We start from the raw sequence: 71,867 nt of genomic DNA, 5'->3' as shown, positions 1-71,867 counted from the left end.
TAGGTTTTTAGCTGTGTTCAGATACGTTCCATTAATTACAAACAATAAGTATTACCCTACAATCTTTTATTTTTATTGGGGGAAGAATAAGTTAGCTAGCTAACATTTCATATTAAGTCTTGGTAGGGAGCCAGATGAGATGGCCTTTTATAAGTTGGGAGAGGCTTGCATGGTTTTATAAAATTAACAAATAAATCCTGTTCTCTTATCTCAACTTAAAAACAAAATGTAATAATAAGTAAACGTCAAAGCATTTCTGTAGCTTTCTTTTATGATCTCCTTCCACTCCACTGAAAGCAGTCACTCTCAAAGTGTCCATGTTTCTCAACTCAGCTGCTTGCAGCTAATAGCATTTGGTTGCAATTACTACATGAAATCACTTCTTAATTAAGACTTCTTACTTAGTGTCTAAAAGTTAAAGGGCATATTGATTCTGAGTTTTTTTCCTCTTTGGGTGTAGGGAGGTTGTTTGACTTGTTCTCCCTTGTATGAGCTGTAGCAGAGAGATAAAGGCATAATCTTGCAGACCTTGTATTTTTGCTATCCAGAGTTAAACGTAAAATAAACACTTACTTAAAATGGAACTTGAAACAGTGGGTAGCAATTGGAAAACCCTGAACTTTCATCAGCCCTTGTTGTCCTTAATTAACATGCACTTTTTAATTGGCTATATTTTCTGCTGTCCAAATAATTGAAGTCCAAACTGAGATTTTTCTGTCTTTTTGAATTGTCAACTGACTGATCTTGAATGGAGTGCTAGACTTCTTAATAAAGGAGTGTAATCAAAGGCGGTACTAGTGTTAGTACTTTGCAGAGAATAAGGTTTGTAACAGTGGAATATAAGAAGTTATCTCGTCTTTGGAAATGGGATTTATTCTGAGCGAACCTAGGGAGAAACCTAGAAACCTGCTGGTAAACAAGAAGCTAGTGTGTCTTTTCAAGTGAATTCCAAGTTACTTGCAGTTATGGTTCGTGTGGCATCATGCAACCAATTTTAGTTTTCTATAATTACCAGACAAACACATTTTTTTTCACCAGTGATGCTTATGGAGTCTGAATCACTGGAAAGATGAGCTGTCCTGTATCCTGCTTTGGTCATGGAAAAGATATCTAGTGGCAAGGTTCGTATTGTGGACAGTGGTTTTATTTTTATTTTTATAAAATATTCTTGTTTTTCCATCACTAACCGCAATTTTCTTAGAATTGGCCTCAGCTACCCTATGGAGTGATTTATCCAGTGGCAATGAATGAATTCACAGTGTTAATAGTCTCCCCTTCCAAAGCAGTCAAGTGAGCTAGCATAGTATGTGTGTGTACTTCTGAACGTTGCAGTAAAAATAAGATCTAGAGTTTTGGAGGAGCTGCTTCTCAGAAATCTCATCGTTTGTCTTTAAAGAGAGGAATTACTTTCCCTCCCAAAGTGACGTAACACTTGAGGATTTTCTTCAGCCAGCAAGCAGGGAATGAGACGGGAACTACACGTGCGTTTTGCTCTTGCTCTCCTTCCAGAGAGCACTTTCACAGACGGCTTTCGGCAAATACAAGTTTGTGCTGTTGTCAAAAGAAGTTGTGTCCTATTTCCAACCAACAGTTTTTTCTTCCTATCCTCCTTAGAGGAGCCCCTAGATCAGAGTGGATTTGGCTGAAAACTAATCTTCTGGGAGTTGAGGGGTGTGGAAGATGCTTAATTGTTAGTCCTTGCACAAGAGAAGTAGCAGCAGTACAGAGCTGGGGGAGAGCGGGAGAGAGAGGACTGCCCGTTAGTGGCAGTGCAGCTTTACATGACTTTAGCTTGGTGGGGAAGCTCTACTCCTAAACCTCCTAAGGGGAGATTGGGATCTTTTGGCAGTCAGGCCTCCGATCAAAGATTCAAACTTGTGATCCTTTTTGTTACTGTATCTTACTGTATTGTATCTTGTTGTATGTGTGTGCTTCCCCAGCATGCTGATTGCTGTTTTAGTGCGATATTACTTTAGCCTTTCCATTTGTGGACCAGCACTGCTGTGATGTTTAGGTCCCTCCTGCTGTGCAGTTGTATTCCCCCACTTCTATAGGAGTTACTGCCTTTGTGGGTGCGCAAAGAATTTTACAGGTAAAGATGGTCATGACCTGGTTCAAATATTTTTGGAGATGTATACTTAAAATACAACTGTGCTATATTTTGGAAATGACAGTAAAGTTTTCTTGGTGATGAAGTTGGGTAAAATGTATCCCTCTTTGAGAAGAAAGGTGCAAAGTTAAATATGACTGGAGTTGAAACTCTTCAGTCTTCCCAGGACTTGCAATTTTTTTTTTTTTTAGTTTTAACCAGAATACTTTTTGATGAAGGATGTAAACTATTTTTTTCTTCTTGTCTTCCTTTTTAGGTTGGCTTTGCTCTTGGCAATGTGGTTGGGATGTATCTAGCTCAGAACTATGAGGTAAGTATCCTTATATTCTGGGAATTGAACCTAATCTGAATGAAAATGCAAGGCTGTTTTCCCACAGTCAGAATTGAATTAGTCTTTATTTTGATGAGTTTTTTGGATTTGGCTGAGATGCAAATTGTACTAACTTTAGTTACAGTTGAATTCAAATTTGAATGGAATCAAAACATCTACCTCTTCGACTTCTTGTCTGTGGTACAGTAATGCTTAGATCTTCAACTGATATTGGGGCCCTAGAGTACAAGTATTGTAACCAAGCATCTACCTAGGGCAGCCCATGAGTACAAAAGTTAGAGTGATACAGAAATAGGAGCAATAGAATTGATCTGGCAGCTGCTCATGGATTATACCATCACTAAAATACTGATTTCTTGATTCTGATACCCTGTTTGCTTACAAAGATGTCCAGTCAGTCCATTTGTTACTTAGAAATCTTTCAGAGCATCTGAAATTTGTCTACTGTACTAGTGATGAAAATGAGTTTTGCCAGCTTTCTGGGAGAACTCAATATCTGCTGCCTACTTGGAACAGTATATCAACCTGCGCTCTTTCTTTTCTTGTTGGACTGAGATATTTCCTGGTGAGAGCTAGAGTAGAAGAAGAAGATTTGGAGTAGTCTTCAGCATGAACTTTTAAGTTCTGCAGAGTCAGCAGAATTCTATGTAAGAGCAGTGCCGCTTAGCTGTTTACAGGGAAGGAGAGTTAATGCAATGTAACATACCGTTATTTCCTTTCCTTTGCAATTTATACTAGCCTAAATTAAAAAAAATAGAGATGCTGATGCAGCTTTATCTCTGATATTATTTGTGTTTTCCTCACCTCATCTTGGGCATTAAAATCATCTTGCTAGTAGAATTCTTATTTTTTCCTCCTTGCACACTGGCAGACTTTTGTGATGCTTCCTATCCAGTCACTCCAGTAACAGGACTAATAGTAGTACTATTACTATTTGTTTTTAAAAGTTATGAAAAGGTCATAAGGACACGTTTGGGTATATCAATACATGCAGTAAGCACAGTACAGTGCTTTTCTGGCAGCTGTAATAATGTATTGCCACAAGAGGGAGACTTCTGCTTTTGATCTGGAGGAAATGTTTCCTTGGTAATGTAACACTGACTTGCAGTATAAACCTGGTATTTTTAGTCTTGGTATCTAAGATGATTTGTCTTGGATGACATCTAAGATGACTTGTCATAGTTAGGTCTTAACTCTTCAGCCATTTCCTTAACCATAAGTATATGAAGAATTCTGTTCACAGCAGTGGACTTCCCTTAGTTTAGTTTAAATGTGAGGTGTGTTACAGGCTGGATTCTTAATTTCACTTTCTCAAAAGGAGCTTAACTTCTGGTATTTCCTGTGCTATCAATGTCAAACCGTCCAGTCCGAGGACTGCAGTGTGTTTGGATTTACTCTCCTTCTGTTGTATGGCTAGGGTACGCATGAAGTTCACAAGTGCTAAATTGAATTTGCGTTCAAGTCTGAAACTGCAATGCAAACAGTGAACTTCCCCAGTAGGAAATTTTATTGCCCACAAAATGCACCAGGAGAAATATTTCTTCAGAAATTTCTGTAGGACGTATTTGCTGCTCTTAAACATCTCTCTCCTCTTTGTTTGTGACCAGTATAGTGCAAACTAATTTCCCCTCCAAAAATCATTGTTAAATTTTGCGTCAGTATTTTAATTTATTAAAGCTTATTTTTTGGCTGCTCAGTCTCTTTCAGTGAGCTAGCCAGAGGAGTCGTATTAAACTTCCTCTAAAGTGATCTATTTTCCTCCCTTCTGTTCCGAGCAACACTGACTTGACTTAGTCTTAGATATCTGCCTTTTTGAAAATACTTCCTGAAGCTTCCTGTGAGGTTCTTTCTGCTGCTATTTGTTTGGTGCTACTTAGTTTTTAACCTTTATGCAAGGTAACAGATCCTGGAAGCAAGCATCTTTTAGAAACCACTTTAAATTGTAGAATTTGCTTCTGTGTTTATGGTATGGTCTTGCTTGCTGAGGATCATCAATTCAGGTTTTTGTTTGTTTGACTTTTTTTTTTTTTTTTAATTTTAAAGATTCCTAACCTTGCAAAGAAGCTTGAAGACTTTAAGAAGGATGTGGAAGCTAAGAAGAAACCTCCCAGTGACAAATCCTAAGAGAGTGTTACCCTGGTCACCTCTGTGCAAGCATCAAGGATGCAATTTACCCTTCAGACAACAAAGATCAAGTAGAAGTTTGGCATGGGAGGTTCCTCCAGATTTAGTCTCCTAGAACTGGAATATCCTTGTTTTGAAAGAGCAACCACGAACTTTTCCTAGGACTGATTTTAAGGGGTTTCAGTATTTTGGATTTACAGATTATGTGTGACTGGAAAAGATAGTTTGTATTTTTTGTTAATGCTTTTCCTAATGTTTTATAACTCATTTTTACCTGATCCAACTGGAGAATGGTGTAAGTCCTGTTACTATCCGTACCTCATAGTTTGTAATACCGTAGTCTTAGAACATCGCAAAATAAATTAAATGCATCAAGAGGCAACTCTCAGGGTTTCTTGTCATTTGTTGAAGCTACCCTACTTCACTGTCCTTAAGATCTGCGTTCCATTATTGGAGATGGGAACTTCCTAGGAACTGTATAAAGAGCGATGAAACAGAAAGGGCTTGTGCTGTGTTTTTCATTAGGTTAAATAGTCACTTCCATCAGTGTAAAGTTAGCACAAACATGGCTTATTCAGAAAAGTATAAAAGATTATCAACTGAAACCAGCATTTCGAGTTCATTGTTACTTCTGTTACTGTCTCTTCCTCTTTCTCTTCTCCTTGGTCAGCTGAGGATGTCTCTTGGAACAGTGGGGGAGAAGATAGGAGAAAGCAGAGTCATCTTTGAGATAGGATAACCAAGTCATGAGGAGAGCTGCACTTCCAGTATGAATCCAAACCACTTCCTCCATATGGTTAGTAGCCCGGTTCATGTAACTATTCCAAATATGCATTTTACTATCTCTTCATATGGGACAAGGATTGGAGCCCAGTATTTCTACCAAATATGTTTGATATTCCCCTCTACAACTTCAGTCCTCTGCACAGTCTTCAGCCTGTTAGCTTTGCGTTTTGCTCCTTTGCCTACCATGCATTTTTTTTAGGATTAAAACCGTTCTCTTGCTGTGTTCCTTGTTGTCTTTCTGGTGTGTTCCTCTTCACCCTTTTCATCCACTAAGAACCCTGGTGTATAAGGAATATACACATTATGTTGCAGTGCTGCCCTCTTCTGCCTGAACTGAAAGCAAAATCTGCCTTTGGGAACCATTGCTTTGCCTGGATTCTGTTGTAAATTCCTAAGAAAATACTGTAGTAATTAAGAATTTGTATAGATCTAAGGTTTGTTGTTTGATGGACTGTTGAATTTATATCATTTCCTTAGATCTCATTTACTGTAAAATAGAAGAGTTTCTTCAACTCTGTAAGATGACTGCAATCGTTGAATCCCCTTGATAGTCTTTTGCAGGACTTGAAGGACTACAGTACCAAGTGATAGATAATTAGTCCTACTTTCACTACTAAATACAGCAGTAACAATACAATTACTACGGACCCTGCTTTCATCTGCTGCCCTGAAATTGAGGTGCTCTCCTTCTCTGTTCATTACTAACTTGGAGGAGTGTCTGATGAGCCAGGCCAGTAAAAGGAACAAACACAAAGAACGGCCACCTCTGCTCCATCAAGCTATAGACTGAAGAATAGCTAGAGTGCTTCTACGTTAGTGTTTTTAGTTAAGATAAGAAGCATGACTTCAAAGTGAATCTCCCTCTCTTACCATGCTTTCATTCTTATCATGGGGCAACTGTAGCGCACGTGTACTGGATTCCTTTTGGAGAAGACTAAACTGAAAGATGTGCTTTGGTCTCTAATGGACATTCAGTCCATAGGGCAGCACTAGGGATAGAGGTAAAATATCACAAATTGTGAGTCCTCTGCACTAACCGTTTTGCTCTGTAGACCCACTGGACAGCATTATTTACTTAAGGTAAACATAGCCTTAAAGCTTTTAAGTACAAGACTTGCCACCCCAAGGCCTTTAACTTGGGCATGTCTGGGTGGTTCCAAGTTCAGGAATTCTCAGAGTCGGCACAAGACATTTACAGAGCTGCGTTACAGCAAACTTCCTTTTCCAAGGTTTGCTGATCCTCCACAATGCAGTCCTACCGTTAAGGAAAATATGATTTCTAATCTTAAGATTCTCAAGATTCTCCTGCTTAAAGAATAAGATGGTCGAGATATATTTTACTTGCAATTTCCATCTTTCCCTTCCTTTCTCTCACCATTTGCTCTCAGTTGTGTAACTGAGATAAAAGCTGAGATAAAAGTCTTTACAAATGAATATTTGATAGTATCAAAAGCTGCCTCAAATAGGAATTTGTCAGGCAGTCTTAGTAGCTTTACTACCAACTCTACCTATAGTAAACAATAACTCAAAGAGGGACAAATACTTCTGACTACCTAAACGTTTGTTATCAGAAACCTTATGGTCGCAGTAAATCTTGACGTTTTCAAGAGTGCAATTGGTGAAGGGAGTTCACAAATAAAGTACACATGTGTTTAACTGTTACTGAAATACTAGCATAGCCCTGTCTTTGAAAGGGATTTCCATTAACTTTCACAGGCGTTAAGTCAGGCTGAAAGAATTCTATGTTTCAGATTCAAATTTTCTTCTAGAGACTGCATTATATAGCCGACTGTTGTTTTAATACTTTAGTGAATATGATGAAATTAATTTCCCTCGGCTTCTATATTTGGCTGTTCTTTCTTTTCTATTCTTGAACTAAGTATCCCAAAATATTGACTGTAACCCACTTTAGTTCTCGTATAAAATTATGTCAGCATTTAATGTTGAAATGCTTCATGCTACTCCTGCACTTTATACAGAGATGAGAAGGGAAATAATATTCAGGATCTGTCTGTGTTTATTGCCAAACAGGCATGTACGATTCCAAAAGTGCATTTTGGAGCTGAAACTTTCAGCTGTGTACGAGAAGCTAACGTTAGGATTTTTTTTGTCAGTTTTTGAAGTGAACCAGCCACAGCTGTAGCACTATAGAAACAATATACGTACTTGAATAATAAAGACAGGGCTTATTAAACTCTCAACAAGTTTTGCAACACTTCAATTTTAGCTCAATCTTTTTTGTCCCATATAGGAGGCTGGAGAGTTTGATAACATATTACAACGCAGTTCTTACCAACTTTACAACTGCTGCATGATGCATTTAACCAAACTGATTCAGCCTGAGGCCGTCCGAGATCATACAAAAGGTTAACCTTATGTTATATTTTAAGCGGCAGGAAGTCCACGTGGATAATGACTGCTTGATGCGGACCTCATATCTGAGGGCTCAGAGGGACTTTGGTCAGGGTGTCGTAGGAAGGCACACGGACAGGATGAATACATCTTTAAGATATCTAGGAGCAAGTTTCCCACTTAAAATGGATACTTTTGATTTGTGCCCATATAAAAATGCTATGAAGGTAGCTGGAATCACTAGCTAGATGTAATCTACCTTTGCTAAAAGCTCTTAGGATAAATGCACTTATATGCATTTTCTAGTGTTGATTCTTTCGTGGCATGTCCTAAGAGCTGAAGGTTTGAGGAGGAAGGAGAGGAAAGAAATATCCAAATTGCTAACAGAATGCTAAAATACTTAAACGGAATTGAAGCTGTTACCTTGTAATGGAAAACGCTGATTCACCCTACCCTACCCTAAGGCTCTTGTGGATAATCTTTCATTAATTATAGTCAAGAGTTAGTACTGAAAATATACAAAATGCTAGATACCAAAGCTAGTTATTAGCTTACCAGGCTGCAGAGCTCAAATAAGGAAGATGGATTTTTAGAGAGAAGTTTTGGCACTCAGAGAACTTTGCTAAAACGAATACTCAGCGGTGCCATTTTATGTCACAGAACCACGGAGGTTGGAAGGGACCTCTAGATGTCCCTACTCCAACCCTCCTGCTCCAGGCAGAGTCAGCTATAAGCAGGTTGCTCAGGACCACGTCCAGTCAGGTTATGAGTATCTCCAAGGGTGGAATCTCCACAATCTCTGTGAGCAGCCTGTAACAGTATCCGATCACCCTCACAGTGAAAAAGTTTTCATATGTTTAAATGGAAGTTCTGTATTTTCATTTGTGCCAGTTGCCTCTGATCCTCTCACTGGGTGCCACTGAAAAGCATCTCAGTCCATCTTCTTTACTCTTTGCCCTATTAGGTATTTATATAGAGGGGTGAGAACCCCCTGAGCCTTTGTTTCACCAGGCTAAACAGTCTCAGCTCTCTCTGCCTCTCCTCATATGAGAGAAAGAAATCAGAATTTTCAAAATTAACCAAGAGTTGATTTTACGAGCCTAGATTATCTATATATTCATAAAAAGATGGCTGGAAATTGGTATTTATATATAAAGTATAATATCTGCTGTATGTGAGGCACAATTACTTTGGAATATTAGGAAGTGATGGCATATATTGCAATATAGACAGTGCTATTATGCTAGAGAGACAAATTTACAATACAACTCTTTTTTATTTTTGCCTCACAGGGACAGAAAATAGATACTTAGTTCTATTTGTTACACTTCTCAGTGGTGTCTGCTAGCCTTTACTTTACAATGTCCCAGCCCAAGGTCCTTTTTATTGAATTTGTACTGAGATAAAATAGCTGTGAATGTTATTTGCTTTCTCACCTGAAACATACATTAATCACAGTCAGTCAAATTTACTTGAAAAATAAAGCAAATCTCATAAATTGCAGTCAAAATAGATGCCCCCAACAAACTCAGCGCTAGCTGTAGTCTTTAATGTGTTTAGAAAATACCTAAATACCCTCTCCTGCAGATCACTGACTGAAACCGTAAGTACACTAGTAGCCTTCCTACCCTTTCCCTGACTTAGATGTCATATTTGTCTTAGTGCTATTTTTTTTCTTTATTTTGAGAGTTTGGGCAAACGTTTAATATGGAGATGATCCTCGTGAAAAATAAACAAACAAGATCATTCCGCCTGAGGGCAATTTCTAAGAATCAGATGCTGCATAGATTCCTTCTTACTTATGCAGATTACCTCAAGCTGAAGGAAGTTCATTATTCTAGCCTATCCCTTCCCCAGGCTCCCCGAGATGGTCACCCTCTGAGCCCAAATGCGGAAGTGGAGCATACTGCTGTTTTTCTGTGAAAAACAGGAATTATGCACCCTTGCCTCACACTGATTAGGGGTTTTCTCTGGAAGCCGCACCTTTGGATTCAAAGGTGCAAGACAGGAAGTAAGTTCCTAATCAGTGTGTCAAAAATATATGAAGGACTGTTAAATTCTGTTATTCACATTTTCTGTAGGTCAGAGAGAATCAAACAATCCCTGTACAAGCATTAAAAACAGCTGGCATGCTCTACTTTTTTTCTGAGGAATAAAATATTAACTCCCATCAGCTTCAGAATGAAAAATTGCTCAGTATAAATGACCTCAGTTTACTTCAGTGAAATTATTCTGGTTTTATATCATTGTGAAAAAAATGTATGTAGCCCTAATAGGATTCTAGTAAAAGGTAATATAAAACTGAGAAAATAAAATAGTATACTGCTACTGGTTAATATGATAATACTTTTTGGATAGGAATCTTAAACATTAAACCTGAGGCTGAAAACAGAACTTTTGTTTTAAGGATTTGATCTGTGTGTTCAATGTTCAAAGCATCTACAGATCCCTTAATTTGATATCAGGCTTAATTTCCCTCTGAGAAAAAAAACTTCAATTTTGGACATTAGTAGAGACATATCTGAAGTTCGATGGTAGTATGTTATAAATTACCAATGAAAGTTTCCCATTTTTTTGTCCCCTTGTCGTTTATTCTCATTTCAAAAAAAACCCGTGATGTAATCACCACCCATTGCTGGAGCACTATGAGCTGTGTGATTTGCCTGTCTCTCACCTTGCAATTAATGTGCTGCTATTTTTGTTTTTGAGATCCAAATTCTGCTGTTAAATACTTCCTCATGTACTTTCTTATGTCTTCAATGAAATGAAGGGAATCATATGTGTGTATTTAAGGACAGAATTTGGCTGTTGTGCATGCACTGATCTAATAAGGAAAAAGGGCTGGTACATCACCCTTCCGTAAACGTCTGGTGGAACATGGCAATGACAAGTGCCAGTATCTGTGGACGTCAAAATGTGCTGAGAGCACTGACAAGGGAGGGAAGGTAGCTGGGGAAACTCTTTGCCGGAGTTCACACCAGATGCCTCTACAGCAGTCTTGTGAAATCCAAATTCTGCTGGAAACTCATGGAAAAATTACTGCAGAAATGGAATTTTGTTTTGGATGTGCAACACAGCACTACGCAGTTTCCATTTACCTATTGCTGTACCAAAGAGTGTTGGTGGCTACTGGGTTTGATTTGTGAATAATCCTTGATCTCCCTAAAGGTGCTGGCACATCAGCTACCCGTCTCACAAATAAGAATATCCCATGTTCATGTCCCCTGGCTACCATGTGGAACCAGGATAGGAAGGCCTGATGGAAGCTGAAGCTGAGCTGCGAAGTAGGTATTGGGAACGTGGAGAGTGATTTGTAGCCAAACAAACAACTAGGTAGTTTGATGATGGTGGAGGATGAAGCACAAAGTGAAAAGGATTGGAATGTGAGTGCACGGTAAAAGACTCAGTGTGACTAAAGCCTAGGGAAGAAAGCAAGCCGGAACGAGAGTTTCTTGGCGGGGGGGAGGGGGCGGGATTGCGAACAAAGAAAATGTCCTGTTTGTTGCCTGTGAGGACAGGGCCCTTCATACTGTAGACATCGTCCACTCATTGAAGTGCTGGCTGCAGGGGGAAGTCACCTGCTGTCGGTAAATAAGTGTTGCAGCCCCTCTGTCCTGCTTCAGCGGCTTTGGTGCTGGCTGCAGCTAGCTGCTGGGCTACAGCTTATGGAGGGACACCAGGATGTCTCTGCTTTTAGCAGCATGTGGGAGTCTGTGCCTTGCTGCAGGTGCTTGCAGGGGAGCAGGAAGCCACCCAGATATTCCTAAGCAAGAGCTCTGTGAAGGATCTGGATGCCAATGCAGTTTTTGTATATTGGGGTGCAGAAGAGGAGTAGTCTCAGGATGAAGAAAAACAGGAATCTAGTAGTTGAGAAGGGTTGAAAAAGTGGGGCTGAGGTCTTGTTTTGTGGAACAGGAGGACGTGCTGATACACTGAACCAATAGTTTACAGAAACACTTTATTTTCCAAGAAGTGAATTTACAGCATGTACTATGAATAAAAATTGCTTTACCAAAAGGTGCTTCCTCCTGCTTTTGGTATGAGGGCTAAGAAGTGCTTGTGCGGTTTTCCCCTGTTCTGCTCTCCCTCTTCCAACCTATGACCTCTTGCTGAATCTGTTTATTTACAAGGCAAGTCTGTGGGATCCCTCTCTTTTGATAGAAGCAGGAAGCCAACACCTCCTGCTGTCTCAGCACTGCCTCCCTAATGGTTTGGTGGGTTATGGGGTGAAAAGTATCATGTTGATATTCTTACAGAGCACAAGAATATGCGGTAGTGAATAGTTTATTTTATTAACATCTTATTTATGCAGCATAGACATTCACACTAACATTTAGAGATCCTAGATTATAAGTGGGAAGCATGAGAATTCATTAAAGTATATATATCGAGCGTGTGATAACATGGGATCCAGTTATCCTAATATGCAGCCTAAAGGCATTGACATTGAAGAAATGATTAAAAACAATAGATATTATAAGGGAAGGTTATCTAGGTATCACAGGGATCCAGTCAGAAAAGCAGGGCATTCACTTTGCAGATGATAAAGAGATTGTCCTTTTGTTTTTTAATTATCTGCTGTATTTCACAGCTTCCTGCATTTGAAGTTCCTGTTCTCTGGGCTGCTAGAGAGCAGGTGGGTATAATATTAAACTGAGTATGCATGGTGAGAAGATATGCCAGTGCCACTCCATTTCAGCCCTCTCCCTTCTTACTCATGGAGCAGCACGCACAGAGTACTATCTTGGAAGAGATTTTACGTTCTCTGTCAGGAAGGTGAGAGGTCTATATTTAAGCAGCAGCCAAAGGGAGAGGAGAGCAATGAGTCTGTTGGCTATGTGAGGTTTTGCTGCTCACAGTTTCATCTGCTGAAAAAACCTCCCACATCATTACAGTAGTGTGGAAAGAAGGTACTGACCAAAACTTGCTATCTGATTCTAAAGCTCTTCTTTCCAACGCAGAGAATACAAATACTGCTATATGAGAAGCTTTGTACCAGTGCTGCAGAAAAAAAAAAAATCCCTCTCCCAGAAGACGACTTCTTCCTATCTATTTGATGGTGTCTACTGTCTCTTTCAACTGCTATAGCTGGTAGCTGGTAACTGTGTTTCTTTCCAGGCCATATGGATTAGCTGGGAAAGTTGGCTTTCCAACACAGTGATGACTCACCTCAGAAAAAGAAGAAGAATCTGCTTTTAAAAGAAGTAGGCGTAGAAAATTCTGGGTTTGGGAATAAGTTGCCCTTCATTTACTGCAGGAGTCAGAATGGTAGGAATGAATATCCTTTTATTGAGTGCACTAGTATGTGTATACTTGTCTTCTGTCACTGGAGTCCTATATCCTCCATTTTATAAGTGCGACGTAATTGTTCTAGAACTTGAAAAAACTATAGGCTAAGAATCTGGAGGAGAAGGTTTTTTTCAGAATTATGGTATCACAGGAAAAGCAACAATACACCAAAGCTAATCTCCATTTTAATCTCATGTTGATTTTCAGAACTGAAAAGTTTATGCAGAAGATCCTCCTGTGGATTTTCTTCATAGTTTTGCCCTGGATCCAGGTTCTTTATATACACAAGTTTTTTCCTTTCTTTCAAATGTGCAATTTAGATTAAATGTTTTGTCCCAACTCACTTTGGTCTTACTTTTTTTTTTTTGTTTCCATTGCTAATTATGTTCGGCTAGTGATGTTACTGACCACTGCCCATTCTGGAAATGTATTCAGCTGGAAAAGTCTAATTCCCCATGTGTTGATTGCCACCATGACAACAGCAAGACCAATCAGATTTACACCCAGGCCAGCTTTCACCTACAAAAACAAAACACAACAGAGCATGATCAGTGATGACTTGAACAAAAATAATCAGTGTGGAAGAAAGAAGGCAGAAGGGTTCATGGTGAAGAAAGGGCATGCATCCGTCCCTTTCGGCTTTGTAGAATATGTTTCTATATGTATGTTTGTCTGTTGATTTATAAGTATAATCATAAAGTATGTATACTGATTTCTAGAGCTATAAAAAGCCCCGTGAATATTATGTATCAGAATGTGCATCATGAGAGACTTCAGGAGTCGTAATCAGAGGTATATGCAGCTCATCAGAAGACTTCTCAGTTTATCACTTGGACATTTCAATCACACAGTCAGAATGGGGATTTGAACCATACCTAGCAGGGTGACAACTACATGATTAAGTACGGAGCTCTGTGACAAATCTAGTTTCTTGTAAGCTTCCTCAAGCACTCTGCTCGTTAGACCATTATATTCATTTACAGAAAAGATGAAAATCGTGCATATCGTAGTGTAGATGTTCTTAACTTGACAGCTCCAATAAAATAGCAGTAGTGCGGATCAATATGACTGTATACTAACATGAATATCATTATTATTACTGGCTGCTGGATGTGGGGACAAGTTGTTGAGGTTGCATGAAGCACGGGAGGGTATACCTGATTTCAAGACTCACCATGTCTTTAATCTGGCAGTGCCCATAACTGAAGACAATGGCATTTGGAGGATTACCCACTGGCAGCATCACCGCAAAGGAGATACACATGGTGACAGGAATCAGGGTATATAAAGGGTTGATAAGCAGGGTTTCTGACTGGAAGGAGAGACGAGGGAGAGAAGTTTCACTTAACCGTTAAAGGCCACTGCTTGTAACTGTGATGAAAGGACCCTCTCTGCTTTATGTGACAATAACAAGATTCTGCAAATTTCAGTTCCCTAGCTTCTAAACTTAAGGGTAGAATCAATCTTTTTCTTGTTTTTTAGAGCTGGATAGTGGTAGGATTTGAAGCTGGTCACGCTCCATGGATTTTTGTTGAACCATTTCACACTGGGGGAGGGTGGAGGTTGCTACTGTTAGACCTTCCTTGCTCTTGTTCCCATTTGTTCTCCATGTCATTCTGTGTTGTTTCTTCTGGTTCTAATCACTGAGCACGGCTTCAGTCTTCATCCAAGAGAGATCACAACAGATTGACATGAGGAACTTACTCCTTTCAGCTGCTGAAGGTACTGAAGCTTTTTCTACTGAAGTCCTTCTGAACTGTGATTAGGAAAATTAGGTGTTTGTTGTCCAAATTCAAATTGTGAGGAGACAATGATGTTAGAATAGTCTTTAAAATTGTCCAAAGAATTGTTCTTCCACTACAGCCTTCAGTGGTGGTTAAACTTTGCATTTTAGTTTGCTTTGCTATGGACTGGGTTTATGCTAGAGGGAAAAGGAAGGGTATTCATAATGCTAACTTCATGTCAGAGAGTGAAGTGTCTATAGGCTTCTTTTACACTCCAAAAAAAAAGAGACTGCCTTAAGATGGCAGTTCAGATCACTAAAAGAAGATTACTGCTTTAAATTTCACTTTAGGATAGTCTCTGTCTGAGCTGAGCAGGGGTGAATTTGACCTCATAAGCCATTCTAATGTAGTTACTTATTTTCATCTGACTGTACCTTCATGTTACCCCAGAGCTGTTCACTGTAGCATACTTTGGGACAACCCAATGCAATTATTTTCATAGGGAAACATGATTCATGACCTGCATTCTTTGTAAGTAAAGTTTCTCATTACATAAAAAAAAAGAAATTAAGACGGGTTTCTGTAACGGCTATTCCAGTATAGAAGGTAACTTCTGTCTCTTGCCTCTGCCTTTGGCACCAGTATCCTCATTTCTTTTGGCCCTTACAAGCGTCTCTGTTTGCTTTCCATGCTAGATGCCGGTATGCTTACCAGGCTGCCTCTCTGAACACATTTCATTCTGATATAAAATTCCCTTCTACAGCCTTTTCTTACAAGTAGTGAGTAGGTGACTACTAACTAAGGAAGAACACATTTAAAATAACATTGTGAAAAGTATCCCAACCCTCAAGCTTTGTAAGGGCTTCACCAAGTATCTTACTGCTTTCCTCATCTTCACCTTCCCTCGTGTTTAGATCATGTATCCCTTAGCACAGGAGCTATATTTTTACTTCTGAGAGGTGCTGAATATATTCCTTGGTGCTAACTTATGCTTTCAGGCCTTTTGGCTGGCAGAGTTCATTAATTCTCCTAAACCCAAGACAGCAGAACAATAGCTTGGGAACTGGGGCTGGACTCTGTGCTCTCAGAGAGCCAATATCCTAACTTCCTGATGCGTTCCCGCAAGGCTATCAGGAAGCAATAGACTAAAAATGCTGTTGTTTTTACTCACCATGCTGCATAAAATAGGCAGAAAGATAGTTATGGTTGCTGGATTACTAACAAACTCTGTTACCAGGGACACCAAAATGCAGGCCAGGAGAGTTACAGCCCAGTAAGGAAGGCTGCTCAAGGACAACATTTGGCGTCCAATCCATGTGGAGAGGCCAGAGGTCTGGGGAAAGGACAGAAGTGCAAGAATTATTAAATACAGTGGATATTTTTAAACCAGATTCTTCTCTCTGGGACAGTTTGCAGCAGAGAATCCTACCAGCAAATAACATTTAGGTCAATACTCTTTGCATTCCCTTTTGATGAGTAAACTAGATTTCAGTCCAGTGCCTAATAAACTGTTGTCCATAATATCAGAGACACACATCTGGTAATAAATGGCACAAGGAGTTGACAGGCACAGTTGAAAGGCAGAAGATCGGAATTGAGCAGGCACCGAGCCTGATCCTTCCTTTTACTTCAGCATGTGAACTGGATTACTACAAATCAGTGTTGAAGGATTACACAGTCTGGGTACAATTCATTTTGAGATTGACATACGAATTTAGTTGTCTACATGTATGTATCTGTATGTGAACTACGTTTGTCTAATCTCCCATTTTATTCAATGGAGATACCATCAATAGAGCCTAGAGCATGTCCGTCGCTAGGAACTTGACTCAGTTGCCTAAACATGAATATCCCACAGCAACTAAGGTGTTCCCACCTGGCTGGCCAGCTGCTGCTTGAGAAAGGATGAGGTCTGCCTCAGATCTTATGTCACATCTGCAAGCTTTGTGGGGATATCAGGATATTCTAGAGCGTCTGAAATGGCAGTAGATGCCTATGTCTAGGCAACTGAATTGAGCCTTTTTGTTAGCTAAGTAGCTCTCCACTGAGTCGAGAAATTAGGGTCTAGGTAATGTACAAATTTGAAAGTATCCTCATCATTCCAAACTGGGCAACATACAAAGGGATTAAGATAAAAGTCCAGATTTATCATTTGCTTAGAAGGTAGGATAAAATCTAAGTCAGTACCTTGCATCCAGCTGCTAAGGCATAACCGCCTCCAACCAACACTACAATCTCCCAGGGCATGGTCTTCTGAAAGTCCTTCCAGGTAATGATCGGATCAAGTGTCTTAGTGTCTGTGGACCTTTCACCTTCTCCTATATCAAAATAAAACAAGTGTGTAACCAGTATCACACTGGCATTTTTGCAGAGATCTCTGCATGCTTCACCAATAATAATAATGCAAAAATCCATGGGACTTACCTTGAGAAATATCTGTGAGATAGATGAGGAAGATGATAGCAGCCTATTTCTCTGGTTAGCTCAGCCTCAGGAAGTGCAGCATATTGATTCCAAATGCTCTGACTTTCCCTTGTCTGCTCTATTGATGTGGATAAATCCCTATGTTTTATAGTATAAATATTTGAAGGACTGTCTTCTGTTACATATACTTGTGTCCTAACTATCTGTAGACTGGAAAGATGGAGTTACGATGAGATTATTTTCTCAAATAAGGGTATTTTCTCTCTCCAGTAACTCATAATGCTTGATAAAGCTCATTTATGTTGCCAGGTTTTATCTGAGGGTATTATTTTTAGATACCTGAGTTTTTTGTTGAAGTAGCATTTAGATTTTTTTTTCCTGTAACTGCTGCATGCATCTCAGTATGAGAAATAAACATATCTATATACACTTGTAATCTCTAAATAAGACTAATGACAAGAAGCTGTGTTTTCATGCATGAATTTTGAGAGCCTGGCAACAGCAAACTGATTGATACCTCTGAGTGCTATCAAAATATGAATGTGAAATAACAGTAATAATTATTATCAAGAAGACTGCAAGAGCTACTTTGGCAAAAATTTGAACTTTTCAGTCCACTGTCATCTACTGACCTCTTTTACATCTACTTGATGAGATTGCCAATGAGTTCTTCTATACAAGTAATGACCAAAATATTTACATTCTTCATCAGTCAATTTTCCAAACGTCTGTGTTGCAGTTCTCAATATGTAACTGCATTTCAACCTATCGTAAACCTCTGTCCTAGGTTTTGATAATGTAGTGCAGGCACAGAAAAGATGGTGGCCATAAATGCAAGATCTGTTTGTACTCTGCTGGATGAGAATACATGAGTTAAGGCACCAAAAAGGGTGCTTGAGTTAGGAAGGGATGGTATCAGAGGATAAAGTGAACCCTGACTTTCCACAGTAAAAAATCTGTTCTTGGGCCATTTAACAGAGAATAGAAAAATATCATTAAAGGCACTGGAAAAAGTATCATATCTCATTCTTGCCACATCTTCCTCACCTTTTTTCCTTTTTCCAAAACATGGCTTCTTTGCTGGAATCAGGAAAAGGAGAAAACCAAGAAATACAGAGACAGTGGCATCAGTCCGGTAGCCTTTCCTAGGAAAGAAACAGTGGGTTGTCATAAAAATGCACTAACAAACAGAGACATTCCTCAACAAAGGACATGGCTCCAAGCAAATATTTATAGGTGAAGCTGTGTTTCTACATCTGAAGGCTTAGTAACAGTCCTTGAGAAAACTATACTTCCATATCAAGGAAACAAATTTAATTTTTTTAAATTTATTAAACTGTCTCCATTCAGCAGTTATTAACACTGCAGTGAAAAAAAAAGATCCCTTTTGGTTTACACAATTATTAACTCAGAGATATAGAAAAATACCAGTTTTCTAGAATCAAGAAACAATTAGCACATTCTGGGCAAAAGCCCACGTAATCCTCTATAAATGAATTGGAGACTGATTCTAAATATTAATTTTGAATAGTTATCACAGTCTGAAAAAGTACTTTGAGGTGTGCTAAACTCCAAAGATTATCAGAAAATCCCAATATTAGAAATTATTTTTCTATCTGAATTAGAATGAAAAAATAATTTTATGCAGTAGAAACTGAAAGAAAATTTCACTTCAATTCATTTAGCCTTTGAGAGGTATCGTATATTAAAGTTACTTTTAATATAAGTTGTTTAAATATTATTTGAAGTGAAAAAGGTATAATTGTTTGTCACTTTTCTGTCTAATATTTAATTGAAATGAAAATGTTTCTGATAAACCTGATCTTCACAAAAATACATTTTCTATCAAAAATTGTTCCTTCAAAATAATATTTAAAAAACATAAGGTTTTAATTTGAATTATATTAGTAAACTATTCCAAAAAGCATCCTAGTGGCAGCTTCTCTATGAATGCATTAAAATGTTGCTTACTTTAAACTTCAGAATATGATCTTCCCATTTATTGCCTTAGAAATATATTTATTTTACTTCTGTAGCTAATGCACTCTACTTTCCTAGAAAGAATACAGTTTGCTTTTGTGTGAATAGATGTAGTTTTAAAAGCAAATATCCTTAATTTTGAATGAAGATTTTGTTTTTTACCACCTCGTTAACAGTGGCTATAGACATTTGGTAGCCAAAAGTTATTACAGAAAGTCAGCAGATAGATAGAAGATCATATTCCTCTGCTACTGCTTAAGGAACTTCACTTACTTCTCAAAAAAAGATGACCACCCTGGTACAAAGCCAGGTTCACGAGTGAACCAAAGCAAGGTCATCAGAACGAAGAAAAACCCAGTCACCATCTCAGGATAGCTAGAAACAAAATGAAAAAAAGTTAGGAATCAAATCCAAGGCCAGACTGAAAACCCAGGAGCAAATTACAGAAGTAAGGGGTTGTCAACTGGTTCCAACAAAAGGGAAAAAAATCTATAAGGAAAACAGAAAGGCAGATTAGTTTGAACTAAAATAGTCTACATTTGGGTCCTAGCTGATAACAACCTAGACCCAGTAAAGAATACAGCTAAATATATCATTATCTGTATTTGCACTTTGATTGTTCATGGTCAATCCTTAAAGAAAGATATTTATGTATGCTTTTTATGTTTTTGCAGTACTATCAGAAGAAATACTGTAACAAGGTAAAGCTCATGTTACTGTTGCATTGTAAACATTTTGTATTGCATTTTTTAAAAGCCTGTAGAAAGCATAACAGCAGCTGACAATTAAATCAGCACAAATATTTTGAACTTGTGGAATAAGTACAAGGTTAAAGTTGGCTTGAGGGCACTGGGTTTTAATATATGGTGGATTTAAATTAAGTTTGGTTTCATAGTTTCATACTTAGAGACAGTGTGAGCAAAGGTCTAGACTCAGAGTCAATCAGGCTAAAATTCAGTGAGTGCATCTATTAAAATTTCAGCTAAACAGCACAAAAATCTTTTGAGAAGGGCTCATCTTATCAGGTATCATACCTTTTGTAAAATGAGATTCTTTCAAATTAAGCTTTTTGACAGAGATTGCTTGCCACCACCAATAAGGATCGTCACCAGCTGGGAGGACAGGACTTCTCATGATGGGAGATTGCTGTAAAGCCTTTGCTAATAGTGAACTTCTATCCACTGAAATAAGTATGTGCCTGAACTGACACAGTGCTGGCGTTTAAGTATAATCTGCATGAGCCAAAGGCAGTGCAGAGGACAAAATGAGAGCGTGGTTCTAACCAGAGAGGCAAATTCCTGAAGAAGGAAGATCTGTTTTACCTAACATTTCCCAGTTTCTCATATTCTTCCTGTATTCTTCTCTCTGACATTTCTTCCCGTTTGGTCTTCTTCTTCTTGCTCATGGAACATGTCTCTCTAAAACTGAAGGAGATAGCACAGTAAGATTAGAGAGATCAGGCAAATGAAAAGAAGATGTTGTAAAAAATAACATCAACACAGCAAAATGAAAATTTTAGTCGCCAAAGGCAGTTGGGAGACAATGTGATTGGGGCAAGACCTGATGGTAATGGGAAGGGAAGCTGTTGCATGTGATCTTTGCACAATCTGGTTTCCAGGATTTGTGAGAAACCCTGCCAGAGGCAGCGTGAAGGCTGCGCGTCTCTGGGGTGCTCTGACTAATACTGACTGGTATCGTGGAGCCGGCCAGAGCTGTGGCTAGGCGCTCTTTCCTTAGGCCTCCTCCTACTGCCTGCGGAGGCCAGATTTTTCGGGTGCCAGAACTCTTCAAAGGCTATGGCTAGCTTTTACCGTCCCATGGAAAGATTGTGACACAGGTCATCTATGAATAGATTTTCTTGCGTTGGAGCTGCACGCTTTCCACTCAAAGCAAGGGTATTGAACACATACAAGGCCCAGTCTGGCTTTTGAGGCCCATGTTTGTCTTGAATATTTGGGATTTAGGCTACACAGGGAGGGAAAGCTGTCCTGGAAATCCCAAAAATTTTCATGAGTTGACCGTGAGACTGACAAGGCCACTTTTATTATTTCTAGCAATTTCTAAATTATACACAGTCAGTGCAGGACTGCACTGTCTCTGCTGCAGATGCCAAGGCAATCAGTGTGGTGTTTTGTCCTGGTGAAAAGTGTCCGTATTTCTATCAAGGAAATAAAAGCACAAGCCCATTTTAGAGTTGAACACATTTAACCTTGCATTACATTTATATGCAAATTATGTGAAGACCTCAGTTTCTGCAGATTGCCTTCCTAATATAACAAAGCCTGTATGTTCCTAATTGAAATGAAGAAACTTGTGAGCTCACTTTAACCTTTTCCTTTTACTCTTTCCAGGAGTGTCGTTTAGGTGTGCTTTGAGCCACAGCTCTCTGCTTTTCTGCTTCTGCTCTACCTTCTGTCATGCACAGCAGTACGATGTGGGCTGGGAAGCCTCTGCAGCTAGGCAATTCTGAAGTGGGATGCAGCAGCTGGACTTCAGTGACGAAAGTACATTTGGAGCAGACCAGCCTGTTTTTAAAGTTCCTACTATTTTAATATATCTCTTATTACCCCACCAGAGTTCCATGCTATATCACTGGCCAGCTGGTGGACTAATATCTCCTTCCTTGTGTCTGGTGCAGGCCAGTTTTTCAAAGGGATTTGAGCAGTTAAGGATGCAGATAGATCCTGTCTGGTACACAAAATATCTTAAGCAGGCTTTTCATTTCCACCGTAAATGGGCATCTACGTGACACTGTTCTTTTTATCACACTTAGCATTTCCCTGCATGCCCAAGTATTTAAATATCCTTGCAAACCTGCCTATTAGACTCTGGTAAATCCAGCAGCAGTAGCACTGCAGGAAGTGAAGAGCTATGTATGTTCTTAATGGTTAGTTCTAAAGGGGTGACTAGCCTTCGCTCTGCTTTTCTGGAATAAATTATTTGGTAGGCAGGTTCTCCTTCTCCTTTGATCTAGTCTAGAGCCTGCCGCAAGGCTTTCTAGGCTAAAAAGCAAGTCTGAGATGTTTTTCGAATGGGCCAAGTAACAGCAGAGTGATAACACTCTACTTTCTAGGAAAAGAACATTCCACAAACGTTAGTGGAATTCAATAAACATTTATACACAGGAATTAGGTTGCTATTTCAACATTTTATCAGTGTTGCTAGGCTTAGAAAGATGTGAAGGCAGAGTATTGTAGTCAAGCTCCTAACGTAATATATTCTTTAATGAAATGCAGTGAACAGAAGTCAGAGCTTAAAGAGGCTTGGAATCAACCAGCACTTCTCAAGAAGTCGATAATGCTTCAGTCTCTGGTATTCTTTAGAAAAACATTAATCAGCATGAGGTCTTGGATGCGATGTGGAATTTCCATGATTTTTATTAAAAAATCAAAGAATTGAGGATCATGCTAGAACCTGTTTCCTCTCAAGATTAAAAAAAAAAAAGCCTGACATTTTCGCCTTTTAATTTAGAACTACAAGGCTCAGAGGACTGACTGAGAGAAGGACACAGATATTCACCTCTAAATTACCTCTTCAAATCTAGTCAAAGTCAGCAGCAAGCAGAAGTCATTATCATCTTATACATTGTTGTAGGTGTTATAAATTGGTAATGTCAGATCAGCTTGCTTTTTAGAGTAAACTAAATCAAATTAAGGCCAAGGCCACTTTAATTCTGAATAAGCGTGTCTGCACCACAGTTTAATGCAGATTAACTAATCCACTCTAAATGCACACATTTAGTCAATTTTCATTAACTTTGCTGAGTGCCTCTGCAAAGAGAAGACGTGGTACAAATGAACTGGGAGACAGAACCTTGTTCTTATTTTCATCACTTCGTGATATCACAGGGTATTTGTCTCTTAGGCCATGAGTCCTTTGCACTTTAAAGGAAAATATATATGAAGTCTATTTACCTTTCTTTTTAACTGCTTTTACATTAACTTCGTTGAGCTGGGGGTACATCTGAGAAGTAACTTGCTCTCTTGCACTTATTTTTCTATTGATTTTTTCAGTTGCACGTTTCCAGAAAGACTTTTAACAAGATTTTTGGTCCACACAAGGCCATTGTTATATGAGTCAAAAAACCAGTGAAAAGCGTAATAAAGATTTATATCAGCAGTATCTAGGTACTCCACTCACAAGCAGCAATACTGTATTCTGTTGCCTGTACAGCTCTTCTAAGGAACAAGATGATTTCCTGTAATGGTTCTGGCAAGGAGAAGATAGCTATGCTTTTGTTTTTGTAATTATGACTGGGGGCACCTTTATGAGACATGTTCTAATGGAGCCACACAATGCCCTGCTTTTGTAATCCATACATTTCTAATAACCTGCACTCACTTGCAACCCAAGAACAGCCAATGCATCCAGAACCAAGTCAGGACCAACATGATGACGGAGATGGGGAAGCTGAATAAAAACCAGGTGCCAAAATTCACCACTTCAGCCTTTGGGTAGTGACTGTAAAGGAAACAAAAGAAATTGAAAGGGTAAAAGAACAGACACTCCAGCATGCACACGCACATACACACACACACACACACACACACACACACTTATATACATATATAAATCTGTCATGGTACGGTAAGTTGTATCAGAATGAATTTGTGACAGCTGCATTGCACGTGCATAGTGAAGCCCCTTTCCAAAGAATGTCAGTCTTCTGAATCTCAGTCATAATGTGTGACTAAGAGATGAGCCATATAGCACTTCATACCTTTAAGGTCAGATGGCCTGGGTTGTCTAATCAGCTTAAAAAGCCCTTAGAGTTGCCAGGAATTAAATCCCATCCCACCTGAGGTTACCATTAAAATCCTTTTTATTGTCAGTAGAGCTAAGAATGATTTTACCCAGAATCTCTGTGTATCTTACCATGCACCACACAAATGACGACTGTAATCTACTGATCTCTAACAAAGATATCTGATGTGCATTTCATGGAATTGTCATAATTGTCATAATCCAAAGCCTTGGGCTAAGCATGGATTCCAACTTTAGTTTCCTTTGCTACCACCATTTCAGAGAGTGAAATACAGGACACCGTGGCAGCAGTGGCAGCAACAGAAGAGGATGATCACGTCTGAGATTGGCTGCATATCTGTGCATGAGGAGGTATATCACCAGTCCCACCTCTTTGCCTCTTCTAAAGGAGGTGGAATTCCTGTCTTTCAAAGTGCTAGGCACACATGATAAAGAAAATATGTAGCTAGTCACAGAGTTGCTTCCCATCTTTTCTGAAGCAAAGGTGCAAGGCCATGTTTCTAAATTTATTTATTTTTGCACTGCTTTTGAAGCAGGCCAAGTACCCCTAATTGAGCCCCAGGTTCATCATCAGAACTGGCTTTCTAAGAATGCCTAAAGCATCTTAAAGTTGATTTTGTGACATTTCTTCTTTCATATGCATTTGCCTTTGTCTTCTTTGTTATGTTTTAATGACTTTAGTTAGTGTTTAATTTTCCAGGGTACCTGCTGCCTCCATGGTAACCGATTAGCAATATCAAAAGGAGTTACTGAAGAAACTAAAATATTATCTTATGCCGAGGAATTTTTATTTTGCATGGGGGAAGGACATGGGTATGTATGAACTAAAGCACCCACTTTCAGCCATTGGCCCTTAGTAATAACATTAGATTAGAGAAGAAAGAAAAATTCCCTTCAAATAAACTATCTTCCAAGGGTTCCCTAAGGCAATAACATACAGAGAAAGCCACAAAAGTGGTAATGACCCAGCTGCCAACCTCACACGTGCACAATATCACCTACTTGTTGAAGTGCTCTAAGAATATGAGGCTAGTGGATGTCCCTATGATGGTTGTCAGTCCTCCAATGGTTGCAGCATAGGAGATACTCAGTGAGAGGCATTTACAGACCATATGATCATGTCTGGATTGATACTGGTATTTAGTGCTCAAGTCCAGTTCTGTGGGCTTAGGAGGCAGGACCAGTATCTGAGCCTACAAAGAGACACATTCATCAAAGACAGCAGTAGATTATAACAACAGCCCAGCCCGCTCTAATGCCAAGGCACTACTGACTCCAGAAAAACAAGAGGTTTGCATAAGAGGGGGTAGTTTTTTCTTCATGGGGATTAGCTGGGATCAGAACTAGAAACCTGCCCAGGGGCCTGAAATTGCTTGATCTGTGGCAGAAATGTAGGACAAATAGTAACCAGACTTCTGATCATGGTTTGGTCCTGCTCCAGGTCTCACTGGAATCTCAGCTGGATACGATGGCCTTTGTAAGCTGCAGGGTGAGATTCCAGTATTTCAGCAGTAGGAATCTATAATCCTTGAGGCTTATGAGCAGCCACCAAAGAAATGCTTCGTGGAGTTTTCACCCTCATACCAGCTAAGAGCCTTTAGTTAGGAATGGAGTGCTAGGAATGGGGGAAGTGCATGGTAACAGGCTGGTAGATGGAAAGATGGGAGAAAAAGCTGCAAGAAAACGTTGTTCTAAAAGAAGCTTCCCTAGCAATAACAGGAAAAGGTCCATGTTGGTAAATCAACCTGTTGTATCGGGAATAAAGATACAACATCTCAGGCCAAAATCACACGAAACCCAAAAGTGTAATTTAGGATCAGGAGAAATGCAGCAAGTAAGTCAGACAGATTTTTTTCAGTTGAAAAAAAATTAGCATTAGCCTTTTTTGGAAATATGAACTTAAATTCTTTTAAACTATGCATGCCAATATGTGTGTTGATTTTAGCCTAATCTTTCCTCATCATCAACTTATACCGCTAAGATGCTGTGTAACTGTAGTCTAAACAGCAATCTCTCCTTGGATACACTCAAGAATAGAAGAAATATTGCAATGGACAGATGTACTGGAGGATTTTGAAGGATATTGGACAAGACAGGAAGGAGGTGGATCCTAAGACTGCCAGACCCATTCATTGGACAGTTGAAGGCTCTATGTCCACTGTTGGTTTAGTTGTGAGTAAGATGTTGAGCACCAGAGACTGTTAATTTCGTGTTGACCTGTTTCCTGGAAAAGCTTTGCAGAAACAAATGAGTAGAACAATCAAATGGGAGGGTAAACTTGTGAATACGTAATTTGATGTAAAGTTAAATGAATATTATACCAGCTATTGGGAAATATCTTACTAAGAGAGGATCCTCTGGAAATACCCGTGATGGGGGAGTCTAAATGGGAACAAGAACTGGCCCAGGACCAAGCCTTGACTATTCTAAGATGATGGACAGTGATTCCACGTACAGCAGCTTACAAGGAACAAATATGAAGCCATGGTGAGCAGGTGATGTTCACCTCTGTCCTTTCCCTCACCCACCCTTTTTAACAACTCCTTACCTGAGGTAGATGTTGCCCATTGCTTTTGGACTTCACTGTTCCGATAGGGTTGGCTATCATGTGCACACCATTCATATTCTATGGGGAAGCAAATGCCTTTGGATTAGCCTCGCTTCTATTCCAAGAGGCACTTAGATTAGAACTAATTGTGTTTTGTAAAACTCATAGGTAGTGAGTTTTCTAAAGATCCATTCAATTTTAGTTGTAAACTTTATTCTGGAAATACGTAAGATGTAAAAGAATAGCCTTCTCCATCTACTGTATAGTAGAATCTAACAGACCCTTTGCTAGAAGCTACAATTTTTAATATGTGCAGGTTGTTCTAAATGAGTAATGAGCCACAGCTGCAGAAGCTGGCAATACTTGGACAGTAAAAGATCATATCTGAACTTGCTAGAATCTGAGTCTGTATGCAGTTGTTAGTCTGCTGACTAGATCTCAGGCTTTCCATTAATATGTAAAACAACTCTACAGAGCCAGTTGATCCCCATCTTGATCTATGAAAGCAGGCTGCGAGGATAAACACAAGGCAGGCCATTCTATGACATATACTCTCTGCCAACAATCACTGCTTCCTGTTTGAAATAATAGAACTGACAGTATTGTCTTCAGAACTGTGTGGGCTGTTTTGATGGTTCTTGCTTTATAAGACAGCGTAGCGCAGAAGATACAGGTACAACCTGTGACAATACCTTCGTATGCATCAAGGAGCTGAAGTCTTTGGTAGTAGCACTAAAAACAAAGAAAGGAAAATATACTGTAATAAAGCCTCCCTTTTCCTCCCTAAAAAGGCACACACAAGAGATGGGAACTGCAACATCTGTGGAAGTACGGGTATCTGTAGACCACCATTTTTTAGTAAGTCTCATGTTGTATCTTGGCTAGACACACAGAAAAAGCCATCATATTCCATAGTTCTACCCCTAGCTGTGTAGCAATGGAGATTCCACCTCCGTGAAAGCAAAAATATGCATTCCTGATGATATACTCCGTTCTAAGAATGGGCTCCATTCACAACGTACTGAACCCACTGGGCAGTGCGATGCTACCGCTGTCTTGTTCTACTCTAATTCTTCCTCCAATAGCCTCTTCAGTGTGGTTTCTGAGTACCTTCCTATACCACATTACAGCTTTCACTAAATCTGTCCTGTGAAGCTTGTGAACCATGCAAACAATTCATTGAACTTTTACTTTGACATTGAAATCATATTTATTTCCAGAAAATTGAATTAGCTAGTTTTTTTCTCCTACCAAATTTCAAGCTCTCTTTCAAACAATGGCATTTTAATAATAGTTCTATTATAAAATATCCCTTACATACTTTACAGTAGGGCTTAAAGGGATTAATGGCAAAATGCCTGACTGAGAGTGTGATTCTATAATGCACAGAAAATATGTCTGGGGTAAAAAGAGACAGCAACAGAGGGACTACAGAACCCGTCAGTCTCCAGATAATAAGAAAAATATTCAGGGCTTCCAAGTTAACCTAAAACCAGATGTGCTATTGGGATGTTAAGGTTTATTTTTAAGTAAATTTTAAAATATGCAACCAGAACTTCCTTCTCTTTTATTTTGAGCATTTGTTAATAAAACAGAAGGTGCTCAAGGAAGGACTACAGTTTATTCTTTCTTCTTGTAGCAATGTACTCCTCAGAAATTGTCCTATAGCATAGTTTTGGGACAATAGCTTTGTTTGTTCTCTCATGTATCCTGAAATGCTAGTTAATTTTTTAAATTTGACAAATTTCTTTGATCTCCCCTTATCTCCTGACTATATTTTACCCAATATAGAGACCTGGCTAAAACTGTTAGTGTTTCAAACTTCTGAAGAACTTTGGATTTATCGAAATAATTATTGTATAGGTTTTTTCCTTCTGCTTTGACATCTGTCTCTTGAATGCTCCTGGTGGCTGAGGATTTCCTATGGAATCCTCTGTAAGTGTCTTCCCCAAGACATGTTCCATGGGCACTCCACACTGTGTTTGGATTGTCTCCATCATTGTTTCTTCAGGGGACAGAAGTAAAAATCTGCTGACAGCACTCTCTCACACAGCACAAACACGGACTTTAAAAAAAGGTCACTCAAAACCTGAGAAACATTTCCCTTCCCTCTAAAATGACCATAGTGTTAAAAAATAAATGAATATCAGGGAGCTTGAGTGAGATCCAAAACATTACATTAATCCCATTTCTCATACAAGCCTTTGTTGTCAATCACATCTAAAACATTAACTTGCAAGCTTCTGTTTGCCCTTCCTGGTTCTAGTCCTGTGTTCATCTCATTGGAACCTGTGTAGGGCTCAAATCTCCAGTCGTGATGTACAGGATTCTTTCTTACTCCTCATTGATGAAGATAAGCTCCAGTGAAGCTTGGCCATGCTTTTCGGTGAGACCTGTAATGAGAGAAGAGAAGCAGCTCTAGAGGTGACAAATGAGCAGAGTCCCTGGACCTCAGTCCAGAGGCACACCATGGAACATGCAGGAGTTACTGCAAACAAAAGCTAAGAAGAACCTTCTCAGATACTCCGTGACCTCAAGCAGCATTTTATTGTGCTGTTTTGTCCTGTTCACATTCTTCTGGCAGTTAAAAGATTATCATGTCTATGAGATCTCAGGCTGAGATGTGAGAAGTTAAGCAAGGTTAAATAACATCATTGCTCAGCCTGGAATCTCTGAATGGAAAAAAAAAAGAGAGAGAGAGAGAGAGAGAGATTTCCCTCCAATATCCATCCTTTCTAGGAAGGAATAAACAAAATAAACCCTAGACCTTATCTATCCAGGAGATAACTCTTTTGGCACCTTCTCTGAACTGGGCAGCCCAGGAGGGCAGGAAAGTGTGGCATTGTAAGTAAGTGTGCTCTTGCACGTGATGCCCTTAGCAGCTCTAGGATCCAGAGCAGCCCATTCTTTGCTACATTTCCTTCATTTTCTTCCCGGAGATTTCCCAGTGCTTCTTCAGTCTCCAGGCCACACACCCTCCTTCTGACCCCAAAGAAATTCTACGACATAAGAACTTATGACTCATGAACTCCAGTATATGCCCTAATTCGATCCAAGTAGTCTCCCAACTCCACTTCTCCAATCATATCTTGACACTATGAAAGAAATATCACCGTACAAAAAGAAACAGCACGAAACAGCATCTTTTTCAGTACAAATCAGACAGCTCTGACCTCAGTAGAGTTTGAATAATATATATCAGCAATTCTGGTCATTGATTAAAGGAGAAAGAATGGGCAATATGGGAAAATACCTATTGGCTCGTTTTCTTCGATAATGGTGCTGCCCGCAGTATTGATGACCTCACGCTCCTCCTCAGCATTCACTAGCTCCTGGAGCACTGCCTCCACGATTGGCATCACCATGGCTGTGGTGGATGTGTTGGAAAGCCACATGGATAGCACCGTGGTGCAACACATAAAGCAAAGAAGCAACCTGGAGTACAACACAATGAAGCCTTCTTGAGGCTCTTTCATAAATTTTACAAGGCCTCCTTGCCCAATATTTTCATTAATCAACTAATAATTACATCAGATCTTTTTTCTTTGTGGGTGCCAAAATACAGATAAAACGCTGCCTATGCTGAGAACCAGCACAAGACAATGCATCATTGGAAATCCATTGCTTCCCGACTTGGAAATCATTGCGTGAGATGAGAACTAGTGATTTTCAGGACATCCAGGGTTACTTTAAGAATACTTTTGTGTTTGCTAAACAGCAGGAAAAGAGGGAATAGAGAGACTAGGAATAAGAGAATCAGCAGCAAACTGAAATAATGGGATAAAAAGCTGATGAGTTAGAGGTGGTGGAAAGAGGATGAAAACATGTTAAGCCTTCAAACCCTGAAAGCAGTGGTGGAGTCAAAGCAACTACCCCAACTCCGCCAGCTTTCTCTTGTGCATGGGGAAGTTTGAGTTACTTGCTCTTTTAAGCTGCTGCTGTCAATTGTGAACTACCCTGAAGTCAAAGACTCACTCACATGCCTGGTTTTGCTCCAGCCATCATGACCATGCGCAGGGCAATTCGCTTGTGGAGATTCCATTTTTCTACAGAAGCTGCCACACAAATCACACCCATGAGGAGCAAAGTTGTGTTCTTGAAATATTCAGCAGCCACCTGCATTAAGGGCAAGTGCGAAACAATCAATTAAAACAGCAATAATTACCCTACACAGAGGACAATGAACAGAATTTTACTGTATGAGTAGAAATCTGGTATTGTGGGGTTTTTTTCTCCCTACAGAAAGAATGACAGGGAGCTGGAGAAACTGAATAATTCATTAGTCAAAATGCTCTCTTTAATCTATTTCATTTTGTGTTTACGAATAATTTTTACCCACTTCTAACTGGTTTCTCAGCTTTGAAGAGATTGAGAGAGTTCTTATTTCTTTGAGCAGGATGTTCATTGCATGGAGTCACTCATATTATCCAGCCAGGTCCAAACTCTAACAGTCACAGAGAAGTAGCACTGAGGGCAGCTAATGATGTGCTTTTTCATTCTGGAAATATCATTGCCTGTCTTTTCTGTACATCTTATATCTTGCTCAACTGTTGGGCACATTGTGGCTACTCTAGAATCTACAATTTCAAAAAAAAAAAATGCTTTGGGACACGTTCACTAAACCCAATAGTGAAAGACTGGGATATTGCTGTGATGTGCCACAAACCATGTGCCAGAACTTTTCACAATGGAAATTAATCTGCATTGTGTTAGGAAAATAGGGCAAAGTTTCAAAAAAGAGAACTTTAATTTGAAAGGGATGAGCAAAAATCAACAACTAGCTTGGGAAAAAATTCAGAGACCACGCATGGTCCTCCAAGGCAATGAACATTCTTGAACATGAGACTTGCTAAGACATCAGCAGATATTCTGTGAGGGGACTACAAAAGTAACAGACGAAACAAACAAAAACATACATGCGCGCACACACACACACACACACACACACACACACACACACACACACACATGCACACTTTTGTGTGAAAGCAAGCAAAATGGGAACAAATGAAAGTAATAAATGAACATTCAGAGTCTAACTGAATTTTGTATTTGGTTCTAATGAAATCCTTCACACGTTGCTTCTGGCGTATTTTTTCCAAAAACATTGGTTCTTCAAATTAAAACTATTACTTTGACTAAATGTACGCTCTAGCGTATAAACACAATTAAAATCAGTAGGAGCAGTGTTTCTTCCATTGCCCTCAGTCATTCTGCAGTGCCTCCATAAAAGTGCAAGAATGACATTAATGGTATTTTGTGAATGCTGTAGTAAGTGTTAAGTATTTATTTATGTTTATTTAAGAAATCCCCATGGTGACCTAAATAGGCCTGGCTGTCATTATTGTGTGCCAGAACTTTTAAATATCAGTTTTCTGGCTTTCTTCCACTAGTTTCTGTTTCATTAACTTTCTTTATTTTCCTGCTACCTTGTTAAAAAAAAATCTTGAACTGCATGAAAGGAATCTTTCGAGCCAGAGCACAAAGAATCTGTTGTTTCCCTTTATCCCCTTCACAGTCATTTTGGAGGAACAAGTGAATACTAACGTTCTTATAAATACACACGTACACACACATAGAGCACGCAGACTTAGGCACTTAAGCCCCTGTGAGTTATGTTTGGCTTAAACTGCGAGGCAAGAACCCTGGGTTTCTATGGCACTCCAGAGCAGCAAACTGGAAATACTGCAGCATCATCAGACTTGCTTATTTTAAAATATAAGTTTTTATTTCTGTTCCTAAAGCAAATAATACATTCTCTGCAGCAGTTCTACTGTCATTTAATTTGAAATTACGTTGAATTTCTGTCAGGCTGCCCCTAAATTTTGCATCTTCAATATACTGCAGAGTTTTGCAATGAAAATGCCTAAGTACTTTACGTTAAGAGAAAAAACTCCTGAAAATATTTAACAATGTTGTTATGGAAATGTACCTAATTATGTTATGTAATTTTTACACCATTGGGAGGAATAAGACAGGCCATAAAACCCTTGGTTCATGCTTGACTCCATTCATTTATGGACATGCCCTTGAGCTAGATTGTGTTAGAAATACAACAACTTTATGGTTGCTATATATTATGCTATGTTCTTATCTACATTTCTAGTTCCTATAAAATGAATGTGACACCTCCCCTCCCAAAAAAGAGGGAAAAAAGGAGAAAAAAAACTGCAGACAAAATCAAAGGAGCTTCTCCACATCTCATGAAAGAAAAATACATTCAACAAAAACTGAGGTAAGAAAATTCAGAACTTATCAAAGAGACTTTTCTGTACAATTACTCCTTTCACCTTAGAACTCACAGCTACTATGCAGTGCTAAGGTTAAGGCATGGAGAAGGAATTAGCCATTCTCCTGGATAATAAAATTATCTAGTCTTTTATAGTAAATGCTAATATTATCTTCAGGATACATAGCCTCTTGCTTTATACATCATCTATAACAAATATCGTTGGAAAGAAATTTCCCAATTTATCCCATAATTGCTGTTTACATGGTTTTGGAGAAGGGGGAAGGTGGAGTCTTTTGATACAATAGGTGTTGGAAATCGTTGATGATGCACTAATTGATTGGATGGGCACCACTCTTGGTTACCATGGCCAAACCTATGTCTATCTTTTTTCAGTAGAAGAAAGTGCTGTTACACAAGTTACACACTGTAAGATGTACACTTCTTCCTCTTAGACTCTTTCTAGTCCACTTAGATTTATTTTATTCAAATAATTAACAGAGAGTAAAAAAAAAAAAAAGGAAAGAAAGAAAAAAAAAAGAAGAAAAAAAAGTACACACTGGTCTGACCTCACTGGATTTCATGACTCCAAAAAGTGGGTATAGGAAAGCAGGAACTAAGGCTGCTGCACCAAGAGGTACTGCTTCAGAGACCCAGTACACAGCCGTCACGATCAGCACGTAGGCACATGAGGCTTCCTGTAGGGAGAAATCATTGCAGTTACATGTTATTACCATACCACTTGCTGTGGAAGACTTTGTAAATGAGTTCACAGAACACGTTCCAGCTAAGGATGCCTGGACCAGAAGTGTCTGACAAGGACCACGTAAGGATCTCCTAAAGAGTAGTTATCTAGAACTGAAATCTAGGCTACCATCCTGCAGGCCAGTTTCAGAAGAAGATGATGTTAATGAAAGGTTTTGCACATGATCTAGGGCAAAACATTGAGATAAACTTGTAAATAAGGAAAATAATGGTTCCAAGTGCATTGTCCAATTTTTTTTGATTTCCATAATCTGGTATTTACCAAACATTCAGCCTGTGGAGCTGTAATTTCTACATGGCTTTCTCTCCAGTACTGGACAAGCCCAGGAACATATAGTTTTTAGGATCAGATAAGAATGCTCTCTCTCACCATAGCATGTCTAAAGCTGTGCAGTGGCTGCTTTGAAACATACCCTGAAAGGCTGCTCTCTTTAGATAGTATGCAAATCTAAATTTTTTGTTGGTAGGTTTTATTTTCTCAGTAAATTTCCAGAGACACTTAGGAGAAGTCCATGGACCCCAAGGGCCTTAGAGGCCACGGGTTAAAATACAAGTTAAACAAATTTGCTGCTGTCCAAGGTTCTGGGATGGAAAGCCTTGACAACACCATGCTGAAAGTTCATGGTGAACCAGTGATCACCATGGTATGGAGAAAGATTGTATCTACTTAATATAGCTAGTCCAGTAAAGTCTTCTGGTACATTTTTCAGATAGATATATCTTTATTTATGGCATTCAGTAGAGCTCTCCTTAGGCTCAGTTTGTTATGTTTAGAATTCTAGGAACATTTCCTCTATCCAGTCAGGTAAAACGGCAGGTCTATGGAAGCTAGTAGATCCTCACTGATTTGCATCAGCTAAAAATCTATCCATTCTTCATTATTCAGTGGAGATTTCATTTGAACATTTCAAGCCTTTGGATTCCCAACTCGCAATGACGATTATTTAGAAAATTCACTATTCATGGAAGACTGTTTGAACTGTGTTCAAATATAGTTTCATTACTTTTGTTGCTTGATTGGATGACTCTCAAACCAAGCAGCTTTCAAGAATCACAGGAGCAATTCCAACAGATCCTTGTGCTAATCAATGAGCCCGTGTGACTCTCCACTTTTTGCAAACAGCTTTGTAAACAAGGTGGCAAAGTCTAAACTAAGACTATACAGTGGTCTGAATTCATTGGAATGAATCAGTAGCTGTTATTTAAATTTATGTTTATAAACATTATGTTACATTGCCCTTAACGAAGAGCGATGTTCAGCTATTCCTGTTTCTTAGTACTGCTCATAGTGGTAACAGCCAGAGCATAGCCCAGAGAAAACATTAAGACAGATTTCTATGTTCCATTTCCTCTATTTGCTTGAAAATTATTGCCAGGCTTATTCAGAAGCCTGGGTTTAGATTAGCTGCCAGGTTTCCTATTTTGGAAACGTGTGACATTAAACACTTCTGATTCAAGTAACAAGACCCACAAAAATTAGTGAAATAGGAATATCAGGAAAAATAACTTTCTTGAATCAGGTAAACTCCAATGACTTTAGCGACTATAAGGAGTCTCTGAAATGCTATTGGACAAGTAGACAAACTTAGCTCTGGATTGCTCACTCATGGCTGGAAAAGTACATTTGAAATTCCACACCATGCAGAAACATGTGCACATTTGTTTCTCTTCCTTAACATTTATGGAAGAATTGTTTATGTTTTAAGCTCCTGAGTGGAGGTTTCACTACTCCTCTACGACTGGGTCCTTTAGCAAAATACACTAAAAGAGTGTATTGCAGTTGGAGCTTCATTATTACCAAGACAAAGTAGAAAAGACTAGGCTAGAATGGATGATATCACAGTTTTGGGTTTTATTTTTTATATTCATGGATTATGGAGCAAACATTTTATGAAATCAATTACTTTACTGTTTGAAACTCCAAGGATTGGTGTTAAGTTGATAGCAGCTTCAAGTGACCACTCAATAAAAACAGATTTTGACTTAAAAATTAAAATCATTTTAAAAAAATAGAGTTTTTTTAATAATCTGCAGTAGGAAGACAAGACTATTTCAGGTAAAGGTCATAAGACTTATTGGTTCAAAAACATTAGCCAACTCACTGCTTAGTCACCTTTAGCTGCATTAGATTTCATGGTTGATATTCCGTAGAGAGCAGAATTAGGGTCATTTTTGTCAGCTAGTGACAATATGGCACATTTTTTATTGGTTTAACTCATCATTTCCTGCTAACAAGCTTCCATGTTTGCATAGACACTGTATGACATCCTGAATGTATCTGAAGAGAAAAAATGCTTTAAATGAAAAACATTGTTTTTTTTTTAAAAGAGAACAGATGCACCCAAAGGATACAATTTTCCAAAATGCACAAAATGTGTATCATCCTAGCCTAACCTCAAACTATTTCTTCTTCCATTGAATAGTTCCCTGTAATGGCTTTGAGCATAAACTGTTACTCTCTGCTGCTCTTTGTGTGTATTGATAAAGTAGAGTAATAGTGTAAATGGCATAAGACAAAGGAAAAGTTACGTTTTTATCAAAATCTGACTGGGATGGACACTCGACACTCAGTCTTTGTGTATCCTATACACTGGTCTGTGATCAGTTTGCAAACAAAACTAAAAGAAAATACATTTTAAAATGGTATAAAATTGGGTAGCAAGTATTGGGAAAGCAAAGTCTCTGTTAAAAACTTAATCAGATTCTCTAGTAATTTTCTCTATTTATTCTCTGAGTATTTTAAACCAGCTTGTTTCCAAGAGAAACCATACTAATCTCTTCAATTTAGTTGAACTGAATTTATGTATTTAATTAATGGTTACCAGAGCTACTAAGTACTGAAGTATTGACTGTATAATATTAACTGTTTTCACCCTTCTCCCTTCTTGTTGTTCAGTTGAAAATGATTGTTAACCCAACCCAAGGGCCTGAAGTAGGGAGCAGGAAAACACAGTGCAGTGAGATAGGGTGGGATGGTTGGGGGCCTACAACTTATCTTCAGTCAATCTCTTAGGGGAAAAGAAAATAGGAGCTGAAAGTCAACTATGGCTAAAATATTCCACAATAAAGATCATGCATAAAACTTTTGTCACTAAAACATCTGAGGATCTCAGGGTGGTTAAAAAAAAGAATAAACTCTGGATTGAGGATGTGCTCAGTTACAGATGTGCTTTGCATATCTTGCACGCAAGCGTGTGTTTAATCAGTGCAAAGAATCAAGCAGACTTTGGACTACCATCTCTGAAAGGATGGGATAACCCTGTGATTCCCTCCCCTCAGCTTGTGTGAATTACAATTAAGGTGAATTGAAGCATGCCGTCCGTGGCTATTTAGAGCATGTTCTGTGCCTTAGAGTCCGTCCCACTGAAATCGCGTGCTGAGATGTTAGCATCACCAGATGCTGCATGTCTATCAGCTTTCAGCATCTCCTGTTGGCTCTTGATGAGCCATCCATATTCCTTCAGATGGGCTCAGGGTGGCCACAGGATCAGCTGTCTCAAGAGATTCTGCCCACAGCTCGCTCTATTTGCATGGCATGCTTTATGATATCATAGGTGGCTTTATGGAAAAAGAGGGAGGATAAAGATGAAAAATGAGATAGAAATGTTCCCCCATCACTGCTAACAATGAGGAAGTAAGGAGAGAATAAAAAAGACCCAGAATTTGGAAAGCACACCTTTTTTTCTGTAGGTGCCAAGGACTGAAAGGTGCTTATGGGTATCCCAAATCTTCTCTACAAGCTGCAATTCAAGTACAAACTTTGGAAAAGGAAGCAGAAAACAAGTAAAAACTCTCAGATTTATTTTTCACCCAATCATTTCTTGTTATAAAATAGTAGAAAGGAAGCCATGGACATGCTCCCTTTGATGGCAGTTGCCACTACACATGGTCCTTTGTCATTCCCAGAGTTGTGCTGATATCATCAAAGAAGCTGAAAGCTGATTCCCTGCAGAAATGCATATATTAACCACTTGGTAATTGTGATCTCTGAAAGTCAGGAAACTAATATAATGCTCTAATAAATGAAAATTTAAGTAAGTCAGCAGTTGGGGAATCTTCAGGTTTAAGAAGTAATCACAGTCAATGGGTTGTAACAAAGTAAATGCTACACTAGAGCACTTGAATAGCGTCCTGTCCACTGAGTTTATTAGGTTTAGATATTTTCTTAATAGCATTATTAATACTTGTCCTTTGTAAGATTCTGGGTCAGGTTCATGGTTATTTTTTACCATTTGTAATCATACACACATATGCAAAGTGGACGTAAAACATCATCTAATAACTTTTTATATCACTTTGTAGAAGAGCAACATGAAGAACAGAGTGATAGTGCAGAGAAACCTGTAGTACGTAACAGCAGTTCTTGCAGCGGTACTGTCACTGAACTTCTGTTTCAAAACATATATGATGATATTACAGTTCCCTTGGTTATTAAAGGATTTCCATATTGCATCCTATGCCTCTGAATCCAATAGGGAGCCAACAGGAGTAACATATTTTAGTACAGTGAATCTAATGCTCTCTAAGAGAGGATCTTAAAGGATATAGAGCATGCTATAGTTACAGTGCCATCGGGGCTCGTCAGGGGGAATTTATTTTTATATTGCCCTTCTAGTGAGATGAGGAGACGAAAAATTCTTTAAAATAAGCTTCTGTAAAAAGGTAGGCCTTGCTATTCTCTGGAGAGAACTGTGACTATCTGCAAGAACTGGCAGAATGGAAGCCAAATTCAGGCAAGACTGGTAAAGGAGCCTCAGGTCATGTTGTTGCAGTCATCTTTCCCTCTCAATGCAGAAGAGATGGAAAATCACTGTAACAGCGTAGCCAAGAGATAGGCATTGAAGATCGGAGGAGGAAAACTCACTCCAAAGTGGAACGTACAAATCAGTAGAGTTGGAACATTTCCTTTCTGCGAATCTTGTTTCTCTTTCCTAACAAAACCCTACAGTTTTATTTTTGAAAAGTATTATACAATTTCTAATCCTTTGCACTCCTATTTGATAAAGCAGTAGTATTCATAAATCCTCTGGTACTGGAAGGAAGAATTAATCTTCAGCAGGGTACAGAAAGGGATGGAAATCACTGCACCATTTGGTCAGATTTACTGCTAGCTCTATGGAATCCACTGCAGCTGCAGAATTTTTAATACCTTACAAATGCTGATGAGTTAAACATCACTGTCTCTGTGAGGTAGAAAAACACGGTTATCTTATGCTTTACAACTGCAGAAACAGCCATAAAGAAGGGTTAAGACTACTCAGAAACTCCTGAACAGTGTCAGGAATACAGCTACATTCACTCCTACCCCCTGATCTGCATGTTAAGCACAGACTATTTCCCACTTCGTATTGTTGTGGATGTTTCTGAGACATCATCTATTAGCCACTGCCAGAGCTACAATGTTGCAGCAGAGGTATCTACACCTGATTTAGAGTAGTGGAGTCTGTGTGTGGTCCTACGTGCCTCTCACTGAGCCCTAGCTCTCTGCTGTGTTCTCTTGAATTGCTGTCCTATAAACCCATCCTAGACTGAAAAACCTTCCATACATACTTACAAATAAAAATGAAGGACACTTAAAGTATTCCTTTTAAATACTTCTTCTGAAAGAAAACTTTTTTTATTTAGCATGTTTATTCTGTCCTCCCCCTACCCCAAGCACACTATTGCAAAAAAAAAAAAAAAAAAAAAAAAGATACAATATCTTTGCCTTAAAATAGTACTTTACTAGCTTCACCTATGGTTATTCAACTTTGCTTGTGACATGACTCAAGGTAGCTCTGGTGATAACAGTAAGAATTCTCTATAACTTGTATTTCATAGTTCTTCAGATTTCAGTCCTTGATATTTCTAAGAGTAATGTTTATTTAGGTCTTCACCTTTCTTGTTACCCACTCCACACTTATCTAGCATGACTACCTATTGCACTCAGAGGCTTTGTTAAGAAAGAAAAGGAAAAGGTACTTACACTGCTGGGGTATAAAAGTGGCAAAGGAAGCAGCAGAAGTGGAATGAGAACAACCAGCAAAAGATTTCGGGGTCTGAGTTTTTCCTTCACTATTGCCATATTCCTTTACTTTAGTTGCTTTCTTCTTGGAATTCTTCTCTAGTTTGTTGGATACTCCAGCTTCCACTCCAAGTTCTCTTTCACTTTTGCCTGGATTTCCCTGAAAGGGCTCTCTCTCTCTTGTTTCCTTTCCCCAACCAGTCACCCAAAATGACTTAACTTCTTTCTTTATTCTTCAATCTGTTGTTTTGAAAATGAACTTTCACTATTTATTTATTAAAAAGACATTCAGTTTATGTAGGGCTCAACAGCTCATCCAAATGATTATCACAAGATAACATGCAGAGGTTTGCAAGCTGGAGCATAGTGATCTTTTAACAATTTTTATTTTTAATTCAGAATAACAAATGTAGCTGTGTTGCCTTCTCACCCCCATGTTTTGGGAGATTTTTCTCTTCCATTGTCTGATTTGTAGTAATGTAATTCCTGTTTTCATAAACCAGGTTGAATATTTCTATGGTTGCTTCCAGTATTTTCTGACGTCGCTTTTCCTCCTGTTTGCTAGTCTGAACGTCTCAAATCCAGATTTCTTTTCTGCTGGAAAATGATTAATACTAACAACTTCTAGTTCAATGTGCGCAAACAAACCTATAGATATTCTTTTTTAAAAAAGGTTAAAACCTCCTCTGTTCTTTATATTTTGCTCTATTTAGACTTTGCCTCTTCACTATAGATTTGGCTTCTACTTTGAATCTACCTTTACCCTACTTTTGTTTTGAGCTTGGAATTCACAGGGCAGTAATTCCAAAACAGATTAGACTTGTTCTCAAAATAAAAACTTGCTAAAAAGCTTCATGCAACTCTAAATCACCAATGAGGAATGTAGAAACCAGTAGTTGCTCCACCCCTTATCCAAAATCCAGTCAGAACATTTGAGAAAATTAGTAGCCTCCTCTTTCTTATATACACACACAAACATATACACACAGATATACAAAAAGACCCTTTCTTAGTTACTGAACAATTTGTTATTATGTCAAGGTCCCAGTACTGATGATAAATAAATAATCATTGTCTTCCAGACAGCAGCTACTATTCTCTCATGCTCATTCTGTCCTGATCCATGAAAGCTATTTATTCATAAGGCTATTCTCTGCACTGAGGCATATGCCATCAGTAACAGCAGGATTCAGACTCGAATTCAAAATTTTTAGGCCTTTTACTCTGGTCTTCCAGTGGAGGTGAAAACATCTGTTATTAATGCTCTTTGTGGGACAGAAAATACGGGAGATTTAGGACTGAATCCCTTGGCCTGTTGCATGCACAACTTGTGAATATCAATTTGCCCTGCATCTCATAGAAAGCCACACATCTAAGGCTTCCCATGCTCCCAGACCTGCCCAGCTTCTCTATCATGTCCCCACATTCAGCTCGTCAGTGTCCCAGGCTGAGCTGAGATGCTGCTACGACACTGAGTACTGGAGAACTGGCAAAGAGCGTTTAAAAAATCTCAACAAGTTTAAAAATATTTTATTGTACATGAACAAAATAATGTTTAGTTATACCTTTTCCACATGATCCGTACCGTAAAAAAGATGCCATTTAGAGGCAAAGGCTGTTCATCCCATGAGAGAACCACCATCTATAAACGTTGCCTCTGTTTGAGGTAAATGAAACAGAGCTAGCGAGAGCCAGCAATCTCATCTCTCCCTCCTTTGGGAGCAGACATCCTACCTCTGTATTTCGAACAATTCTGGGGGAGGGAAGCTGCACTAAGCACAGAGAAACACCCTGAGGCGGAGCACTCCCTCACACCCCAGCTCTCTGGGGAAAGGAGGCTTTCTCACCCTTATGTATTGCCTCCTCCTCTCTGTCAGAAGGAAGGATTGTGCCTCCTTCTCTCCTGTATCCTTGCTGCCACAAATAGTTTCATAGACTGAGATATCCTATTATACATGTTGCAAGTCATTAAATAGCAAATCTGCTGCTGAAATCAATTCACTGCAAAAACAAATAATTTTATGTAGATTTTTTTTTATTACATTAACAGATCTCTGTTAAATTAACATGGGCAGTCCAAGCAAAGTCCCAAGAAATCTCTTTTCTTACATTACACATAGTAAAGGAAGGAAGGAGACAAACTCAAGAAGACTTTATTTTCTGCTGAGGAAATAAAGGTTTCAATTACCAATCTGTGAGGTACAGTATGCCACAGGGAATGATAGGATGTTCAAAATTTTCTGTAATTCTTTTCTGTGGGGCCCACGATACCTACCAATGAATAAACTCTGACTGCTAGACGGTTTTGTTGCTGGGTAAGGAGGGTGGCTGGGGAGGGATTTCTCTGGGCAGTAAGCGCTAAGAATACTTTCTGTCATCCTCTCTCCTGTTATCCTTGCAAATTTGGAGTCACTGGCTGTAAAGGGATTGATGAATTGCCCTGGTTGCAGGCTCTTCCAGCAAAAGGTGCTTTAGGGAGCGGAAGAAGCAAAGCCTGAAAGGGAGATACCTGCTAAATGGCATTTCCCCTCCTCATGAGTTACTGTATTAATAAAGCATGGTGCGTGGGAGGAAAACACAAACAGATCATCGGTGTTCATGCTGCAGGCTCAAAGCACACAGGCTGTAGTGCAATGCTGCTTTGCAGATGCTGAGCTGTGCGTGCTAGCAGAGGAGATGGACGAGTTTGTTACTCACAGCTTCGTGGCTGAATTTTTCAGTTTGCTGTGCCATATGTCAGCCAGACTGAAGATGGCCAGTAAAGTGCTCCGGGTATAAATGTGCACCTGCACATATGTACCTATACATGCAAACACATCGCACCCATGCATACTCATGCAGAAACTGCTAGGGACGCACACGATTCACTTGCTTTTACAAGCGCTTTGTCCAGCTGTTTATGCCTTTGCCTTTGCCAGCCTGCCCTGGAGGCTGCTGCAGGCCCGCATGCCCAGTGGTGACTGCCAAAGCCCAGCGCTCTGACCACTTGCACCACCTGCAGTTTGCTGCAGTCAGGTGGTGCCAGATTGTCCGTTCTAGCTCCAGGGTTTGGAGTATCCCTGTTCAAGGACATTGGGGGGTTTTACTGTTTCTTTTGCCCAAGCGATGCAGAAAGATGCAAACGTGGCTCAGAACTGGGGCTGGAGTCCTCAGTTGTCCTTTATAGCTTAGGGATATTGGATTTGGGCCTATCTCTTTAACATATTATGTAAAGAGACAGAGAGTGTTGGTTTGAAAGGAAGAAATAGATATTCAGCTGATCTTCCACACTCTGGAAGTAGAAAGACCTCTAATAGCAATGAGAAACAGCATTTATATGACTCATTCACAAAAATTAGGGGACTGGCTTTAGAAGAGTTTGGATTTTTCATTGCTAGTCACCTGCCCGGCAAAATATATCCCCTTTTTCTGTTCATTAAGGCCATATCTTCCATAGTTTTCTCACAATTTATAATAATCTGTTCCACTACTTCTGCAAGCAATTTTTGCTACAAACCAACAGTTTCCCTTCTGCCCCCATAATCGCAGACTGGCAAATGTCTTCTTCTAGCAAGTGGTGTGATATGATTGTTCCCGACTGAATGATTTAGGATTCGTTCATGCACTCACATGCGTGCGCACGCACACACACGCGCGCGCACACACACACACACATAGATGCAGTATATTTTACAATTAAAGATGAACCACGCTGCAAAATTCAGCACCAGGTATGATTTAATTTACTTTCTTCCCTTGCCTCAGGGGAATTCTGAAGCACAGTCTTAGATGAGCTATGTTCAAGTGATAGAACCAGGAAAAATGTGTTATTGTTAAATCAAACAGGGCCTTTGTCTCCCCTTGGACTCCGCTGAGGACAAATCCGTTTTCCTTTCAAGAAATAGGAGCAGAAGCAAAGTCATGTGCAAATAATGAAAGGATCATTATACACTGTTTGGGAGAACTCTTCTGGGAAGCAGGGAATTGTTTGCTGCTGGTGTTCACAATGCCCTTTGTCTTCTGCAAATGTTATTGTGATTAAAAACTGACTCAGCCAAATTACTATGAAGCAGACAGTGCTTATTTTCAAGAATATTTGGAATGAATATATTCGCCATTATTTCTGATTTTCTTTTACAGAGGGCCTTTTCATCTCTTTATAACAATCTCTGACTGGACACCACTGGACACCTTTTTTCCCAGCTAGGAAAACAGCATTCTTCAGCATAATGCACATCAGTATGCATGTATATTATGTATATGTTTATAGGAATTACACAGGTTGACATAAGGGCATATCTATATGGTGCATACACCAGACTCCTTTCTTCCCCCTGTCACAGAACATACCTCCCAGCCAGTGCAGAAATGAATTCCAGGGACTGAAGATAACATTTTTCTCTGTTTACCATGTATCTATCTATAAAGTATCTATTCCATGAGGGGGAGCTAGAAAACAAATAATCTTTAACTAAGCAGGCTATTAAACTGTTTACAGAGTAAAGTGGTGGACGTGCTACACGTGTCCCTTATCAACGAGAAGAGATGGCTGGGTTGCTGGTGTATTAAATCTTCCACTATGATGGCTCTTTGTTGTATGGAAACATCAAGTCGTGCTTCAGGGCCTTGTAAAGATTGACAAAAGATTCAGCCCAAATGTCCTTCTGGTGCCCCTGGGATTGAGCAGCCCTGTAGGCCGTGTAGACCATGGTCAGCACTGTCCTTTCAAAGTCTTCTTTCTTGAGGACTCTCGGGTAGGCGGACAGCCTGCTACTCAGCCTGCGGATCTCTGTGATGCTCTTGGGGATAACCTCATTGCAGATGGTGTCAAACTCAGCAGCCTTCCTCAGCGAAGCCAGCTCCTCATCTTTGATGGAGATTCTCTGACTTTTGTCAATGTCAAGCTCAGCTAAAAGAAACTGGTACAAAATCAGAACACAGAAAGCTATTTATCTTCTCCAAAAGAGTCTAGGCAGATTAAATGTGAATTCACAACATGCCCTTAGGTCTTTGCTTTAGGTCAAACGTAGACAAACCTCTCATAGCACTGGCTGGAGGTGGGGCAAACCAGAAAGTCTCTATGTAAATGTTGCACTCAGTTCTGTGTTACCTACCTGGGAAAATCAGAGACTGGCTATGGGCGGGGGAGGAAGAGGAAAGAGTGGATATTCTTCTGTTTTCTAACATAGGCAGGTTGGTGCCATGTGGGGATTAGAGAGATGGGAGATAGCCATTCTCCCCCGCCTAGCGCCGAGAAAGCAGCGGTGGCCTGGCTCTGTGTGAGAGCACAGAATAGATGGCATTTAGCTTCTCAGCTGGCATTCTCTGCTTAGACATCCAATCCGAGTCTACTCAAAGTGGGAAATAGATTTGGCCCAGGTACCTTCTTCAGGTGGCCTGCTTTCCCTTAGCTAATAACATGAAACTATTGCAGATTGTGCATTATACCTGCAGTCTCTACTAGTGTGGAAGCAGGGATCTGAATCATTTTTAAGCGAAACTGTCACACCCTGGAGATTTCTTTGCAATGACTGATATTGGTGGCTTTGATAGTTTGATCCAATCATTTGGGGTTGAAATTCGGATTAAATAATTTAAATGCATTATATTGTTAATACATAAATGTTCTGGAAGGAAGTTACTTTCAACGGAGAGCCATAGGCTCTGGTCTTCACTTTGCCTGTGGAGCAACTAGAACTCACATTTGAAGTACCTCAGGCTGCTGCATGCTTTACGAGCTGAAAGAGGTGAGTATGGCATATATATGTCTAGCCCTTCCCTTCTGGTGAGCTACTAAACTGTCAGCAATGGGTTTATGGCTGGGCTGAATAAAAATGACATGGAAAGAGATAAAGGATAACCCTAGTACAGACAATAACCGCAGTCTTGGTTAGGGTTTGAGGTACCATTTGGTCTCATATACTGAACCTCATAAAGCAGGACCACATCTTCCAGCGAGTTTTGTAGTACTGGGTTAAGGAACATGGCTGAAGACCTCTTCAGTCGCTGAGCAGCTGGGAAAAGCATAGCTGGAAAACAATAATGGGAAAACAGACGTTTCAGAGTGCAGCCAACACTGAAAACAGTAGTAGATTCAACTAAACAATTGCCTTCTGTAAAAACTTACTGTAAAACATGACTTCTCATTGTAAATAAAATGAATCACATGGGCTGCTTTGACAGTAATCTGCTAGGGAGAGAGATCAGCTGTTTGCCCTGTACCTATACAATGTCTAACACAGCAAGGTTACAATCCAGGCATGGGACTCTAAGGTGCAGCTACAGTGTAAAGAATAATAATTATCACTGCAATAACAACGGAGGTTAACATGCATGTTTTACTCACGACTCAGGACCAGGGGAGAGAATCTGTGACAGAAATGAGTACTGGTCCTACATACAGCCTCTGTTTTTCAGGCCTTTCTACTATTGCCACACTTCTGGAACCCTATATTTCTCTTAATTACGGCTGTCTAGAATCTGATCTCTCGCTGGGTGACAGACAGACCTCTCCTCCAGAGAGCAGATCACCTCATCTACCCTGGAGTATATATCTGGAAAGAGTGACTCAGTCTTAGGGGACGCCTTTGCCTCTTCTTTGACTGCTGAGTAAGCCTGTGACCAGCTTAGGCCAGACAGCTAAAAAAAGTGAGGTGAATTCCTGTCTCTCTTATGACTTAAATGCTACATAGCCTCATAGCTAATTGTTCAGTCTACTGTGGTCAGGTATTTATTTGCTGCAACAGATATAGGAAACATCTGATGATGCATAACAGATTATCTACATGCTTTGAGTTACTACAGTGACTCCCTAGGAGGTGTAAATACATTTTGGAATACAGAAAAAAACTGTTCTATTTGATGTTATGTGTATATGAACTGGATGTTGGTAGTTTGGAGCTGTTCTTTCTTTTCTTTCTTTTTTTCCCTAATGCCTGGGAACAGGAACTTTTTAAAAGCTGTGCTTATGTGATTATTAGTACATTTTATCTTCTCCACTTTAATTATTGTTCAAAATTGCAGAGATTTGGAAACTTGTCAAAAAAGAGAGAAAAAAAACCCCCAGGATTCTACAATTATGAATAACATTAGATTATTTCTGAGTTTCTGAAAGATTTCATGCCACCCTTTATCTATCAATCAGATTTATTTTCCATGAAATATTTCTAACTAGCTCAATTTTGTCTTGTTTTTCTGAAGTTCTTGTGATGGATTTTGCATATTGCCTGTAGAAAACCTGAAGGTCATTTAAAAGTCTCTCTGTCAGGTGTGTAAAAATTTTCTGGAGTACCTGTAATTATTTTACAGAAAAGTTGCCCTGGTCCCTGACTGCAGAGTTTCTCAGACAATTTTTACCTTTGATTGCCTAAGCAGCTGACAAATATGCAGTTCTTTCAAGACTCTGTTACTTTAACATAGGCCTGTTTTCTGGGCTATTGCCAACTGTTGACTTTAATAAAGTTTGACTTGTTAATGATATTTAACTTCTAGTGATGCAAGGAGAATGAAACCAGGCCTCAAGAGATTTAGTTAATTAGAATCTTTACTACTTGGCATAAAGAAAATTAATTGTGGTAATACTAAGTATAAAGTAATTCGTGCTTGACCCAGCAAGGGGTATTTTGGCCTTGAGTTAAACATAGTATAGGTAGAATGGCTTGTTAAATTGCAATATACATGTCGGAGCTGGATACTGCTAACGTCAAAAGGGTACTTTGGTGATGGGTGTCAGGCATTTTGGTACGACACCTACAGAGCTAGGTTCTTCGCGTTGGATCCATATGATTTTAGATTAGTATTTGTTTAAACAATGGAATAGTACTTGCAGGGTATGTGGCTAAGAGCCTGAAGGACTGAATGTACCAAATAAAGGACCTGAGCTGTTGAAAAGGACTTGCTTTCTGCTGTACCTTTTGTCCCATGTGATGCCTTTGCCACCTGATCATCTTGTCTGGCCATGCTGAGGAGGTGGGGAGTTTGGAAATGTCCCAAGCTGCCTGCAGACTCTGCTCTGTGACAGTGCTCAGCTTCACATTCAGCAGTGTTCATTTGTCCCTAGGTAATAACTGTTCATAGGACAGCCAGAGGGATGAGCTGATCAGAGGGATAGGCATCTCTATTTCTTGGCATGCCCTGCCTTAGTAACAACACCTCTGGTCTCTCTAGTGTCCTTCCTATTACCTTCCTGCTCTTGGAGAAAGGAACCTAGCTCTGCTACAGCCTGGTTTTGACCCAGATAAACATGTCTGATCATCAGCAAACAGATGCCATCCCTTTTTTGTGCTGCTGCTTCTTCACCAGCACTCATCCCTCTTGCTCAGAGCTTTGCTGACGCACACTGGAGCTATTCCATCTTTCACTCTTGGTGGTTGGAAATGCAATTGAGTGCATGTGTAGCTCTTGAAACTTCAAGTACTAATTACTGAGTAATTAAAACTTTTATCACTGGGCAATTAAAGCTCTAATTACTAAGCAGCTAGCAGAAATCCAGTCCCTAATGATGATGATTAATTTTTATCTCTTTTAGATGCCCTTTCAATAGAAATAGCCCCAAGGGGCAGAGTACCTATACATATGGAGATGGTTTACGTCTCAAAACTTCCCTGAGCCATGAAAAAGGTGTCAGTGGTGTCTTGCGTCACTTCTTTCGTGCTTATTGCCACCATACTGATCACTCTTAGGTTTTAGGCCACGTGCAAATTTCTATTACAGACCTGAGCTAGGAGTCATCGGATTCAGCTGATCACCACTCACCCAGAAAAGCCTCACCAAAGGATTTCTCCTTCCCTAAATATTACAGTACTGACTTAGCACTGACCCGCTTGCTGAATCACAGGCAACACTTTGGGAGGGCATCTGGGTTTTCCTATCCAGCTTTTACCAAGATGACATGGATTAGGTTAGGGAATTTGAAGGGACAAGCTGCTATAGTGTGAGAAAGAGCTTTGTGTGCATGTCAGAAGCGTATTATCCTCAGTAGAGACCAGGCCAGCACTAACTCCCTGAACTCATTATCTTGTTCCCAAAACATATGAAACTTTGTTATGGATCTTACAAACTCAGAAACTCTTTCTGAGCTCAATCCTTATTTGTCATGGTGATTAGATTTTTCTGTTTCACATTTTATCTCAGTCCTTCCCTTTCTCTCTTTTCTTGCACAATATTCAAATCCTTCCACCATCACCCCCACTGCAATGGTCTCCATGAAATCCCATGTTCCTCAGATATTCCGTGAGCATTTAGAAAAAGCACTTTCTGATTTTCATTGCAATAACTTACAAGGCCTGTAAGTTTAGCACAAAAGCTGAGACACAGAAAGGTTTGCAGGCAGTCTCTGCGTTTCGAAATCATAAATCCCTCTTGAAACTTTTCTGCTGACCTGGCCTCCTCTCATATTTACTTCTAGCTCTGACGTGAGTTAGCTGTGCAATATCAAAGAATAGCACAGGAGTATTTCTGTGACTTATCATCTTTTTACCATTTTCTACCCCAAAGAAATTTCCTGTAACATTATTGATTATTTCTTAGGAAGATGCGGAGCAAGTTGAATATTTTTGTAGTGATGATGCAGCCAATTCATTTCAACAGAAGTAACTGTTAATGTCTGGGGAGAGTAGATCCCTAATCAGTACTGACAGAGGGCCCAATCCAGTGCTCACTGAAGTTGATGGAGATACTCCTATTGACTTATTGTTTTTGCTTTAGTTACAGAAGTTTCAAGAAACCCCCAACTGAGATCTGGGTGCAGAGCGGTCACATAATAAAAAGTTTATAATCTACAGAGATGAGGTAGAAAAAATAAGGCTTTCATTACCCTCATGGAAAATAATTTCTATTATATGTCTATGCATTAGTGGGTTCATCGTCCTCCAAATCCCTTCTTCAGAGAGACCCTAAGAGTGATCCCTGATCTGGCTGCCCTTGCTGCCCACAGAGGCCTCAGGATGGGAGGCAGATGGGCACAGTACTCCTGAGCATGCCTGCCCGCATCCTGGCCACCTGCCTGACCCAGGACAGCTGCTGCCCAGGCGCCATTGAGTACATCATCACATCTGCCTGAAGCTGGTGGTCATCCAAGGCGTCCAGCCCTGACAGTGGCTAAAAAGGGCCCCTCAAAACACAGTAAAAGATGTAGCTATCCTCTTCACTGCTGGATTGCTCCCTGCTAGAGCCTGGCCACTCTCATAAATCTCTGCTGACTCAATTCTGGTTCTCTTTCAGGACTATCTGGGTTTTTAAACAAAAGCTGCAGCAGCCTTTGCCAACTTACTGGCCTGCTTCTGTTTAGGTCTTCTAACTATTTAGGTCATAACAGCTTAGAAATTTCTTTACTGTTTAAATGTAATGTCAGCTCTGAAACTGACAATAGCTTTATTTGAAAGCTGTGTTAATCTTTCTAAATAACTGAGCCAGAATTTTCTGGACCTCATTAGCCACATGATAAGTGTTCATCATCCTCTTCCAGATTTTCCATGTAGTTTCACTGATGAGGGGGATGGATGTTTGGTTTTCTTTCCAGTATACCCTCCTGCTCCTGACGTATAATTCCCAATTGCTGACTGTGATTTGCTTGCTCAATAAGCAGAGAGCATAGCTGCAAAAGTACTGAATTATTTGTGCATAATCAATGCCCTTTCCTTCTTTTCTACGCCAAGGTATCAAGCCAAGAGCATGAATCAGGTCCTGGGCTCGCCATCGCTCCAAAACACGTACGTCTTCTGTCAGAATGTGGCAACAACTTCCTGAGGCTTCAGGACAAAAATTCAATTTAACTGGGGCTGTGACTCAGTAAAGATTGTTTTATTTCGCTTCAGGGCCATAGAAAAGGGCTGTCTAACGGCTTCAGTGGGACCCCTTTAATGAAGGACAGACGGGGCAGAGGAGCTCGAGTGGCTTGTGGGTATAAACTCCTGACTCCCTGCAAGCAGAGCAAAGGATATTCGCTTATTGGGGCAGGGAAAAGGCAGTGGGCCAGCTAGAGTTGTCCTATGAGCCAGATTCATTCTACAGGCTGCCAGTTGTGTCACACTATCTTAGATTATTAGGGCCTGACTCTTAAGAAGCTAAAGAAGATCATTTCTTTGAACCTCACTGGCTTTTGGGGACAAGTCCCTCATTTCTGAGACCATGAGGCAGGGAATTTTTGCACAGGTAGCAGCAGTTCCCGTTCAGTAAACCCCTTGACATACTTGCTGTAGGTCCAGCTGGGATTCATAGGGCTTTGCCAAACCATATCCTCTCAGGCCACCATAACCCTGTTTTTACTGCAAGCTCACAATCACCCCATAGAAGTAAGAAACAGCTATAGGCTCAGTAGTACATCTAGCTTGATCTTTCATAGCAAAAGTTTCTCTTTCTTCCCCAAAGCTTTTGATGTCATGACTCCTAGACCTCAACGAGAGGAAGTTAACGCATCCCGAATTATAAAGAGAACGGTTTTTCCCTATTGATTTTATTTTATTACCAAAGCAGGGAATAAAAGTGATTACTACAAAGTAGCTGCTTACTACTGTGAGTATATTTGTTTGGATGGAAAGTAATATGCATGCTGTCTTCTCTGTGAGAGGAAATGAAAATGTAAAATTTCATAGATTATTGTTCATGAAGGCATGATAACACAGGTAAAACATTTTTGATAAACACTTTGGCTATTGTTTTGTTCTGTCCAAAAACAAACCCAGAGAAAGAGAGGATTTGAATTTTACTCTAAGTGATGTGAATTTTTCCCTGGGCTAAAAATTACGTGTCTAGAAAAGCCACTAACAAAATTCCATGGCCATCCTCTGCCCTTTTTAAGCCAGCTTCTTCAAGGGTCAAAAAATCCCAACTCCTAGGCCAGATGCAGACCCTTTTTAGCATTTACTTTTAATCAACTTGGAGCATATGCTGGTTTCACTAGTGAGCTGGAAATTTTTCTGAGGTCATGACATTTTTCTCTCTAACCATCTGGGATTTGCACTAAACGGATTTCAGCACATCCCAAGGACCCTATCAAGGGATGACATTAGCCGATAACCTGATAACACATTTTCTCATTAACAGTGCCTTTTTTATTCCAGATGAAGTCAAGCGTTTGCCAAAGCAGATGAAAGAACGCTGCCCACAAAATGATTGTACAGGCAAGTACAGCAGCCATTATAACGCCCTGTAGGAGCTACGAGTGGTCTAGGCTGGTTGAACCTATTTTGTTAAGGAGGCTGTCAGGCAGTTCCCAAAGGAAACTGTTACCATTGGATCTTTGAGCAAATACCAGAAAAGTTCACAAGAAAATTTTCTTTAATAGCTTATGTGAGGTGTTTTTCTGACTTCAGTCCCTACATTTCTCCCTGACCATGCACTGCACAAGAGAGAAGGATGTGGGTCTCGGAGCTAGCATAGCCTTGAGGAATTTCTTTTTGTTGTTTCATGTTTATCTTTCATCACCTTACTTAAGAGGATTTTCTCTCAGACCAGGAATATATTTAATATGTAAAGAAAGAGCTTTATTTCTGCCAGATGACTCTTCAGTGGGTCTTCTTACGGAGTTGCTCCATTGCTAGAGTAACAGCTCACTATCCGGGATTTGCTGCCTCTGGCTAACTGTGAAATACCTGTCGTTACCAGTCCTACAGTGACTTAAAGTCACTAAAAGTTTTGCTGCCCTGAACAACTACCTGCTTTGCATCTGTGACAAATATTGGTATCAGAAGCGCTGCTTCCTCCAGAGTAGAGTGGTGCTGGCCTATGAGAGGCATGTGTTGGGCAGTAAAAGTGTAACACAATCCACAAAGAGTATAGTTTTCATAGGTGATGAGCAACTTCACGTGTAGTAATCCTAATCCTACCCTTCTTCCTTCTTATCCTTATACTTTTAGCCCCATATCCTTGGTATCTTAGCTCCTAAATGTAAAATTAATAGTGGCAATGATCTCTCTTTATTTCTGCCTGATGGCTAGAAATGAGAATAGGCACTTGTTTCTTCTTTAGTCATAAAAGGAATGGTTAAAAGGGAAAAAAAGGATTCATCTTCAAAGTCTGAATTTTGTCAATAAAGGTATCAGGAAATAAATCTTCCTACAAAAGCTGGCAAGAGGCAACATTGTTTTAAGGGAAAATTCAATATAAAACACTTATAACTGACAGCAGATTGTATTGAATGTCTTAGTTAATCACCTGATCAATATTTATTCAATTTACCTTTCACTAATTTATCTCTTCTTAAGAAAAAACTCATTTTCTAAATGATTGTCTTAGTTCTGTAAAACAACAGAACCCACTCCACTCTCTGCTGTCACATTTCATAAATATGCTGAGTTGAATTAGATGGTTTGGACTGGATTAGATTAGATTAGATTAGATTAATGTGCAACAGAGTTCCTATGTAAAACTAGAGAGGTAATAAATTTTCCAGTTACTTGGCATCAGTGAGAAATGTTAAGGTGTATTAGAAAGTTCTAAAAGACCTTATTTTTACACAAAGGGTTATTGCTATGGAAGAAAATGGAGCCACTGAGCCTGTGTTTGTGAGAGAAGGGTTATATTTTTACTTTTATGATTTAAATAAAATGGTTTGGGAAAATATGACTAGCATCAACTGACTAAAATGGTCTCAGAATTTATTAGTGACATGGAATTTCCATCCTGCAACATTTTTACCTGTTCCTAGCTTGGAGAAAAGTGTGGCATGTTATTTATTCTTCTCTGGCCATAAAGAGAGGATCCCTACCTGGAATTATTTATGCTCACAAAAAAATTGTGGCTGCCAAGAGAGGACTTCTTTAACATGCTGAAGTAAAGTTGCCACAGCACATATGGAATGAAAAAATCCCAGAGAAATTGAAGGGAAGGAGAAGGGAAAGGTATTGCTGTCCTTCAACTTAATGCCATATCATCAGGAACTGGGGATAGGCTATGGTGGACACTATATGAGAAAAGGGCAGCAATAACGAAAGGAAATATCATTCCTGTTTCTCAGATCTAACACGGAGGCGCTAAGCAATTTCAGTAACACAGGAAATTTCAGGCAGAGGTGGGAACTGAACCAATACTTTAGATCCTTGCCTTCAGTGTGAGGCTACCTTTACTTCCCTATTTGTGTCACGTGGCTCATGAGAACTTCTCTCCAAGAGCTCTTAACACTGGAACACACAAAGCAATCTTAAAACAATTAAACATATTTAAAAATGTTTCTTACAAATAAACAAATGAAGGCATATAATGATGATCCAATCTCCTTCCATTTTTCCCGGGAAGGAGCAGAGAAGGGAGTAGGGAGGGCAGAAATGCAGTTGGCTGCTGATGTTTCAGTATGGGTTCAGCACCAAGCTGGTGGGAAGGACCCTCAAAGTAGAACTAGGAGGGTGATTCTTCTGATGAATAATGGAGAGGGAACAACGGAAATCAGAGCTGTGCTGCACAGGAAGCAGGTAGAATTGCAGCAGTCCAAAAGCTATCTGCATCGTGCTGTTGCTCCTCTGAAAGGAAAGCCTTTCTAAGCCACTCCCTTCTTCCTGTTCTCTGCCCTTTTTATATTAATATCACAGAGCTCTCACTCGGTTGCAGGCAGCAAACCTCTCCCCTTTGGGGAGCAGAAAGGGGTGGGCTTGAGCCCTGCACCCATTCTCAGGTACATATTTACAGAGGACTGGGACAGTGAATACAGAGGAGAGGCATGGAGTAGTGAGAGGGATCATTGTGCCTTCTTTTTCACACAGGCTTCTTTGCTTTCATGGCAGGCAAAGATGACCATGTAGCTAGGATTTTACGGAAGCTGACCTAATCAGAAGTGCAGCTGCAAAGGGCAGTGCCATGCGTGCCACCCAGTCATGCTTTGCCTTGTTCCCTTTGCTCCGACACTGCTTTGTGTGGCCACATGGTGAGCCAAGCCAGGGATCTGGCTGGTCATGAATGAAGGGGAAAAAACCAAACCAAAACAGCATGGTAGATTTCAGCTGCCTCATTCCCCACTACAGTTACTGTGCCAGTAGCCTTCCCCCATATGAGCAACTCCCAGTGCAAGTGCAAGTCCAGTGCAAGTCCAGTGCAAGTCCAACGGCTCTTAGGATGTTTGGTGATGATTCCAGCTCTTGGATGACGTAACAATGGACTGCCGCCCTGGTTAGGAAAAACTGAAGCCATTCCTCATGGCAACACACCCTTTGGCCTAACCACCAAGCTCATGGGCTCACTTCTGCAGGTGGCCACCTAAACTACTGTGGTTCCTGCTGAAGCTAAAGGTGATCGTATGCCACAGATACCCCTAATTGCCAACCATTTCTTTACATTTTGTGTTTACACCCCTTGAACATTTAACAGAATAAATTCAACTGGCACAAAGAATATCTAAAATTTATTCCCAGCCTGAATGCTGAGAAATAAATCAAAGGTCAAGTCTGAACCACAGACCTAGCAGGGAGCAGTATGGATTTTCTTTCGTAAATTACAAACAGTAGCTCACATTCTTCAGTGTAAATATGTACTGTTGTTGTTGACAAGTTCCATAAAATATCTTTTCAGAGAATAGGAATAATACCATGTGCGTTAACTAAATGTAGATTTAGAAGCTCTCTTTGAAATTAGCCTGCATTTTCACCTCGGTGGAGTGACACCAGGGAGAGTGACAGGCCCCTATTACCTGCTAACAAGGGAATTAGGGGATTTCCTTCTCTTGGCATCTTCCAGTTCAACCTGCGTGCCTTTTCAGAAGATATGCGTCAGTGAAACACAACGTGTTGGACCTGGTCAGAGGGTCACTGTGTGAAATTCTATGCAGGTGGTCCAACTAATTCTATGCATGTGGTCAAACTGAAATGTACATGGGCTTTCTAACTTTAAATCTATGTCCATATAATGTGCAGATTGCAAGAAATAATGGAGGATTCTTACTACTGCTGATTGAATTGTCCTGTGGTGAATTATCCCGTGGGAACTGTCCCACTGAGATCATGGAGTTATTAGCTGAGGTCAGGAAAAACAGGAGAAATGATGGGTTCCCTGAAATGTTCACTTGTTCACTTAAGCCTTTTGTGAACAGTTTCAACTAGCAGATAAATTAAAAGATTTGCCCAGTAGATCTAGAAACCGTTATTGAACTGATAACAAACCATTTATTATCTCAATTGTGTATGAACTGCCCACCCTCATACAGCTGCACACATGGGAAATCACAGAATCGTTTAGGTTGGAAGGGACCTCTGGAGATCATCTAGTCCAACCTCCCTGTTCAAGCAGGGTCACCTAGAGCATATTGCCCAGGATCACATCCAGACGGGTTTTGAATATCTCCAGCGAAGGAGACTCCACCACCTCTCTGGGCAACCTGTTCCAATGCTCTGTCACCCTCACAGTGAAGAAGTTTTTTCTCAGGTTCAGAGTTTTTTCTCAGGTTCAGAGTTTTTTCTCAGGTTCAGAGTGACAAACTGTTCCTCTAACTAGTTAGGTATAAATGCCTGCAGCTCAAAGCTGAGGAAGGATTAACATTATATTGTTCGTTTTTCTCCCTCAGACTAGGAAGGACCAGAATTGTTCTCTTCCCTCTAAATCTCCATCCAAATTCAAATGAATTGGTAGGAGGAGAATACCCAAGTCCCACTTCCTTTCTTCCTCTGCTCCGAGATTTCACTTGTTCTTCAAAAATAAGGAAACCCCAGCTGCCTTTCCAGCTGTTCACTGAGCTCCAAATGTCAGTGCGCCTGCTGCTAGTTTTCTTAATAACGTGAAGATGTGCTGGATGGAGAAAGTGTATAAATCGGCCTTGTCCAATAAGCAAAAAGCAAGGGGATACTGAGTCCTTTTTGTAAAGAAATGATTATTTCTGGAAGCAATGTCTTTTCAAAGCATTGCATACTTCTTAGTAGTGAAGATAAAGGCAAGAAGTCTGAGAGAGTAACTAAGAGCTGAGGATGGATTCGAATACATTTCTGAACTGGACTTGTGCAGCTGTTTTGTCAGCTGAGGAGAATATAAGCAGTGAAAATCTCTGTTGTATCCCTGGGTGAGAGGCAGGGGATTCACGTGCCTCTCCTGGAGTGGTGAGGGAGATCACCATAAGAAGGCGTCTATTCTGCCAAGTTTTTGTCAAAATTGAGTGAATGCCTAGGCCCCATTGTGTTAGGTTCTGCATTTGCATGAAACTGTTTTAACAAATTAGCAGAACTCAAATATAAACATCCATTAAATCTAACTGGCAGATTTCAATGTGGGCAAATGTAATGGTGGGCCAACGGAATTTCATCAGTCTTTGTGATATTGCCAGAAACTTTGCAAAGCGATCTGAATGTTAAATGCAAAATGGATTATTTTTACAGCTGCCTCCTCCTTCTCCACACACACATATGGGATTTCCATTTTAGAGTCCTTTTCCCACTATTCCTTGACATTGCGCGCTCTCCTAAAATTTTAATGTTCCTAGATCTTTCAGGTTTCACAATCTACTGAAGTAAAGCTGAGACTGATGTACAACTGGATTCACCATTAAATACAGAAACCCCTGCCAGAATTTTGAATATTGCAAACGGCTAGAGGCAGCTGGACACTGTAGATGAGGTCCTCAAATGACCTGAGCTGGCGCCACCAACCCCGTGATGCTGCTGTGTGGGCAGTCAGGCTACAGAGAGCCTTGTGTTGTGAAAGGCATGCTCGTGATCAGAAGGACAAGAAGGTGGTTAAATTCAAGCTTCTCAAAATCTTGTAGTCAACAATATAACCTGTCTCCTAAGGGATGGATCCTGAAAGTGTGAAATGCTAACAGCTGCTGCTGACACTGATGAAAACTCAAGACCCAATATCTTTCATTCCTCTAGTCCCTGTCCCCTGCGGATGCCATCTCACAATGGCTCACAGCCCAAGAGGACTCTGCCAATTTATCCTGGTGCGTTTGGTTCAGCGCTGTTCTTCCTTTCTGTACAGTTGCCTCTCCCGGAGCTTTTTGAGCTGAGCTTGTGAAATGGATTTTGGCTTCCAGGAAAATAGCCTAAGTAAATATTTAGGGGGAAAAATGCTAATGACATCATATCCTAAACTTAGGAAAACTGAATTTGGAGAAAGGGAGGTAGGCTTGACTTCCGGTGAAAACCTATAGCATGTAGCTGACTAAAAGCAGCTGATAATTTACTCTTTGATTTAACTCCATGCGTGGGGACTGACAAGATGAAGCCATTATGACTGTGGAGAAGCACGTTAGATAAGCTGCTGTGGAACTCAATCTGTAAAAGCAACCTGTCTTTTCCTGAATTTTGGCTTTCTTCTCACTAATTTAGTATCTTTTACCTTTCATAGTGAAATATGCTTACTTAGAATAGGCTTTGCCAGTTTATATGCACTCAGTGGGTTGTATTATAGGCTGCTAAGGAAAAACCTTTTCCGTCAATCTGGCATCTATTTTCTTGCACCTAGAAAAATATTCTGTGCAAAAACTAGACTTCATAGTGTGATAAGTTTGCATGGCACTTCTTCCTCAGCTTGGTGGTGATGATGATCTTCCAGCAAAGTAAACAGATACCACCCAGCTATACAACTAACTAACCATATTTAGGGGTAAACTGACATTTAATGTGGCCACAAAATGAGGTAGGGACTACTTGTCCTCACACTGGCTAATGGCAGTAATCTTTCAGTTCTGTTTTGGCGTCTGAGCGCTACACAGATAATGAGTGTCAAGCAGAATTCAAACTAGTTTGTCATGGCTGAGCTGCTCAGACACACAGGGTTATAGAAAGATGCTGGCTTGAGTGCTGTAGCTTTCTGTGAAAAAATCACTCAGAATATGATCTATTTCTTCTTTTTACTTTTAAATAATGTGTGCTGTATTTTGTCAACAAAAGCACCCGTGAGAAAATGCACGGGGTTTTGCAATCAGAAAACTGAAATGGAATATATACAAATAGCTGCTTAGAAGAGCTAACTCTTTTCAAGTCCGTCAGACACAGCAGGCATTTAGTGGGTGCTGAGGTCCAATCTGAGATTCAATATCATTCCTATGCAGGTGTTAGGGGAGGTATAACTGTTTCTGTGACGGTTTCCATGTGAATGGAAATGTGAATTCAACCAGGAATGAAAAGCACAGTACATCATGGATGGGACTGAAAAGCCAGCTGCACATGACATACACATCCATTTGGACGATGTAAGTAGAAAGGAAGGGAGAACAGAGCATTTAACATACATGACCAGTGGGTTGCATTTGCCTTGCTGATGAATTTGTGTCAATAGAGACTGAGTTGTTCACATCAGTGGTGCTGCCCGTATTTTCATTTGGGGGATATATGTGCATATGTTATTCTGCTTTGGACTTCCCCTCAGCTGGACCATGCTGGCAGCGAGCACCATGTAAGAAGATTAGGGTTTAAAAGGATAAAGGATAAAAGGATGCAGGCTGGACTGGTGGTCTGTGGCACATGCATCTAGTCATTAAAGGTTTAAAGGGCATCCAGAAATTCCCAGCAAACTTCCAATAGCCTGCTGCCTAAAAACAATTTCTGGCTAGAAAAGGAGAGCATTGCTAGGGAAATATAATTTCTTAGGCTATCCCTAGCAGTTAGCTATTTACTAGATAGCCTCTTTAAACACTGACTTCTTCATAATTTGGAGCCCACAGCATTTCCCTGCAGTGAAGATGAGAAATATACCATAACAAGACAAGCCCCTGACTCATGTGATTGCCAGCTTGTGACTGCATCATCATTCTAGGCCCACTGACAAACACCAAAATCTCCCTTTCAGCTGCCATTTGTGCTCCCTGTGTTCCCAGAGGAGTCCCTCTGTTCGCCTTACGTTGCACTGCCAGACCTCAGTGGAGCAGCTGCTGCCTTCCCCCTGTGCAGCAAGGCTGGTTTTAGGGAGAGATAGGGCACAGTGGGACAGACAGGGATTTTGCATGAGAAGGTGGGAGGGTTAGATAAGGCAGGCAAGAGCACCCAGCCTGGGCCTATAAGCAGATTTTGGCTGTTCGTTGATCTTGATGGTGGACAGAAGACAGCTGGTGTGTGTGGTTCACTCATCAAAACCAGGACCCTCTGAGCTGAGCTTGGACACCATATTGACTGTTATTTCACTCTGGCTTCTCTCAGACAACTTGTGTGGAAGCGGGCCTATGTTATCTTCTTTTCTCTCCTGGAAGCTTCAACCTGAAAGTCACCTACTGTCCTTGGTGGCTTGAGCCTAAGCGCTGATCGTAACTAATTCCTGTTATAGGGCACCCGAGTGGGGAACGATCTAACCTTTTGCATCTTTGTAAGGACCCAACTGTGCTTTAGACTTGCCAGGCTGAGTAGAAGGCAAACTAAGTCAGATATTTTGAGCTTTATTTGTTAAAAATTCAACCCTGGTGTTGGAGAGAAATAAAAGAAGCCATATATGTTTTTATCATCACTAGACTTATCACTTTCCAGAACTTTCTGCCCAGTTGGCATGGCAATCCAGAAAATCAGAAGCTGCTGTGACTATAATAAATGAATAGTTTCACTTAAAACATGCTGTACCATATTAGGATGTTTACAAGTAGTTTTTAAGTGGAAATGGAGTCTGTTCATTGCCAACTCATGAAAAGTACCAGTAAATAAAAATGAAGCATGCATTAAATATCTTTTATTTTAGAAGGGGGCTTAAGACAGAAACAGTTCCCTCAGACATAAAATCTGTATTTAATAAATAAATCAATTCAAGAAACAATTACTTTGTATCTATTCAGAGTCAGGCATAAACAAAATTGTAATGTCATGGCCATGAGCATTACAAAAAATGTAGATGAAACTGAGGGCCTTCAGAACTTGATCCATTCCGTCCTAGGACTGAATAGGGGAAAAAAGAGACTTGTGCAGCTGTGGCACTGCTGCTGTGAAATATGTTAATAGGAAGGGATGATTGGTACTAAGGGGGAATGTTGTAGTCCCATAGCAATGTAAAAGTGCTAGTTTCTTGCAACTTCAGTGGGAAAAAACAGGCTATTGCCTGGGCAGTGGGAAGAATCTTTTTTCATACCTACATACTTTAGAGAAGTTAAGAGGAAGCAGGAAAAGAGATGGGCAGAGAACTGGACACATTTCTGAATCAGTAGCAACAACTCTACAGTGTGGCATTGGTGAATTGCCAAGACTAGTGTATCCCGGTATTCTGGTGTGTCGAGAGGCTGGCGGGGACAGGAAGCAAAAGAAAGTCCTGTTTATGTGAGAAATAGGTGGGAACTGGCGCTGCCATCTCCAGAGAAATGCAGCCAAACCAAGAGCCTGAGAAACAGACGGCTATGATGAAGACCAGCTTTGACAGATGGACATCTTCTGAACAGCAGGTACAGACAGGGACTCAAAACACACTGACAAGGGGATGAATGCTATGTATGCTTTAATCTTTCTCATCTACATTAATTTTATTTTGCCTCTGTCTCACAACTTTTTTCTTATTCCTCCTCTTTTCCTCTCATCCATTCTACTTGCTTCCTTTTGCCAACTTTGCCTCCAGCTTTTCCTCTATTCGTTCTTAGCATCTCTGCCTTTTACCTTTGCCTCTCTTATTTCCCTCTGCGGCTCAAATAAGCACTGCCAGATTGAAAAGACTGCACTCTTTTCAAGATAGAGAAGTGACTGGAAGTGTTGGCTCCATTTGGGGCACGCCAACACCTGCCAAATGGATGGAAATAATGAAATCCTTATATTTTAGCTCTCAGCAGATTTCCACATCCAGTTTGGTGGAGTTTAGTCGTCTTCACAGCTAAACAAATTCTGCTCCCTCAGTACAACGCAAAAGGTGGGGGTAATGCAGGCGTCACAGACGACCTTGTGCATTTGGGTCTCCAACCTGAGATTGCAGCAAGGCAGCACAGAATCTCCCTCCCAGTGCCTCATTTCCTCCCAAATAACCTCTGAGCTTCGAAGAACTTATTTTTCTCTTTCTCAGCAACTTTTTTTTCAGCTACCCACCTGGCTCCTCCTAAGCTGAGAGAAACTCATTGAGTTTGGAGTCCAGCCCCTGGCGGGTGACCCGGTTCACTGTGGCCAGGGAGGAATTTCCAAAGGATGAGTGGAATGTGTGCCGATCTCAGGGGAACTGCAATCTGCCAAGCGTAGCTAGAAAACTGGGCCAGGAAAGGCCCCACATATGCTTTCACCAGAAGAAAGGAATGCTTGTGGAAACTGGGAATAGTGGATCTTATTTAACTCAGTCCTTTTCTTCCTCACATGCTGCTTCTTTATCTCAAGTCCAGCACTGAACTCTCTGGGCCACAAGCACAGTGACAGCGAGACAGGAAAAGCTGGGCTATTGCTGCAGTCATGAGAACCTCAGAGGATATAGAAAAAGCTACTTGCTAAGGATTAAGCCATTGAGTAGACAAGTAAACTCCATGACATGTGATGTAGACTGAGGCTAGTTTAACTTCTCTGAATGAGCAAGTATGCTGTGGGGGACATACCATAGAGCTGTCATAGCAGTAGCTGAATAAAATAGGATTTCAGGGTAATGAGAGACACAGGGAGAATGGAAGCACACTGAATTCCTTCATCTGCTTTTTTTCCCTCTGGTGGAAGTGAAAACATCATAGATGCCTGGCCCTTGGGAACTTTTATCTGTGTGTCTCCCCAGCAAAGTGTTTTCTGCAACTTATCCTCAACTTGATGTTATAGTACTTTTTCTTTCATTTCAGATACCCTGACACATTTTCTCTTCTCCTTCCCACCATCAGTGATCCACAAACCTGACCCTCATGAACTTCACCCATGCCAGTGACACTTTGCTGAAAAACAGTTTTGCCAAAAAATAACAAGTCTGGGCTGGAAGATTTAACACTCAGGCTTACTACAGGAAACCAAGTTACAGAGAATAACTCATATCCTGGCCTCACTCAAGAGAATGGTAAAGTTGCTGTTAACCTCAGTGGCACCAGTTTGCACATTTCAGTGCTTTTAAAGGTTTACACCCTTGAGATCCAGACCAAGATACTTGTACAGCTGGTGCGTGTGAGTCTCCCCGGTTTTGCAGCACACAGGGTCCATGTATCCAGCTAGCTTCTCTGTGTCTTAGATAGATTCAGCTCCCTCCTATAGGGCTGGTTCAGAGGGATAGTACATGGTTTTCAGGAGTCCTGGCTCAGTGTGGATGCAGGCTGTCCATGCAAGAAAGCATGAGAATTCACCTCCGCTAGTGTAGACCAGCATTTGGGTCCTGCCCTGCCATGAACCTTAGCACTGACACTGCATGCGAAGTTAATTGCTCCACTGCCCTATGAGGCAGTGATTTACGTTTTGCCTGTCACAATTTCAGTAATCAGAGTTTCTGCAGTCTGGTGATGTTCATTAAGAGCTGCTGACCTTCCTTTCAGTGACACTGTTCTGTTCGGTGCCTCTGACAGGATTTCATTCTGCCTGAGGAGTGATTACCCTCCTGCCGAATCTGGCATGATCTACCCTAAGAAAACAAGAAAAGCACTTTATACTTTAGAAACAGAGCAAAATCAGCACTGCGACCAATATACAGGACGACGTGTATGCAGTCATCCTGAAGAGATCTGGGGCAAGTGACTTAATTACTTCATGTCTCACAATGAAAAGGGATGTTAACATTTCTTTCCTTAATTACAATGAAAGTTCTTTGGTAAAAGAAAGATTTTTTTTTTTTCTGCTGTGTGCATTTATACAATGCCAGGTACAAATGAGGACTCTGGGCGCAGCAGTCAAGCAAAAGATAATCAGGAGAGGACTCAGACTGCTTTACAGTCTTTACATGTGCACGTGAGGTATTTCTTTCATAACTCAGACTCTTCTCCTGTGAAGGGAACACTGGCTCAACAGCCATTAACAGCAGTGAGTGAGTTGTCAAAGGTGAGTTGAAGAGAACTGTCTTAATTTGAAACTGTAAAAAGAGATTAGAATGGCAGAACGTACTTCTGAGTTGGAACTTGGCTGGGACCTGAGTAACCCTGTGTGAACTGATCAGGATCCCATAATAGTTCAATACCTGGGACTAAGGCACTAAGGCACTAAGGATAAAGGACACTATGGCATGCAGGATCTTAAAATAACACCAAAATAGCAGAGCGCGCCTTACTGAGTGACCTATCTTCAGTATTGTCATGATATTGGGACCACTGACAAGATTCTACTGAATCTATTTTCAATGCCTACTTTTTATTTAGTCTAGTGCATATTGAAGAGAAACCTGTCTCATCTCATGTCTTCCCTTTGCTCTAAAGTTACTTACCCAGCTCTTATGAAAATTTTCTAGATTCTTTCTTTTTTTAATTTTTAATTCTGTCAATCCATTTTTGATCACATTGGCTGTAAGCCTTAGCTATTTGGGGCTGCTTTCTCTTGTGAAAACAGTTTCAGAATCACTTAGATCCTTGCTAACAGCATAACTGCTTTTATAGAGTACAATATTCACCTGCGATCTAAAATAAAACAAGAGAACTTCTATAATCTCTCTATCCTCCCTCTGTTCTCATCAGAGTTTACCACCATTCCCCTTTAAAAGATTAAACTTTGATTTTTTAAATATTTTTTTTATGTCTTTCAGTTTCAGATATCTACTGTGGATTCTGATTAATGGATCATCCTCCATTCAGATCAAATTGATTGAGTCTGCCCCTAAAGGAGCTTTTGGGGAGTCAGGACACGCTAGAAAGGATTTTGATTACAATCACAGCCCTACCATATTCGGTATTTATCTGATGCAGATTAAATCCATTCAAGAACTGTGATATTACAGCTACCTTTTGTGACAACAAGCAGCTTTAACAGGGACCAATATTTAATCCCTTTTTCACCCCTTCTTCAGTCCCTGCCCTGATCTTCCTGCAGTAGCTCCTTGTTTTGTAGTTTCCGACTTCCACCACTGTTGATGCCCGAGGGGTCTGCAACACAAAGCAGGAGGGCCATATCTACACCATGCAAGCAAGTATAGGGCAGAGGTAGCAGACCAGAAGCGGTATGACCACATCCATGAGGCTCCCGGCCCAACCAGATGGGCCCTGCTGAAAAACAACACTTATTCCCTTGGCATATGCTATGCTTATGTGACTGTCACCCTTCTTGGACTCCAGCTAGAGCCTGAGCCCTGCTCTGTGCTGTGCTGCACAGATACCTTGCCTTGGCACTGGCTGCATCATCTCAGCACTGCACTCCGTTGTGCCACGCAGACATCCTAGTTGCCTCCTTAGCTCGTTAATTCTCAGTTCTTTTCTAGACCTGCTTGAAAACAAATCTTTGTTTACTTTACTGTGGTTTTTTTCTAAAGCTTCCTTGCTGCTTCTTACAGTTGTTGGACAATTTGTTTTTTAAGATTTTATTGTTTAGGTCTATGAAGCACATTTATTCTCCTCTCTTACATAACTCTTTACAAAGGAATTCAGGAAATAAAACCGTAGGCATATAAGCTGCCTTCTTCAGGCCATCCAGAGGCTAATGCCCCTGAGTTTCTATCCCAGTCTGTCTTTCAGGCAATGTTTCTTTCTCTTTACAAGTACTGTTGCAGTACTTAGTTCGCTAACAATTTGCACTGTACAAATGAACTCACAAACCAGGAAACTCCAGCCTACAAACATGCATTTCCAAGAACTGGTGCAGAAAAGACTCAGCAAAGGTGGAAATAACCCTCCACAGTAGATCAAACATTTTGCTGGTGCAGCTCCAGTGATGTCAGTGGAATGGGTCCAACAAGCAAGGAATTTAGGGTAGTCGAGGCAATTTTCCAAGTGATCCTGTGGGAGCCAATGAGCAGGAAAATCTTGTATTTTCTTCATAAGAAGAAATGTACTTTACACAACCAGGCATAGACAGAGCTGGCTCTGTTTCATAATATTTCATATATTTCATAGTTTTATGCGCAATACATATTTTATGACTTGGATAACAATGACTTTTGGAAATTAAAGGAAATTACAATAGATGTTACATTTTAAAAAGTTCTTGTACCAGGTCCAGCTGGTGTAAATGGTTTTTATTCTTGGGTCAGACCTTTGAAAATCTCAATATGTCTTAGATAAGCCAAAACTGTGAGTTGGTATACTAAAGGGCTGCTGTGTATATGTTTTTAACCACTTACGTAGCAATTACCTGCTGTGTTCAAACCATATTCCCTTCACTCACACCGTCCAAGACAAAAGTGTTAAATAAGCAATACTGCCAGCAGTGAATCCTACAAGTTGCTGAAGAAGGGAGTGCCTGGGTGTAACAATGCAATATGTGATAAGGTGGAAAAGAAGCAAATCATGTAAAAAGGTGCAGGAATGCATACCCTAACGTTCAAGGAACTTATCCTTCATCCACATCAGCAGTCTGGTATGTAGCAAATGATTAGGCTTAGAAAATGTTAAACACTGCTTCCTCATAAAACGATTGGCTGTTTTTTCAGCACAGACTAGTCTGCCTTTTTCTTTAATCCATAGTCCTCCTTTCCTTGGCACTGGAGAGCTACCAGCCTCCTATAGCTGAGCCCATGAACAGCAACAACCTGCAGGGTTTGTAGCTCATGTAACAGCTGCTTCATCCAATTAACAATCTCTGTTGCTGCAACACTAGAGTGAATACCGAAAGTTGACACTTCTGTGGGGAAATCAAGGAGGATAAGCGTCCTTAAGGTCCAAGGAATTCCTTCTGTAGAGACCCTCTGAAGAGAATAAAATCCATGTCCCTTGACATTACGGAATGAGAATCTGACTTTCACTGAGCACTGAAGAATAGGCATAAAATGATGTATGTGGACAAGATAGATCTGGATGCAACTGCAGTAAAACTGGGGGGACTGGAAGGCCCAGCACAGCTATTCCCTAAAAGCGTGAATCCTTGGTGGTGCTAATACAATGTAATGGCTACATTACCTTTTTCCCCCTTACTTCTCTCACAGCTGGGTGAGAAGAGTTTTACCTTCTCGTTTTGTGCCTTCCTTCGGCAGCCCCCACTCACAGATGAACGTACACTTGCATCTGCTTCTCTGCTCTCCAGGAAGTCCCAGCCACGGGGAATCATACTGCATATTCACTCCTCAAGCAATTACATAACAAGCATGTTCCTGTTTCTGTGCTATTTATTGGAATCCAGGACCCCGCAAAGCAAATAAACTACAACCAGTGGAGCTGAAATGCGCTAAACAAGTCTTACCTTAGGGTTTCTGCTCAGGGAGCAAGCAATTCCTAGAATGCACATCTGAAGCTAACTTTGCTCTTCGTTGAGCCATACTCGTCAGAGCAGTTTGATGAAAGCAACTGGGTGGCAAACGGCGACATTGGCTCAGGTTACCATAGCAGCGGTCATTTGTTTTTATTTTTTGTTAAAGAACAGAATGTGTCCCTTAGTTTCTACAGGACAAACATCTATAAAGGTCTGGAATTCTTATCTGGGCCCTTCAGAAATGAATGTCCCCTCACCGGTACCTGCACATGGAAATGCCACTCATTAGAGACCCTGTATTATATTTTCTCCCAAGACATCAGTTTCACAAAATCCAGGAGGGTAAAACCATGCAGTTAAGGCTAAGGGACGCTTGATGAAAACAGAAATGGTAAACAAAATAATTTCACCACCACTCAGGATCTTTCCTCTATTCTTTTGAATAAGTCTATTCCTAAGACCCAGGCTTTGCCTATGACATTTGGATCAATGACCACAGCTGGATTTAAGCAGGCTGAGGAGTCTGTGTGTTTTTTAACACAAATTACTGTGTCTTAGCAAGGGATGAAAAAGGAAGCATTTAATTTTCTTGCTAGAAATGCTTTTCCTCCATTCACTGATGCTCATAAAGGCGAGAGGAGGTGGCACACTGGAGTTCCCACTCAGTATTCAGCACATACATGTTCATCTTTCCTCAGGTCTAACTTTATTCTTGAGCCAGAGCTTAAATACTTGGTTATAAGGGCTGGCCGTCTAAGCCTGTCCTAGGGCCTCCTGGTGAAAAGGGGAAAAGCCAGATCCTATTTTACCCAAAGTCCACTGTTCATTTCTACAGCAAAAAAAATCAACTGTTGGTAATTTAAAAGGGCCCTTCCGTTGTACTGTTTTGTAAACAGCCTGGACTACTAGTTAAAATGGAGATGATATGCAGATTTATAGTTCATTTCCATCAGAGCAGGTGCTGACTGTCTTTGCTCTTCTAGTGCCAAACTCAGATCAGGACTTGGATAAGACTTAATCAACTAAGTTTAATGCAGTCACAAGTCACTTGTCCCTTGGATGGAAGGAAGAGCTCTGAGTGTGCAGAAGGGTGTGTCATGCCTCAGAACTCAAATTTCTTACCAGGTTTCTAAGCAATTCTTAAATGAGGATAGTGCTTTTTCCCTCTAAATTCTGCAGAATAGGATGGGTTGATTAGCCTGGCACATGAATATTTCAGGGCAGTAGAGATACTCTGAAGTAGGTATTGTTGGAGGAGTCATGCATCTAAGACATATTCAGAGCTGAACAGTCCAAGTAGCTGTGGAGAGGAAGTTCTGCTCCCCCCTTAGCAGATCTCTTTGCATAATATTTGTGAGAACTGAACTCTCCTTATCATGACAGGGACTGAATCTCTTCTTCCCTGTGAAGTCCCCCAAAATAAGCTTTAGAGATTCCATTCTTAAAATAATCTGCTATGCCGAAAGGAAGAATAGAGTTCTGATGTTTTATTTTAAAGGCTCATGACAATTAAAATTGAACTGTAGTAGTTACATGGGTTATGAGTGACCTAGCATAAACAAAGAACTTCCTTAAATTGCATGGTGATGATTTCATGAAACTAGAACCCTTTCTGTTTTCTCCACTTCATAGATAAGGTGTCCTCATTCTCCCAAAAGATAGTATTTTTATCAGATATACAGATGTAGCTATGATTTCCTCACTTTTTAAGTGTCATCCCTGGAAATACAAGCTTTAAGGGGGTTTTACAAAGGTGATTAGTGTCATTACCCCTATTATTAGAGAAAACTATAAAGTACATGCAGGTAAAGTGACTCCTCTGGTATCATCCAAGCAGCTGGTGGGAAAGCTAGGTAAAGAGTCTCCCATTCCGCATCCCAGGTCAGTACCCTATCAGCGAGCCCCCGCTAACAATAAAGAACAGCTAAACATTGATACAGCCACAGCATTACTCCATTCAGTCACTACCTCCCTTTACAAAATCCAGCCAAACCTAAAGCACAAATCAGAAAGGAACTAACCATAAGGAGTAAGAAATAGAAGACTCTGTGAGTGTATGTGAGCGTGTGTGTGTGAGGGGGGGTGATTTAATAGACTCCAGTTCCTTTGAAAAATCTGTGCATTTCAGTATTAGTCCCAAACAAATCTTTTGGGAGGTATTTCCTTTCTCCATTTCCAGCAGCTCTACCCAGCAGCTACAGAATCTGTGCCAAATACCAGAGGAGAGGAAAAAAAAAAAAAAAAGAAAAAGGAAAAGACATCATCACTAGCTTTTAAGCAAGCATCTTCTATGCAATTCAGCAGTCCCAAACCATTTCATAAGTTGCTGCCACACACTTGAATACAAATATATCACCACCACATATTGTCATATTGGCAGCTGAAACTTGATAGCTACCTGGGTAACTTTCTCTGTGTTGCATGTGCAAGTCCATCACGGTAGGGTCTTAAGCATTCCTAAGCACCCTGCACATACTAAGCATTGTCACATTTATGATTTATAGATATCTGCCTGGTGGAGCAGAAAATCATGCCACCTGTGACTGCAAAGGGTTTTGCTTTGAGATTTCATGACCTGGAACTGTTATTAATAGAGGAAAAAAAATAAGAAGGAGTGAGAAAAGAAAAAATGAGAAAAGAACAGAGTTTTAGTTCTTGGGATTTTGTTCCTATATATGCTCCTGTATCATAATTTTATTTCTAATGTATTTATGCATGTATATTTTTCTGTTTGTCTATATAATTATTTAACTGACCTCATGTTTAATGGAGAAAAAGAATTCCATAGTTGGGAGGCATAAATTAAATTATAATGAAATATAGTTTCAGTACACATTCAAAATTTTCCCTTAAATAGGTTTTCATATTTAAAACTTACCTCTGCTCCATTTGTAGGTCACAGTGGCATGAACACTGTAATAGAACAGCAGAAGCAGCAAAGTCTTCCAATGCATCCTTCTCTTTAAAATAAGTATGCCTAGCTATATACCAGCTGTTTATTTCCTACCTCTCTTCTTTTCAGGAATATAAATGACTTTTCCTCTCCCCCTCCCCCTTTGAAAGAGGAACCTGTCTGTTCCTCTGAGTATAGCTGAAGTCAATGTGCAGCTCTTCTCCCAAACCAAGTCTCCTCGGGATCAGGAAACTTACTTTCACAGACAGACTTTGTTTTTATCCACATCTGGAATGACTCATGGTGCATGTGAGTTTGCTGGCAGCTATGTGAATAAATATCGCTACATTTTTGTAGTTGAGTTTCATTTGTTGTATGGGCCAGCTGGAATTTATTTTTGTCCAATAAACAGTCACAAGCAACTTCATTAAAGAATGCACTTGAATGCTATGTCATTGGCTACACCTCAGTGACACAGGGAGCTATAGACTAATCTGTGTCTAAGGTGAAAGCCTCCTCTGGAACGATGTGCAGCTACCCTTGGACGCCTAAGACAGGGAGTGGGGCATAGGCACTGAAAGAACATTTTGCTACTGTGATTCATACAATTGCTCTTTTATTAGGAACATATAATGCAGTGCTTTAGCTATAAGAGACGAGGACTGGCCTTTTCCTCTGTTTGGCCAGTGCAGAGCACAGGGAGGTCCAAATCCTTAACTGGCTCTCTCCAGTGGTACTACGGAGAAAACGAAACAATCATAAGGGTAATTTACAATAGCCAGGCTGAATGTTAAGAGGTGATGCTAAACAAAAAGGCTACTGACAAACATCTCCGCACTGACACTGTCCCCAGGAAGATGATGCTGGAAGTCCTTATCCCATGGAAGTCCCGTCCCCAGCATGGAGGGGGCTGCAGGTATGTGAGGTCCATGAGGCAGCTCCAACAAGAAGCTCAGGATAGGGCTCAGGAGTACCACAGAGTGCTTTGTGGAAATATAGCATTGGAATAACAGCAGCGTGCTGTGTGTTGGAATGGACGGACGAAGAATAGGGGGACAAAGAGGATTTACCAGAATGAAGAGACAAGGGATACTCACTCCATTTGGTGCCTAGAAACTTGTGCTGAATCTAATTATCTTCTTCTACAGGTGAATGCAAAGTAGAAACAAATTCCCTGGCATCAGTGAATTTATACTGATGTAAAAATCATATATATGAGAGGAGATTCCAGCTCAGAAAGGCATAAACAGCAGAATTAATGGGAAAGACCAAGAACTGGAATGACAGAGGGCACTATGGCTCAGGATTAAGGGGACTGGCAGGAATGCATGGAGGAAACCTGTTCAGCTCCTGTCTGCCAAGTTCTGGCCTACGCTACAGCCCTTTCATTCTTCTAAGTACCAGCTTCAAGCAACACCAGCTGTAAAGGAAGGAGGAGGGTCAAATAAGGTAGTCTTGCCTGAGATGACTCCGTTTCTTTTCCTACATATACAGATTTTCCTAGTCAGACTGCCTTAGGTTACTCCCATATGAATGGCACATGAATGTGAGGGAGGGCTTTACATGCCAAGGAGAGGGCGAAAGGTATAATTAAAACAGAGGGTGGCTAATTAGAGGTAGAGAATTAAGTAGAGAATTAGAGGTAGAGAATTAATTAATTCTCTAGCTATATGCTTTTCTTGCTACCATAAGGGTGGGACTAAAGGTTAAAACTTAAGGTGGGACTGTTCTTACTCAAATGTATCTGTACAGAAGTTATGGAGCTGGAGTAAATCAGTTTTTAGGTTCCCTGGAGAGGGTGAGAGAGAAAGAGAGAGAGCCCTTATTCCTACTTAGAAGAGAGCCATTATTTCTACTTAGCTGAGTTACATCACTTAGGATGGAGTGAGTTGCTCTCTAGAGGAGGTGGATTGAGTCAGCAAGGTCTATTCTGAGAAGACATATATGCATTGAGGAGGTGCAAGCTGCACAGTAGTAAAGGGTTAAGCTTCTGCCAACTGCTGAGGGAAAAACACTGGGGTATAACTCTTACTAGAAACACTTCTACTAGTCAGGTTTAAAGAGTTACGTTCTAGTTTTATAAACCACCTTGGTGCAAGAACTCTGGCAAGCCAACACAGTGGATATAGATGGCTTTGTTATCCTAAGTACATCAGCCTAGCTACCCTTGCATGAAAATGTTCAATGTCAGAGGGGTTTGCAAAGAAGATGTTTCAAAGCAAGGTAGACCAGGGAGAAGCAGTGCTTAGAATGTGCATTGCAGGCTTGACAAATGCAAGAAATAATGAGAAAACTCAAAATCCACATTTTTAGTGGTGCTTGGAGGGTAGAGGGGAAACCTTCTGTGAGGCTGTATCACTTCGTTGTTTACATCTTGGGAAAGAGCAGCCAATAAGAGAGGATGAAGGAGGCAAGAATAGCTCCAATCCCTTGAAACCAGACTCGAGACTGTTTTGCAGAAAGATCCCTGCTGGATGGCTTGGCTCCTCTCCTG

At 40.3% G+C, this 71,867-nt stretch overlaps 2 protein-coding genes and 1 non-coding gene across 3 annotated transcripts in view; 1 reads left to right on the top strand and 2 right to left on the bottom strand.

The window, feature by feature from the left end:
• Nucleotides 1-4,569, top strand: part of STMP1 (short transmembrane mitochondrial protein 1) — a 6,125-nt gene extending 1,556 nt beyond the window's left edge. Inside the window, exons 2-4 of the transcript XR_011141478.1 lie at nt 1,039-1,121; nt 2,367-2,420; nt 4,485-4,569. This is a non-coding gene — a transcript (short transmembrane mitochondrial protein 1). The remainder of the gene's footprint in view (nt 1-1,038; nt 1,122-2,366; nt 2,421-4,484) is intronic.
• A 7,758-nt stretch (nt 4,570-12,327) lies between these two features.
• On the bottom strand, nt 12,328-40,226 carry SLC13A4 (solute carrier family 13 member 4). The gene is made up of 16 exons (XM_009679909.2): nt 39,392-40,226; nt 33,231-33,359; nt 30,412-30,548; nt 29,686-29,867; nt 28,771-28,825; nt 27,125-27,164; nt 26,433-26,510; nt 24,887-25,077; nt 23,462-23,581; nt 20,443-20,544; nt 19,394-19,495; nt 18,188-18,285; nt 16,904-17,034; nt 15,888-16,049; nt 14,167-14,304; nt 12,328-13,511 (listed from the first exon to the last, which is right to left on the bottom strand). The coding sequence occupies exons 1-16, from the start codon at nt 39,488-39,490 to the stop codon at nt 13,374-13,376; spliced, it is 1,902 nt and encodes a 633-aa protein (XP_009678204.1). The 5' UTR covers nt 39,491-40,226; the 3' UTR covers nt 12,328-13,373.
• A 1,280-nt stretch (nt 40,227-41,506) lies between these two features.
• On the bottom strand, nt 41,507-69,596 carry FAM180A (family with sequence similarity 180 member A). Its single transcript, XM_009679910.2, has 3 exons — nt 69,359-69,596; nt 45,338-45,438; nt 41,507-44,328 (listed from the first exon to the last, which is right to left on the bottom strand). The coding sequence occupies exons 1-3, from the start codon at nt 69,432-69,434 to the stop codon at nt 43,987-43,989; spliced, it is 519 nt and encodes a 172-aa protein (XP_009678205.1). The 5' UTR covers nt 69,435-69,596; the 3' UTR covers nt 41,507-43,986.
• Nucleotides 69,597-71,867: the final 2,271 nt, after the last annotated feature.

The sequence above is a fragment of the Struthio camelus genome, chromosome 1 (genome assembly GCF_040807025.1).
Source record: "Struthio camelus isolate bStrCam1 chromosome 1, bStrCam1.hap1, whole genome shotgun sequence".
Taxonomy (NCBI): Eukaryota; Metazoa; Chordata; class Aves; order Struthioniformes; family Struthionidae; genus Struthio; species Struthio camelus.
The sequence above is the reverse complement of the archived record's forward strand: the minus strand, read 5'-3'. Positions and strand labels throughout refer to the sequence as shown.

Excerpts from the sequence above, each read along its gene's own strand:
- SLC13A4 (XM_009679909.2), bottom strand. The coding sequence starts at position 39,490 with ATGGCAATAGTGAAGGAAAAACTCAGACCCCGAAATCTTTTGCTGGTT. Across the intron at positions 33,360-39,391 it reads CACTTTTATACCCCAGCAGT|GAAGCCTCATGTGCCTACGT; the intron begins GTAAGTACCTTT and ends TTCTCCCTACAG. Across the intron at positions 20,545-23,461 it reads TGGCTGTTCTTGGGTTGCAA|TTTTAGAGAGACATGTTCCA; the intron begins GTGAGTGCAGGT and ends TATCTCCTTCAG.
- FAM180A (XM_009679910.2), bottom strand. The coding sequence starts at position 69,434 with ATGCATTGGAAGACTTTGCTGCTTCTGCTGTTCTATTACAGTGTTCAT. Across the intron at positions 45,439-69,358 it reads GACCTACAAATGGAGCAGAG|CTATGCTTTTCCCAGCTGCT; the intron begins GTAAGTTTTAAA and ends ATTGTTTTCCAG. Across the intron at positions 44,329-45,337 it reads ATGTGGTCCTGCTTTATGAG|TTTCTTTTAGCTGAGCTTGA; the intron begins GTTCAGTATATG and ends ATTTTGTACCAG.